The sequence below is a fragment of the Carettochelys insculpta genome, chromosome 1, assembly GCF_033958435.1.
Source record: "Carettochelys insculpta isolate YL-2023 chromosome 1, ASM3395843v1, whole genome shotgun sequence".
NCBI lineage: Eukaryota > Metazoa > Chordata > Testudines > Carettochelyidae > Carettochelys > Carettochelys insculpta.
Genome location: NC_134137.1, coordinates 137,729,496 through 137,801,584, shown reverse-complemented (window position 1 = coordinate 137,801,584; position 72,089 = coordinate 137,729,496). Strand labels below are relative to the sequence as shown.

The 72,089-nt window shown below is 45.9% G+C and overlaps 1 long non-coding RNA gene across 1 annotated transcript; it reads right to left on the bottom strand.

The window, feature by feature from the left end:
• Window positions 1–30,032: 30,032 nt before the first annotated feature.
• Window positions 30,033–42,719, bottom strand: LOC142006837 (uncharacterized). The gene is made up of 4 exons (XR_012643834.1): window positions 42,645–42,719; window positions 33,409–33,600; window positions 31,035–31,938; window positions 30,033–30,869 (listed from the first exon to the last, which is right to left on the bottom strand). It is a non-coding gene; the product is annotated as an uncharacterized LOC142006837 (long non-coding RNA).
• Between the last annotated feature and the right edge of the window lie 29,370 nt (window positions 42,720–72,089).

The following is a 72,089-nucleotide window of genomic DNA, read 5'->3' as shown; positions in this document are numbered from 1 at the left end:
TGGATGAGCTGTTCATGACTCAGGAGTTAGAAAGGATGGGACCAGCCCAGACACTGAATATTGTCCCCATCTAGAGAGACAAAGACACAGGATGACGAACCCCTTCTCAAGTTGATGAGCAGGTATTCCCCTTTGAGCACAAGATCTCAGCCTCGGGTGGGTGGGTGTGGGGTGGGGTGGGGATTCAATTACTATTGTGTTGGGCTGTGGCCAGAAGGAGCTGAGGGACTAGCTGTAGCTCCTTCAGCGTCACCGTCAGAAGGAGTTGGGGAAGAAAGACTCTTGGCCCGGGGGAGATGTGGAGCTGGCAGGAGAATGTTGGTGGGCTCCCTTCTCCTTCTCTCCCATTAGAACTGAGCACTAGGGAACTTGGTGGCTTAGCTGAGACGGTCCATCAGTGACCAGCCAAGCACATTGGCTGGCTGCCCAGGGAAGGAATTTACTGCCTCTGCAAACTGCTGCCATGCCACAGGTGAGGAACCCAACCAAGATATGGGACCCAATAGAAAAGTGACACTGACAGAAGCAGGCACTGGGACCCCAGAAGTAATGATCCCTCTGCCATCTCAGACTGCCCCCCATTGGGCAATATGAGCCCTGTTGGAACTCATCAAATCCTCTGAGACTGACCCTCCCTGGAGGATGAGTCTGTTTCTCTCCTTCTCCCCATACTCCATTTAGAACCAACTCCTTTCTCAGGCAACAAGGATATGCCATGCTCTATAAGGAGCCCTGCTATTCTGTGGGGCCAGGGATGCATCCCATGGGAATGGAAGAACACAGCCACCAGTACCAGGGAGAGAAATCTAACAAAGAGCAGCTGTAAAGGAACAAGTGTTGTAGGGAGATGGAGGGAATGGCTGCAGGAGCTCCTCCTACAACTGGGGAAAAGAGGGGCTGACACTACAGGTCAAGAGAGAGGAAGTCGAGTCCATCCCAGGGTGGCAGTTGTCAATGACCCTTGCTGACTCCTGGGGGCATCCAAGCCTCTGGCAGGTCCTTGTTCTCTTGAGACAGAAGGACATCATGGCCAAGGTAATGCACCAGCTTGGCTCCATCTGACCCTGTCGCCAGGGGCTTGAGTCTCTGCAGGGAATGTGCCTTTAATGGGGTGTAGAACCCCCATCCTGGGCCAAGAGGGGTTAGAACACAGCCTGGACACCCAGGATCTCACCACCCCACACCTGCAGAACCTGCTTCAGCTGTGATGGGGGTGTGTGCTCTCCCATGTTAGCTCAGAAACCACAGGGTTAATCCAGGCAGTACCAGGCGCTACTGGTTGGCTGGCTAACAGCAGCTGGAGGATCGTAGGGCAGGGAAGCAGACTGACAAGGCCAAGGAGAAATGAGCAGACAGGAGAATGTAGCTCCACTCAGCAGACTGCTAGAGAGCCCTCCAAGGACAGACCCAACAAGGGGTGAAGAGGACAACAGACAAAATCCTAGAGGGTCTTGAACATAGAAGGGATTTCCAGATTCCTGGGAATAAGGAGCCGACTGATACCCCTGCTGAGCGAGCTGAAACCACATCCTGTCCCCTGTGGCCGGGGGAAGCACCTTTGCACTGACCCACCACTTTCCTGAGCCAGACAGCTCTGAATGGGGAGAGAGACCAGAGAACAGAGACCGCCCTGTGGAGATGCTGATGAAGGTGCAGCAGGAGTCCTGGGTTCTGGAGAGATTCGGCCATCAGCAGCTGCCCCAGAGCCTACAGCAGCCCTACAGAACCCTTTGCTCGAGCATCTAGATGGAGGCATGGGGTCTGATGGAGGCACGTGGCCCTATGTCCCGGGAGAGGGAGGGCCCAGGTTCCCACACTAACACCCCATTTTATGTGGTGGGGGACCCAGTCTCCTTCTTCCTTCACTTGGGAGGAGGAGAGGGGAGAAACATGACACTTCTGAGTTATTCACAGGAACCAAGGGCGGGCGGCTGCAGATCCTTTCTTTCGTGGGGACTTTGGACTGTATATTGTGTTGCACTTGGTGAATGGGGAGCTCTGTTGGTGAACCAGACAGAAGGCCGATACCTCAGATCCCTGTCACTCGGTCTGGTTGATCCCATGCCTCCCCTTATCCCCACTGGAGTTACTACATGAGATGCAGCCCCACAGGATCGGGGATCTTCTCCACTAGACAGGGGAGGAGCCAGAGCCAGGCCCAGGCCCAGGCCCAGCCAATGTAGGGCAATACGTATTGTCAGAGGGAAACTTGGAGCCCCTGCAGGCTTTGTTGCAGGAGAACCTCTTGAAATATCATAATCAGGAACAGATTGACAACAATGGGCCAGAATGTAGAAATTTAACCCAGCAAGAGGGTTTGCTGATGCTGCCAGACATGAATTCAAATCTGCTGGCCAAGTGGCCACAGTCATTGAAGGTTATAAACAGGGCAAGGGCAGCTGATGATGAAATCCACCATCCAGGGAAGGGAAGAGAAGCAAAACAGAGGCTGTGCCACAAGGACTGATGGAAGACTTGAAAAGACCAGCAGGGCCTTTTCCTCCTCTTCATGCCTTTCTTACCAGAACCTGAGCTCACTGCCAGCCCCCTTAGTCCATGATGCTGGATTGGAAAGAAACAGGAAACATAACGAACTGAAGAATTCTCCTTGATGTTTGTAGCAGGGCCAGACCATTCTGACAGAGACTACCATCCAGTGTAGACCACTAGAGGTAAAAAGGTCCCTGAGAATTTATGAGTAGGGTCCTACCAAATTCAGAGATACGTAAAATGGGTCACAGACTCTGAAATCTGCACTGCACTATGAAATGTGATATCCCCTGCAGGGAATCTGGGCTCCCAGCTGCTAGTCTGGCCAGACTGGAGAGGACAGGTTTTTCCTTCCACTGTATGGCCACTCTTGGTGGAGATATCAGAGCCAGTTTGAGATGCAGTGCAGAAATTAGGGTGGAACCTACTCTACCCCAGAGGTGCCAACAGCCACTAGGCCTATCCTGAAGGCATCACAGAAGTTAAGGTGGCATTCTTGGGACCCCTCCCCACAACAACTTTGCAAACAACACTCTCCACACCTGCACAATCTCATTTTGGGTCCGGTCCTGCATGGCTAGAACACCGTGAAATTTCACGTCAACATCTAAAGCCATGAAATTGACCAATTTGTGCAACCTCTAACCATGGAATTGCCCAAAATGCAGGGTGAATTTGCCTGGGCCCTATCTGTGACCAATTCAATGGAAGTTGTGGGAGCTGATCTGCCAGAAACTTTTGGCCCTGTTGGACTTCAAGTCACTGGGGAATCGCCAAGTGCAGCCTTTCTCCAACAGGGGCTCCCAACCCAAAAGGGGGTCACAAGATCAGTGTAGTGGGGTCACGAGTAGGGTCATTATCCATCCAGGTTTTCCCACACGACCTCTTCTTCAAGACCTTAAGTCTTCCTCTTGGCAGATTTTGGAAATATTTAAAAATGCCTGTGATTTTTCCTGGCCTTCCAAACTGGGTGGCTGGAGAGAAGTTGCCACTGTCTTGGCACACAGTTCAGATGACAGCACCACTGCCAGCAGCAGCACCGCAGAAAGGGTGGCCTGGTGCTGTATTGTCACCCTTTTATCTGCACTGCTGCTGGTGGTGGCACTGCTTTTGGACCTGGGTGTCAGCAGAGCAGTGGTCTCTGGCAGGTCACCCTAGCTCAGATGTCAGTGCCACCACTAACCACAGCACAGAAGAAAGACTGGAGATATGTGCTATTGCCTCCCTTCCTTTTGCACTGCTGGTGGTGGTGGAACTGCTTCTGAGCCACAGAGAACTGACCACTGGCCATGTGCCCAGCTCAGAGGGCAGCACCACTGCCAGCACCAGCAGAGAGGGAAAAGAGGAGTATTATGATATTCCCATGTCCCTATGTTCCACTGCTGGCAGTGGCACTGACTTCCAAGCTGGATGTCCACCTGTGATGTTTCTGGGTTTTAAGATGAATGGGCAAAATATTGCTCCAACCTGTGTCCTAGGTTTCCACCAAATCTTATGCTAAGTGGTCCAAGTGAAGTGATTATTGAAAGCTGGCGATTTGCTGAATCTGTTTATGTTTGTATGATTTTTATATGTGGAGTTATAAATATTGGCTCTGTGCTTATATTTGAAAACATGACAACCTATTTTGGAAAGGTTTCTAGTCAAGAAAAGCAGTACTTGATGGACAAATCCTTAACCCTTAATGGATTCTGATCAATCTCTGAATAACCTGGCTGTGAAGTGTAACTCAGCAGAGAGGCAATAACAGATTGCCTAAAAAGGACATGGACAGCTGATCTGCTCATGTGATGGGATCCATCTCAAACTTGCTTCCCACAGGGAGGAAAAATGGAATTTCCCCTTTGTGGGAAGGGTATAAGAAGAAGTCCTCCATCTTTAATCCAGCTCATCACTTCAGGAGCATCTCTGAGATGAACTGAGCCCAGAAGGATTGCTGACCTATCCTAACAAAGGATGTACTCCAGAGACTTTTAAGGTAGCTGCCTGCTCCACCTCTGCTGCAAGCCTGAATCAAGAAATTTGTGACCAATGTATGTAATGTGGTGCTTTAACAATTTTATTCTCACCCTGTTATTTCTTTTTTGGCATCGTGTGGAAGATCTGCTCCTTTGGGCCTGGAAGAACCTGTTTGGGTTTATTCAGATTGGTTTTCATAACCTCTCATTTGTACAAGGCGGGTATTGGTTGCAGCACAAGAGAAGCTGGAGTATCTGAGGGAATCGCTTGTGTGATTTCTTGCTGGCCAATATGGTAACAGAAGTGCTCTTTGTGACTGGTTTGGTGTGCCTTATAGTGGAGGACCTCCAGTCTTGGGATGTAGTAAGGAACCCCGTTTTAAGCAATTTGCCCTGATCTGGCCCTCTCAGCAGTGCCTGGAAAAACCTTCAATATCACAGTGGCACAGTCATGCTTGGGTCCACAGAACCAGGTCAACTGAGCCTTGGATCAGGACCCCATGCTATCCTAAATTTGAAGTTGGGGTTTGAGAGCTTTGTTGGTTGAAGTGCAGTTGCAATGCATCAGCAACAGTACGAGAGCCTTCATAAAAAAAATGTCCTGGAAAATTTGTGCTGTCAAAAAGAAATAACACTTAGAAAGAGAGCTACTAATTGAAAACTAAGATCTTTGTTACAGACCAGAGGTCCTATAGAAGCTATCAGAAGGAGGCGGTGAAGAAAATGTACTTTGATTATGAAAAAAAGTGGGCAGATGTTTAAAAGAAAAGCAAGGTAATGCTAAATTGGAGAGAGAAGCTGCCAAAAAGAAACAATAGGTTGGGAATAAAATTGTTAAAGCAATCACATTATGTACACCAGTCACAAAGATCTTGATTCAGGCTTGCAGCAGAGGTGGAGTAGGCTGCTATCTTAAGCCTCTGGAGTACAGGTTGAACCTCTTTCATCTGGCGCCCTCAGGACCTGACCAGAGCCAAATGAGGGATTATGCCAGCTAGCACTCTACTAACACTTTCACTACTTACTAGGCTCTTAGAAGACATTTAGGGGTAAATTACAGTTGAATAACAGCACAGAACACTGAGATCCAGGACTGGTGGCTGTAAAGCAACTTTATGGAACCATGGAAAACTTGGCCACACCCATGATAAGTGGTCGTCTGGCTAACTAAAATCAGGCTGTATTATGGATGTTGCCAGATGACAGAGTGCCAGATTAGAGGGGTTTAACCTGTACGTCCTTTGTTAGGATGGGTCAGTAATCCTTTCAGGCTCAGTTCATAGCAGAGATTCTCCTATAGTGATGAACTGGACTGAAGACAAAGATGGAGGAGCTCTCAGAGTCCTTTTATATCCCTGCCCATGTAGAGGGAATTCCATTTTTCCTCCTTGCTTCCACACAAGTCTGAGATGGAGCCTGCACATAAGCAGGTCAGCTGTCCATGTTCTTTTTTGGCAATCTGCTGTTGCCGCTCTGTTGGGTTACACCTTAGAGCCACATTCCTCAGTTGATTGGAATCTGATAAGGCCCTCTCTCTGTGGAGTATTACTTCACCTGACTAGTAACATTTTTGTAATCATAGACTCCTAGGGCTGGAAGAGACCTCAGGAAGTCACGAAGTCCAACACAGTGCTTAAAGCAGGATGAACCCTAATTAAATCACACCAGCCAGGACTTTGTCAAGCCAGGACTTAAAAAACCTCTAGTGATGGAAATGTTACCACTTCTCCAGGTAAAGCTTCACCACGCTCCTAGTGAAATAGTTTTTCCTAATATTCAGCCTAGATTTTCCCCACTGCAATTTGAGAACCTTGTTCCTTGTTCTGTCATCCATCACTACTTAGAACAGCCTCGCTCCAACCTATTTATAGCCCTCCTTCAGGAAGTTGGAGGCTGCTATCAAATCACATATCACTTTTCTCTACTGCATACTAAATAAGCCCACATCTGTCAGCCTCTCCTCATAGGTCGTGTGCTCCAACCCTCTAATCATTTTGGTTGCCCTCCACTTTATCATCTCCAATACAGTCACATCCTTTTTATACTGGGGGACCCAGAACTGAAAGCAATATTCCAGATGTGGCTTTACCAGTGCTGAATGAAGAAGAATATTAACACCTCTAAATCTACTGGAAATGCTCCTCCTAATATACCCCAATATGCCGTTAGCCTTCTTGACTACATGGCACACTGTTGACTCATACCAAGATTCTCATCCACTGTAATCCCCAGGTCCTTTTCTGAGGCACTGCTACTTAGCTAGTTGGTTCCCACCGTGTAACAATGCTTGGGATTCTTCCATCCCACATGCAGGACTCTGCCCTTCTCCTTGTTCAACATCATCAGATTTCCCTTGGCCTAATTATCCAATTTGTCTAGATCACTCTGGACCCTATCCCTACCCTTACAACATATCTACCTGTCCCCCTAGCTTAGTGTCATCTGCAAATTTGGGTGCAATCCATCCCCTCATCCAGGTTATTAACAAAAATGTTGAATCATACCAGCCCTAGAATCAATCCTTGAGACATTCGATTTGAAACAACCACCAACCATACATGGAGCCATTGTTCTCTACCCATAGGGCTCAACCATTTAACTAGTTTTCCTTCTGCCTTACAGTCCATTTATCCAATCCATACTCCCTTGACTTACGGACAAGACTATTGTGAGAGACTGTATGAAAAGCTTTGCTAAATTCAAGGTATATCACATCCATTCACTTCCCCATGTCCACAGAGCCAGTTACCTCATCATAGAAGCTAATCAGATTGGTCAGGCATGACTTGATTCTGATGAATCCATGTTGACTATTCCTGATCAGTTTCCCCTCTCTCAAATGCTTCAGAATGGATTCCTTGAGGACCCCCTCCATGATTTTTCTGGGGACTGAGGTAAGGCTGAATGGTCTATAGTTCCCTTCTTTCATTTTTTTCAAGATGGGCACTATATTTGCCTTTTTGCAGTCATCTAAGGACCTCTCCTGATCGCCACGAGTTTTGAAAGATAATGGCTAAAGGTTCTGCAATGACATTTTCCAATTCCCTCTGTACCCGTGGGTGCATTAAGTCTGGACCCAGGGATTTTTGTATGACTAACTTTTCTAAATAGTTCTTAATCTGTTCTTTCCCCACAGAGGGCTGTCCACTTCTTTCCCATAATGCATTGCCTAGTGCAGTAGTCTGGGAGCTGATCTTATCTCTGAAGACAGAGGCAAAAAAAGTATTCAGCTTTTCCCACATCATCTGTCACTAAACTACCTTCCTCATCCAGTAAGGGCCCCACACCCTCCCTGATCACCCTCTTAATTGTTACCATGTGTATAGAAACCTTTCTTGTTACCATTCACATTCCTTGCTAGCTGCAGTTCCATTTGTGCTTTTGCCTTCCTGATTACCCCCTGCACTCTCCAGCAATATAGTTACACACCTCCTTAGTCATCGGTTCAAGTTTCCACTTGTTGTAAGCTTCTTTTTTGAGTTAAAGCACATCAAGGTTTTCCCTGGTAAACCAGTCTGGTTGCTATGTCTCCCACTGTGGTCTTCCAGAAACTACACTTCCAAGTACAAGCAGAGAGCCAATGCTTATAACTTCACATATAAACATGATACAAATGTAAACAGTATAAACAGGTTCAGTGAATCACTAGTTTTAAGTAGACACCTCATTTGGCTAACTTAGCATAAGATTTGGTGCAAACCTAGGATAGTGGTTGCAATAATGTTTAGCCCATTCACCTTTAAAACCAATAATGACCCATCTGCAAGCAGCCACTACTCCTTGCCCACCCTGCTTGAAAATCAGGGCTGCTAGCAACAGCAGTGTAGAAGGATGTACAGCATGGTATGGTATTGCAACACTTCCTTCTGCACCATGGCTGGTGGCAGTACTGCCTTCCAGAGAGGGCTACCAGAGAGCAGGTGGCACTGGCCAGGTGCCTACCTCAAAGGTAGTGCCAGTGCCAGCAGCACAAAAGGAAGGGTAGCATTATATGGTATTGCTACTTCCTTCTGTGCCATTGCTGGTGGTGGTTCTACCTTTCAAGCTGGGCAGCTGGAAAGTCAGTGTTTCTTCCAGGAGCAGCATGAAGCAAGGCTGGCATGGCACAGTATTGCCTCTCTTCCTAGAGTGCCATTGCTGCTGACTGTGCTGAATTCCAAACTGGGAGCCAGGCACCTAGCTCAAAAGGCAGCACTGCCAGCAGAAGCAGTGCAGAACTAAGGCTGGCAAGTGACGGGATTGCTGTCCTTCCTTCTGCACCACTGTGGTGGCAGTTTTACCTTCCAAGCTGGGCAGCTGGAAAGGCAGGGCCACTATGAGCTGCTGTGGATCAGGAAGTGTGGCATTGTGTGGTATTGCCTCCCTTCTTCATCATTGCTTGTAGTGGCACTGCCTTCCAAGGGGTGACAACTGGTCAGGCACCCAGCATGGATGGCAACCCTGCCACCAGCAGTGGTGCAGAAGGGAGGGTGGTGTGGTCTGCTACTGCCACCCTTCCTTCTGTGCCACTGCTGGGGGCAGCACTGCTTTCCACAGTCAGCAGCCAGAGACAGGCAGCTGCTGGCAGGACACCCAGCTCAGAAGCCAACACTGCCGCCCGTTGCAATGCAGAAATAAGGGTGGCATGCTGTGTTTTTGCTGCCTTTCCTTCTGCACTGCTGTGGGTGGCGATGTTACCTTGTAAGCTGGGTGGCCGCAGAGCAGCTGGCCTCTGGTGAGGTGTCCAGCTCGGATGGCAGCACTGCTGTCAGTAGCAGTGCAGAAGGAAACGTGGTGTGATGTAGTGTTGCCACACTTCCTTCTGTGCCATTGCTGGTGGCATCTCCACCGTCCATGCTGGGTGGGGCCAGAGAAAGCAGGAAACTCACTGTGAAGTCAGAGCCACAACCAGCAGTAGTGCAGAAGGAAGTGTAGCAAGCTATGAGATTGCCACCCTTCCTTCTATGCTGCTGCTGGAAGGGGAAATGCTTGCCAGGCTGGGTTTCTGAGAGAAGCTGCCTCTTCATCCACCCATCTTGGAAGACAAGGAAAAGTCATGGATGTTTTCATATTTCCAAAGTCCACTTGGGGGGAGATCAGAGGATTGAAGAAGAGGTTATGGCTGGGAAAACCCAAACAGATGGTGACTCTATAAGTGACCCTTCTGCACTCATTTTGCTACCCCCTTTTGGGGTGGGACCCCCACCCAATGCGAGAAATCCTTCACTAGGAGATTCCTATACCACCCCAAGGTCCAACAGTCGGTAGTTCTTGGCAACCTCTTTCCCACAACTTCCATGGAAGTTGTTGTAGGTTGTCAGGGAAGTTTTCCATATTTCAACTATCTGCCTGGATGGAGATTGGAGAACTAAAAGAAGGTCATGGCCAGGAAAACCTAGATATGTGGTGTGCCTCTCAGACATCCACATCCCTGGCATTAAGTGGCCAGGTACTGTTTTGTATATACTTGTGAATAAAGAAACCTGTTACTCGGCAACAAAAATATTGTGTCTCCCTGCCACTTGTATCAGCCAAAATTTATACAACCTCCTATTAACTCTGTAGTTTCCACTGGCCACTGCATCTTAATTTCCTGGAATAGCAGAAATGAAACTTAGTCTCCAATTGATGCTAAACCAGGGGCCAGCAACCTTTCTGCTGCAGACTGCAGCAATTTGACCTTTTGACCTCTAAGTATGGTTCCAGTGCCTGTGATACTTTTTAAAGTCACTATTTACAACAGCTTCATTAATAAATAAATTAAAATACAGCAATTTACTGTGAGTGAATGAAAATTAGCTTGTGTGTTCTGGAGGTTGTTGACCCCTCCACTAGAGGATGAGATGGTCTCACACACACACGAAGCCTAGTATTTGCACCTGGGTGCCAGTCAGCAGCAGTGTTCCCTGTAAGCTGAACGCTTGAAAGGCTGCCCAGCAGAGATTCAGGTACCACCCAGGTGATTTACAGAGTGCCCACAGCCAGCACCATGAATTTCTACTGGTGGTGCACATCCGCACCTGCCTTGGTGCACATAACAAAATTTATTCTGGCCCTAGATGAAAAAAATTGGCGGGAACCCTGGCCTGCACACTGCGGTCTGAGACCTGTGGCACACCAGGATCATGCAGGGCCTGTTGTCAGATACTCACAGCCAGACCAGGTTCTGCCAGCAGTCTCACACACACCCCTCACCACACCCACACACACACACACACACCCAGCACTGACAAGGTGCTCTATGGCACTCAAAGTATTTCACCAACAGTAGCCGGTCTAGCACATGATATTACCTCCTGCACATACACCCAGCTCTGGAAGGGCCAGCCTACGAGTACCACCATGTGCTGGGAATACATTGCTTTGGCTGTCATGTACATGCTCCCCTTCAGCTTGTGGGAGGTGGACCATGGCTGAGCAGAGAACTGCCATCCCCACCCCGCTGGATAAGGGCAACCTGAGCAGAACCCACCAAAGAGCGAGAGCAATTCAGCAGCCTCCTGGTTGGCTGCTAGGACCCTCTGTACTGGCGCTGGCAAGTCCAAGCCATCCATCACTTGGCAAAAGAGGAGGCAACACTTTCAGAGTCCCAGGGGTCAGATCAAAGGCCAAACAGTTGGAGGTCCCATGTGGGAGAACCAGTGATACCCTGGTATAAAGCAGCATGGAACTGCACCCCAGTTCTGTGCACAGCCTCAGGGGGCACACCCATACAGGTCCCCACCTCTTAGCCATCCATGAAAGACTCCAACCATTCAGTTCCCTTTCCCCCTGCCAGTGTAGCCCATCACCCTCTGTGCATGGCCTCAAAGGGGGCACACCCTCAGCCCCCCATGCAAGCCTCAGATTGATCCCTTCCCCCATAGCACAGCCCCCCACCCTCTGTTCATAGCCTCAGGCAGGGAACCCCCCCATAGAGGTCCCAACCCTCAGCCCTCCATGCAAGCCCCTGATTGAGACCTTCCCCCAATCACCCAACCACCCATAAAGAGCCCTCCACCCTGTGTGCACAGCCCCCTTTTTCTTGCCAGCCACAGCTGGGGCTCATAGCAGGACCCCACCATCCTCCACCCCAGGGTCCCTCTGATCGGGGCTCACAAGGAGCCCACTGCCTAGGTGTTGGGAGTAACCCCAAAACCCCAGCCAAGAGGGAACTCTGTGTGGCTTTGGGGGGCGGGTTTTGGAGGGTTCCCTCCCTGCTCACGGCACTGCCCTGCGATGTATCCAGCCATCTCTGGGGCAAACAAACCCACCCTGCCTCTTAAAGGGACAGTGCAGCCAGGAGCAGGCACAGCAGCACCAGGCATGGGGCAGACGAGGGAGGGAAGGAGGGTTTGCAGGCTGGGGTTTGGAGGTGAACCCACAATGTGGGGGGGGTTCTGTGGGTGATGGGCCAGTTCTCTGGGCATGGGCAGGAGAGGGGGCTGCATTCAGGGCTGGCACTGTGGCCCTGCAAACAGCTCCTATGAGCCTGTCACAGCCGGGAAGATACAGCTGCTGAGCTGAACACCTGACAAACTTTAGAGCAGAGCGTGCCCTGCCTCTGCTTTCCTTCTGTTTCCCCAGGCAACCTGAGCCTCCCAATAGCCATCAGCTTTGATCACCTCCTTAAACTGTTCCAAAATATCTGTTAGTCTATAAGGTGCCACAGGACCTCTTGTTATCAACTAAAAAAAATGGTCTTATAATGGAAAGTATTGGTTAGCCTTAACGATAGAGAAAACTTTAAGGCAGAGCATATTGAATTATAATTATTTCACTCATTCTAGTACAAGCATGAGTTACTATTACAGCCTTCATCAGTAAGATTTTTTTTCAGTTATGCAAATCCAGACTAAAAATGTAACAATGCTACAGTTACTCATACTATGCATATCTCTGTAATTTGATTGGCAACTTTCATCTGTTCATGACAAACATGGTGTGACTGCAACAGTCCATGTCATGCCAGATTGTATTCAGGCCCAATCACTTGTGTATTAGTATAGATAAAAATAGGTATTGAAGTAGAACAGTGTATTTGGTGTTTAGACTTCATTAAAGAAATAGAGTGTAACATGCATTGTTTTCTCTTAGCTGTCTTCTGCTAGGATGCAGCAGCAAACACATTCCTGTAACTAAATAAGTCATCAAAGAAACCGTGTTATGCAAATGAATGACTTTATCAGAAAAAAAGTGTTGATTTCAAAGCAAATGGCTACTGTGTGTGAGGACAGAAGGTCAATGATTCCAAGTGCCTTTCTCACTTGCTCTCATCAAAGGAAGAGCCCATATGCATAGATTCATGGTCTAGTTTCTTTCTGTCAGAAATAGCTATAAATATGGATTCAAGGAAAAATCCTTTATCTGTGCACCATTTGGACTCTCACAGGGAAAAATATACTCGATGCAAAGTAGATATCACTAGAGACAATCAAAGTTCCCTGGAAAGAGTTTTGGAAAACTGGCAATTTCTCACATCCCTGTCAACATTTGGGCTATACAACCCTATACTACAGTGCTCTGTCGACAGAAGTTACTGTTAGAAGATATCTTCTGACAAATGTATTGACAGAGTGCGTCCACACACACAAGAGGATCGAGAAAGCAATCCACTCTGTTGACAGAGAGTGGCTGGACTGCCTGGCCCTCTCCTGAGAGAACTGCCGACTTGAAGCACAACAGACTGGGCTGCCTGCTGATCCAGAAGCCCTGTCTGTCAACAGAGGCCCCTCCAGAATGTCCGGATTGGCTTTCTGTCAACAGAGGCATTATGCCTTGTTGTGAATGGGATAAGACTGTCGGCAAAAGTGCTGTGTTCTGTCAATTTTCTGTCTTGGAGTTACAATCTGTGATTTACTTGTTCATTCATTTTACCTGCTTTATTGTCCAAATAACTCTTTTTTAAGCAAAAAGAAAAAAAAAAGGCAATGTCTTCACTAGAGGTTTTTTTGTTTGTTGTGTTTTTGTTTCTGTTTTTTGACAAAACAGGTGTCTTCTGTCAACAAAATCTGTTGAGAAAAAAACAGTGTGGACACTCTAGGGGGCAGCCCTGTGTTGACAGACAGGGCTTCCGGGTCACCAGGCAGCCCTGTCTGCTGTGTTTCCAGCCGGCCATTCTGTCAAGAGAGGGCCAGGTAGCCTGGCCACTCTCTGACAGAGCAGATTGCGTTTCAATCTGCTTTTGTGTGTGGATGCACTCTGTCAACAGACGTTTTGTCAGAAGATCTCATCTGACCGTAACTTCTGTTGACAGATCACTGTAGTGTAGAAGTAGCCATCATTAGCTTGCTATAGAAGTATCTGTCAGCATTATCTTTAGTGTAAAGACTGGAATACCAGTTAGTCATGGAATCATAGAATCATAGAACTCTGGACCTGGAAGGGACTCTGACAGGTCATCTAGTCAAGTCTCCTGACCTCACGGCAGGACCAAGCACTGTCTAGACCTCCTCTGATAGATATCTATCTAACATGCTCTTAAATATTTCCAGTGGTGGAGATTCCACAACCCCCCTAGGCGATTTATTCTGGTGTTTGACCACCCTGACAGTTAGGAATTTTTTCCTAATGTCCAACCTAAACCTCCCTTGCATTAGTTTAAACCCATTGCTCCTTGTCCTATCCTCAGAGGCCCAGGAGAATGTTTTTCTCCCTCCTCCTTGTAACTCTCCTTTAGGTACTTGTAAACTGCTGTCAAGTCCCCTCTCTTCTCTTCAGTCTTCTCTGTTTTAATCTAAACAAAACCAGTTCTTTCAGTCTTCCCTCATAGCTCATGTTCTTTAGAATGTTAAATGTTCTTGTTGCTCTTCTCTGGATCTCTCCTGTCTCTCCACATCTCTCTTGAAATGTGGTGCCCCAAACTGGACCCAATGCTCTTACTGAGGCCTAATCAGCTCAGAGTAGAGCAGAAGAATTACTTTTCATGTCTGGGATAAGTAACTAGTCTCTTGGAACTGGGAGCAACCTTATGTAGTATGATTTTGCTGTTGTTGTTCGTCAACTAAAGTTTTAGCACAAAGTCCAGCTTATCTTGGTAGCAAGATAGTTTGGAGATTTTAAGAGGATGGTTTGAGAGTTCCTGGTAAGACTGGTGTAGTGATCCAGGAGTCTGTGTTTGTTACTGACGTGGTGAAATCTAATTATAGAACACACCAGAAATTTGGGGTATCTGCTCTGGTTTATAGAAATGGGCCATCCAGATGGCACAAAAACTAGCTCCATCAGTTTCTCCTGCCTATTTAATCCTTTTTTTTCATCTATTCAGTGCTCCACTGACCTCTACTACCACTGGCTCATTAATATAACACACATTACAATCAATTTTTCTTTAATATTAAATCATAGGGTTTTTTAAGTTTTTTTTTCTTTTACTCCAGTTTGTATACTGGAAAACTATCATTTTGAAAAAGTCCAGTATCTCTCTCCTATTTCTCCATTGCCACAAGTATTTAGTTTTTAAATAATTTGGAGTGTAAAATTTCCTCAGACCCCTTCCACGCTGTGAGAAGGAGCTCTGTGCAGAGTGTGTAAGTCTATGCAGCATTTTGGAAGCCATAGAGGGCTCATGCAGGCACTCTAAAAATGAATGGGTAAATCGTGCTTTGAAGCTGTAGCTTGGGCTGAAGCTCGGGCTTTGAAGCCTAGGGAAGTGGGTATGCAAAACTGATCACAGAAAAGATATTTTTAAAAAGCAATCCAAAGGGAGTGAGTTTGTATCCCTGGAAACCAGACGGAAACAACTGCAGCAGTATAAGCATGCATGGAAAAAGTTGCGTAGTAATCAGAAATCTGCTGGCAATGGAAAAATCTTGTTATATTAGATCAAAGCTGTTTGAAGCTACACAACATATTTTCATTTCCAGTCATTATTCCATACATTGAATTATATTTGTGAACCAGGAATGTTTTTTTTCAGACAGTATCTATTACTATTATTTATTATCTGTATTACAGTAATACCCAGAACAAAGGTTTCATTGTGCTAAGTAATGTAACAACACCAAATAAGAGACAGCCCTTACATTAAAGAACTTATTCGATTTGAGACAAAGCATGTGGTAGTGTAAAAAATAAATGGTGAATGTATGAGGGAGAATAAGGATATGAGTCTGTCTATAAGTTGCCACAGGACTTCTTGTTGTTCTTAAAGATACAGACTAACACAACTACCTCTGTGAAAGGATATGAGTGTTATGCATACATGGTTACACAGGCTTTTTGATATATTAATAAGGAAGAATATTAATACAGGTTGAACCTTTCTTATCCAGCACCCTCAGGACCTGGCCAGTGCTGGACAAGAGTATTTGCCAGACTGTGGGTGGTCAATATTGTCTAGCAGCATTACCAACACTTCCACTGTTTAGTGGACTCTTAGAAGACACCCAGGGCAAAACTACCGCTAAATAACTGCACAGAATGCTGAGAGCCAGGACTGGTATCTGTAAACAAACTTTACGGGACCACAGGAAACTTGTCCACGCCCATAATAAGTGGTCGTTCAGCTAGCTAAAATCATTCCGGATTACGGATGTTGTCAGACAAGAGAGTTCTGGATTAATGAGGGTCAACCTGTACCAGTAACCAAAACAATCTTTACACTGTTGTCAAAAGTCTTAACTTAGTATGTATTTGCTAAAATTTACTACATGTTTGATAGCTGCTGTTCTCTTCTCATTAAGTATTGTACTTACTTTCCATGTATCCTATTTTCAGAACCTTGCTGCCTAATATAGGGGCTTTTTAATCATGGAAAAGTTGATTAGCTAGGCAGGTGTTCTGATTTCAGCTGCAATAATGGTATCACAAATTTCACACGGAACTGCTTGAAAGTATTACTTAAGTAGCAAGATTTAAAAGCAACCAAAAGCCAGGGGGCTGCAATATTGTTACCTATTACTCTCAGATTGCATTCCAGCTTAGATGAACCACTTTCCACGCCCAGTAAACTAAGAAATCACCTTCATTCCATGCATGATATTAGAATGTTTGATTTTAAGATAAAATGTAGGCACTACTATACTTACTTGTCTATAGGATTATCTCTTAGTAAATACACATGTAATCTCAGAGGCCCTGAGACTCTGACATGAGAGTGTGAAGCCATTGCTCTACAGCCTTAGCTGATAACTGCTGGCTTTTAGTTTTTGTTGTGGAGGTACATGACTTTAGCCCTAAGGTCACAGGTTCATTCCATCCTGTCCGCAATCCAGGTCTGTTGGTCTTGCACACAAATTCACTAACTGGAAAGAGTTGAGAAACATGGAATATGGGCATACAGGTGATCATATCAAAATAAATGGATTTCATCTCTAATTGGGAATAGAAATTATTACTGACATCCTATATTCGATCACAGTGGAACTTTATCTGCATTATTGTGATAGGTTTTAGCCTTCTCCCCTCAAAAAAGTGCACAGCAAAATGGTTGTGAAAAGGGTAATAAAGGCTTGATTCAATTCCTGGAGTCATTGGCGGTCTTTCAATAGATAATGGCTCAGACCCAAAAGCAGGACTTTCATATTACCAAGAGTAATTACATTCAGGTTGTAAAAGAAGAAAAACTAGTAGAAACTTTCATAAACTCATTGATTTTAAGGCCAAAATGATCTCCTAGTCTGACTTTCTGCATTTTGTAGGCCAAGATTTGTAAGATTTTGAGAGGTCTTTGATCAAGTGTTGACTATTTCACACTCAAAGAGAGAAAGCAAACATCTTTTGTACTTCATTTTGGTCATGCTGGGTCTTTGGTTGTTTTTGCTGAAGTCATCAGAAAACAAATGTGTTTTTAAACACATGTCCTCATGTTATGTCTTATTTTGTGCATTTAGGTACTGTGACAAGGTCAGGCCAGAGTCCCCAGCAGAGTGGCAGAAGGGGAGCCCAAAAAGGGAGAAATAACCTGCTAACTACAAGCAGCAGGGCAATTACAAGCAGGTGGGAGGGAGCTGGCTTAGGCTGCCTCCACGGCTGGTTTGATGAGGGCCCTTAAAAACCCTCCACAGTTAGAAGGTGAGGAGACAGTGAGTGGATGGGAGGAGAGGTGTAGAAAAGACAGAGAGCAAGAGAGTAGAAAAAAACAAAACAAAACAAACAAAAAAAAACACAGAAGCCTGAGAGAGAATCAGACCATTTCCAGCTCAGGAACAGCAGGAGAGGGAGCCCCAGGAGGAACAGCTGGTCCCCTAGGACAAAAACACTTTGCAAAACCCCAGCCCCTGAGGTGAGAGACAGACCTAAGCAGTGGCCTAAGTAAGAGGGTCACAGTACTGATGCAAAATCAGCTTAAGTCAGTAGGAGTCACCATTCTATTGACTTCTAGGGACTTTAGATCAGGCCCTTAGATAATGAAGGTACTCCATTAGTTTCTTAGTTTAACCTTTTAATTGAAGTTATTCAACTACACATCTAGATGTCATGCTATGTGATGGTGTCTCACTGCTACTTTTAAATTTGGTATTGAGTGCCCAGGGAAATTGAAGTGTTCTACTAATGATTTTTGTATGTTACCGTTCCTGATATCTGATTTGTGTCCATTTATACTTTTACGTAGAGACTGTCCAGTTTGGCCAATGTAAATTGCAGTGGGGCTTTGCTGGCACATGATGGCATATATTATATTAGTAAATGTACAGGTGAAAAAGCCCCTGATGGTATGGTTGATGTTAGGTCCTGTGACGATATTGCTGATGTAGATATGGGAGCAGAGTTGGCAGCGAGGTTTGTTGCAGGGATTGGTTCCAGGTTTAGAGTTGCTGTGTTGTGGTCTATAGTTGCTGGTGAGAATTTGTTTAAGGTTGGCAGGCTGTCTGTAGGTGAGGACAGGCCTGCTTCCCAAGGTCTGTGAGAATGAAGGATTGCTGTCCAGAATGGGTTGCAGATCACTGATGGTGCACTGGTGAGGCTTCAGGTGGGGGCTGTACATGATGGCCAGTGGTGTTCTCTTGTTTTCCCTGTGATGCCTGTCTTGTAGCAAGTGGCTTCTGGGTACATGCTTGGCTCTGTCAATATATTTCTTTACTTCCTTAGGTGGGTATTGTAGTTTCAGGAAAGTTTGGTAAAGGTCTTGTAGATGTTTGTCTCTGTCCCAAAGATTGGAGCAAATACGGTTGTACCTTAGTGCCTGGCTGCATACAATGGATAGTGTAGTGTGCCCTGGATGGAAACTGGAGGCGTGTAGATAAGCATAGTGGTCCGTGGGTTTTTGGTACAGAGTGATATTTATATGACCATCACTTATTTGCACAATAGCATCCAGGAAGTGGATCTGTTGTGTGGACTGGTTCAGGCAAAGGTTGATGGTGGGGTGGAAACTGTTGAAATCATGGTGGAACTCTTCCAGAGCCTCCTTACAATGGGTCCAGATGATGAAGGTGTCATCAATGTAGCTCAGGTAGAGGAGGGGCGCTAGGGGAGGAGAACTGAGGAAACATTGTTTCAGGTAGGTCATAAAAATGGTGGCATACTGTGGGGCCATGCGGGTGCCCATAGCAGTGCCACTGATTTGAAGGTGTAATTTGTCCTCAGATCTGAAATAGTTGTGAGTGAGGACAAAGTCACAAAGCTCCACCACCATTTGTGTTTCAGACTCATCAGGGATAATGTTCCTTACAGCTTGGAGTCCATCTTCATGCGGGATATTGGTGTAAAGGGCCTCTGTATCCATGGAGGCCAGGATGGTGTTTTCAGGAAGGTCACCAATGAATTATAGCTTCCTGAGGAAGTGAGTGGTATCTGGAAGAAAGCTGGGAGTGCTGGTGGCATAGGTTCTAAGTAGAGAGCCCACATATCCAGACAATCCTGTGGTGAGGGTGCCAATGCCTGAGATGATGGGGCATCTGGGATTCCCAGGTTTATGGATCTTGGGTAAAAGGTAGAATAAACCTGGTTTGGGATCAAGGGGTGTGTCTGTGTAGATTAGTTCCTGTGTTTTTATAGGGAGGGTCTTGAGCAGAAGCTGTAGTTTCTTTGTGTATTCCTCAGTGGGATCCTGGGATAGAAGCTTGTAGAATGTGGTATTAGAGAGTTCCCTGGCAGCCTCCTTTTGGTAGTCTGTCCTATTCATGATAACAACAGCACCTCCTTTGTCGGCCTCTTGGATGACAATGTCAGAGTTGTTTCTGAGGCTGTTGATGGCGTTGCGTTCTGCATGGCTGAGGTTATGGAGTAAGTGATGCCGCTTTTCCACAATTTCTGCCTGTGCACGCTGGTGAAAGCATTCTATGTATAAGTCCAGTTTGTCATTTCAACCATTTGGGGAGTCCATGAGGAATTCTTTTTCCGTGTACTGTAGGTGGGAGTGTACCTGTGAGTCAATGCGCTGTTCCGTGTTGTGTTGGAAGTATTCTTTGAGTCAGAGATGGCGAAAGAAGGCTTCCAGATCACCACAGAACTGTATCAAGTTTGTGGGTGTGGTGGGGCAAAATGAGAGTCCCCGAGAAAGGGCAGATTCTTCTGCTGGGCTGAGTGTGTAGTTGGGTAGATTGACAATATTGTTGGGTGAGTTAAGGGTACCACTATTGTGGCCCCATGTGGAAAGTAGGAGTTCAGATAGGTTAGAATCCTTTTTCTTTGGTAGAGAAATGCGCATTGTAAATCTCCTGTCTAGTTTTAGTAAAGCCCAACTATGTGGAGGTTTGTGTGGAAGGTTGTTTTTTTATGAGGGTCTCCAGATTTGAGAGCTCTTTTTTGATGTTTTCCTGTTTGCTGTACAGGATGCTGATCAGGTGGTTCCTCAGTTTTTTAGAGAGTGTGTGACACAATATCTCGCTATCATCTATGCAGTATGTTGATTTCAGTGGGTTTTTCACCTTCAGTCCTTTTGGTATGATGATCTTCTGTTTGCATTTGGAGAGGAAGATGATGTTTGTCTGTATCTGTGCAAGTTTTTTCATGAGGTTGATGGATTTCCACTCAATACAGCAAAATGCAGTGCCTTGCATGGTGACAAGTATCACAGAGGTAGTCTATAAGGTGCCACAAGCCTTCTTGTTGTTTTTGAAGATATAGAATAACATTACGAATGGGTATTTTGGATATATTTATCTCCCTGGACACTCAGTAACAGATTTCAAAGTAGCAGTCCTACAACAAAAAAAATTCAAAAATAAAATGGAGAGAGAAATCTCTGAGCTGCAATTTATTTGCAAATTTGACTCCATTAACCAAGGACTGAACAGAGACTGGGAGTGGTTGGCCCATTACAAAAGCAGTTTTTCTGCTCTCGATGTTCACACTTCCATATTAGAATCTGACAATGGGCCATACCCCTCCTGACTGATCTGACATGTTTTCTCCTCTCTTGATGTACACTACCGATAAGGGGCCATTTCCACTGTATAGCCTTTGTCAGCTTTGGCCCTCCCTTTTACTGGGGCCCCCTCTTTAAATCCTCCTCTGAACCCGCCCCCCAACTCATGCATCTGGTGAAGTGGGTCTTTATCCATAAAAGCCTATGCTCCAAAATGTCTGTTAGTCTATAAGATGCCACAGGACTTCTTGTTGTTTTCAAAAATACAGACCAACACGGCTACCTCTCTGCTACTTGTCATCATGCAAGGTTTTTTACATGAAGTCATAGTTAAAAAACAAGCAAAAGTACCCCAACTTTTATTTAAGGTGTGTGGTTCTTTATCTATGGTGTTCATATAATTTCTCAAAGCAACATTTAAAGAATGACTGAGTTGACATGCATATCTGCTATACCCATTGATTTCAATGTTCATGGCTGTCCAATATCTTGACAGACCATAGCAAGCACAAGACAAGCGCCTCATATGCAAATAGATGTGGACAGAATTTCACCAACTACACTTTGGACATGACACCTAAAGCTAGTTTAAAAAGTATGCCCTCTATGCTTTAAATATTAGCAAATAAAGTAGTTACCCTTCACATTTTACACAAGGGCATCCAACAAGAGTAGATGCCTGAGAAAAACTATATGGTGCACAAGCAGTCATTTCAGGACCTGTGACAGACAGTGGGTAAAATCAGAACCATAGCCCCAACCATGTAGCATTTGATATGAAGCTGGCAAGGGAACAATTTTCCTTTCCCATATTTTTCCCCGAATACCAGAACATTTTCCCATCGCAATCAGGACAAAAAGCTGAAATCTTGAAATATTTTACGAAATGAAAACCTGGCAAACCACTGGATCTATTGAAACACCTTGTTTTAGATCGTTTTGATTTTGTCCCCCTTTTCTTATGCATTAGCTTAAATTTTTAAATGAAAGCTCATCTTCAACTGGAAAGCCAGGACTTCTTGTTTTGAAACGGTTCATACAACCCATACACAGAAAATAATGTTTCTAAATTGTCACCAGTTTTTTAATTAAAAAATTCATCAGAACCAATCCATTTTTGCAATTAGATTTCTGCTAAAAATTTCCATTGAAAAATTCCTGACCAGCTCCATTCTTAGCTTTTTCGCATTCCATGAGAGACTCCAGAAAGAAGCTCCAGTCCTTGTACAAGTTCAGGATCATCCTACTCTCTGACCTTTTAGAGAATTAGCAGTTTAGGTTTTGTCTTTTAATAGTCATTGATTAATTAATAGTCACATGGAATACCTGGTTTCAGGTTGTCATCTCCTACATGGATCAACATTAGAGGAGAATAAAACATTTTTCCAGTGGGTTTCACAGGTATTTGCTGAGAGGAAAGAAATGGTGAGACTCAGGAATCTTGACTATGCCTTGTCCTCTCCAGAGTGTCTTGTCCCCATCCTTTCTCCCCAACCCAGTTCTAGTCTTCTCCCCTCACTTGTTCCAGTTACTCTCATCCCTGCTCCAAGTGACTCAGCCAAGAAGCAGGGGAGCAGAGCAAGCAAGGGTCATATACCTCCTTTTTCCCCTGCTGCCAATAGTGAGTGGGGAAGGCTTGGGCCCTGCTGCCAGAGGCAAACCCTGCTCACCTTCTGGGCCACTTTGCTCAGGGAAGGGGACTAATGGGAAGAGGCAGATTGAAGGTCGGGAGGGGGCAGAACAAGTCAGGGGCAGGCCTGGTATAGAGAGGGGGTTGTCTCAGCCCTACCGCCAGCTAGGAGGCACATTGGGAGAAGACACACAGGGGCACAGGTCACGTGGTTGGTGGCTCACAATCTCCCTCCTTAGCAGTCGCCCCCATGAGATGCAAAGAGTTTAAAAGACTTGTGCAAGATCACACAGTAAGTTGCAGCAGAGCTGATTTTACTTCTGAGTCCAGGCTTGTCACGCAGGATCATCCTTCCCCTACAGGGGACTGAATTCTATACATGACTGCAAAATACATGCCAGTGGGTTAGGTATGCATTTTTATTTATTTGCCTTACTTCACATAAATATTGTCTAACATTGTACTCGTTTGCCATTTTTTCCCCCATAACAGGGGCATATCAAGAAAAGTCCAGTTGTCCCATCGTGTTCTTTGTGCACTTCCATGTAGATATCTTCAACATTTCTGATGGCTACAATACAAAGATGATGTTTTAAAAGTGAGAAAAACCTTTTCCTCACCAATTTCATCAAGTGGTATGTACATCAGTGGGGCAAGTAGGTGGAATGGGAGTAGTGAGTGGAAAGGAGTGGATGGCTACATGGCTCTCTGTCCTCCACAATATACTACATACATATATGAACTACCGGTATGGCGAATTCAGCTTCGCATTATAAAAGGCAACAGTAACTTAATTTTCCATCCCCTGGAGCAAGGGAATAGCCACAATTACCTCCCAAGACTGTTCTGGTGCTGCTGTGCCGCATGACACCAATTACACAGGATTAAGGGAAACTCTCCATCTAGCTCTTTATAAACAAACAGCCAGTTTCCAAACAAGGTCATTAGCAGAAATAGGAATGAACTGGGAAGTTCAGAACCAGACTTTTGTCAAAGTTGTAGCTCTTCAAACATGATGCTTCTGTTCAGAATGAGCGTTAATTCTTACAAACGAACTGCTGCCTATTAGAATAATTTATCAAACCCTGTGGAGAAGGAAGTCTGGTCTGCTTTTCTTCATTTGTCCTCCAAGTGCTGCTCGTATGATGATTAAAACAAAGCCTATCCTCCTTGTGTGGAAAATACATTTATACTCAAGATACGTAAAACACGATGTGACAAAATTCTGGAGAGAAAGCCCAGAGCTGCTGACACATGAGGTTCTGGTATAAATCAGTTTTCAGGTCTGGGATTTATGCTGGAAACTACTCAAATAGATTCTTTGGCCTTCAGAATCTAAGGGAATAAATCAGGAGAACAACAAAGAACTGGTTTACAGCAAAGATGAGGAGTCCTCATTAAGTGCTCCAGAAGCCACATTCTAGCTATTTGGCTCCTTGCCAATGAGACAAGGATTTGTAGTATTTTATCATGTTCTTCTAATTCAGTCACAATCTTCCTTGCCAGTTACAACACTGCTTTTTTTGTTTCTGGTTATTAATTTTCACTAGTTCTTTGTTTTTAACCAGATCACCTTCACATGTGCTCTTTATAGCTGGAAGGGACCTTGAGAGATTATCAAGTCCATCCTCCTGTTCTCACAGCAGGATTTATCACAATCTTTGACATATCTATATCTATGTATATAATATATAGATATATATTTAATCTAACCTGCTAGAGGCCCTTGAAAGGCACCCTCAAAGACTGAACTCAGACCCCTGGGTTTTCAAGTCTAATGCTCTAACCACTGGGAAATCTCCCCTCCCACTTTACCTTACAAGAACAGCATATCTCCCAACTCAGATTTAAGGAAGGTGAAAAGGAAATGTATGAGGAAAAAATTGGGGCCATGAACTGCCTCTCTCTTGACCGTTGCCTCGTTTGATGCGTTGTTTTCATAGAGTTTGCACTCATAAGATTGTTTCCTTCCATTAATGCTCTCAAAATTTGAGACATTTTATAGATAAATTTCCACTGTCCCTGAACTTTTGTTATCTGTAGCTTGCTGCTACTTTGTATAAAAATAGTATTGAAACCAGATTTTGCTTTTCTCTGAGTTCTAGCATTTCACAGAGGCCAGAATGAGGAGGATAATATTTTGAGTGATCTCACAAGATAAATTAAGTCTTATAATACACCCCTCCCCATGAAAGGTACTGTCACTTCCCGGGCACATACAGGTAAACTGAGGCACGGATACTCCAAGCTGGGAATAGAGCTCAGATCTCTTCACAATACCATCCTTCTAAAATGTCATTCTAGCTGCAGCATAAATCCAGATGATGAAAAATTTATCCTAACCAAAAGGCAAATTTATTTCCTTATAGAGCTTGAGATAATGGCTGACTGCAGGGATACCCTGTGTTTAAATCTTAGACAGACAAGCTATGTAAATGAATGGCATATGTGGCCCATGACCTGGAAAGGGATAAGCATTCTGTAAAATAATATGACCTGAATTAAGCTCTTAGAAACATTTTGGTAGACAATGTTTGTATTTTGTGGATTGACATACATATTTTGTTAGAGGTTTAACAGTGTAATCAAATGATTCCTGTCTGTTATATTCTGTCCGTTCAGAGATCAAAATCAGATAACATTGAAATGAACTGTAAATATAGTGATGACACTGTATTGAATTCTCATTGAAGTATATGTGTTTTTGGGGTGAGATCTGAAATACTCAGTGACCTGGGAGACACTGTGTTTGATCCTTTGGGTTTGGTAGAAATTTTGTGTGTGAGATACATAAAATCTTCAGTGATCTTTATCTCATTTTGACTTGGTGTAGCCAGACATGAACCCCTCATTTGGCCTTTTCTTCTTCTCCCCCCCGCACTGGGAGAGACAGAGAGAGAAATAAGCAGGGGAGATAGGTAGCCTTTGATGTCCTGGGAACGCAGGTGTGGTGTCTCACCCAGCCTCTCTACTATACACAAAAGCCAGACAGTGAATGGGCTAGCTAATGGCCACCCTTCTGGCTGATCTCGGTGATTGACACGCCTGATCACTTCCCCAGGAAGAACGGGGAACCCCCGCTCATCACCTCCAAAGGTGCCCAATTGTCCACAATTCACAGGTGCAAATTGAGCCTTGCACCTTCCCTGGAAAACTTGGGGTTCAAAACACATTCCTCCCGATTGGCCACTTGAGACCAGGAAGAAGCCAACGTGACAAAAGGGGTATAAAGGGGTTTGGCAGCCCACCCCCCTTTGAGTTTCAATCACCTACACCTGCTGGCCAGGTCTGGAATTAACTCCCGAGACTGGGGACACCTGGCTCGTATCTACTTCTTCCCGAGGGATTGAGAGAAAGATTCTGGGTCACACTGGATCTAGGAGGCAGGGGTAAGAATTACACCTGTATTACACTTCTTTCCTATAAGAATTGAGGGAAAGACTCTGGTTCCACCAGGTCTAAGAGGCAGGGGTGAAAATCACACCTGCAACGTGCCTTTCTTGTGTACACATTACTTGTATTAGTTTAAGCTAGCTAGTTTGTCTAAAACTTTTCTTAAGTTAAATTGTGTTGTTTGCCCTTTAAAAACCAGGAATACTAACTTGTACTTTAATCATTTGTCTTAGTTAAATTGTTTCTATCTTTGTATAAATAAAAAGTAACTGTTAAAGCCTCTCTAAGTGTAATTTTCCTCTTGCTGCTGTACCTGAACTAAACACAAACCAAAGAACCCAGCCTGCCCTGGCTGCTTAGCGTAGCTGCTGGTGTGGCATCACCCCCTTTTGCCCCACCAGACCTTTAGCTGGCACCTGGGCATTGGCTCACACTTGGGTGTCCAGTGGAATGTGTATGCTGGGTTGCTGTAAGGGAATTGTGTTGTTGGCTTCTGAGTAAGTATCAGTAAGGTATCTCAGGGGCTATTTTGTGCAAGCTTGGTAAAGCTTAATATTGGAACAGCCACCAGTTTTGGGGAGTGACTACCAGGGTTGCATCTAATTTTTTCCATCCCTGGGAAGAATGAATTTTGTTATGTGCACTAAGGCATATGTATATGTGCACCACCAGTAGAAACACATACTGCTGGCCGTGGGTTCTCTGCCAATCAGTTGGGTGCACCTGAATCTCCTGGGCTGCCGCCCAAGCACTCAGTTTACAGGTAACACTGGTGGCTGCCCCATCTTTGCAGTTTGGCCCTAACTGAGTAACTTCAGCAGCCCTGTGGAGACACTGCATATCAGCCCTGAAATGGGTTGTACATGCCTATCATGCCATATATTCCCAGGCTTTTTATTAAACTGTAAAATTAAATGTGTAATAATAGTGAACAATGAATGGCAGACAAGAGAATCTAGAGCAGTTAAAAATGATGAAATTGTGTCAGCATCCAAAATTGCAGAGCCAGGCAGTTCCAGATGGCAGGGAAGCAACACTTAAAAGTTTATAGATTCCTTGGTGTTTTGGTTTGTCCCTTGGTAAGAATATGTGCTAGGGTGGTAGAGAAAAACTCGGAGCTTTTTATTTTCTTCTGTGTTTGCAGACATTAGACACTTTTTTCCTTTATGAACATTGCACGGGTTTTCTCCCTGTCTTGCTTTTACAGGCATAAGCATTTTGGAGTGCGCTGGGAGAGCACCACACAGCAGCAAAGTGTATTTCCCTATTAAAATGACTTCACTTATGACAGTAACTCCTCCATAGTTCTTAAGCACGCCAAAGTCTATTCAACCTTTCTTAGCGCAGCCAGGGCAATGAGGTTACACAGTCATGTTTTGGATGAGGATGGATGGAAATTACTGTATATAAAGGAGGAATTGCCAAACCCCAAGAGTGAATCAGCTCAGTAGTATGTATGGCTCAGTAACTTTATTTCATTCTGTTTTTAGCATCAAATAGCATACTGGACCCTTCCTATACCAACTTTCAACAAAGAATGTCAAAGTACTTAATTAAAATTTTCAACATCCCGGTGAGTCAATTAAGAATTACAATCCCCAGTTTTCAGTTAAGAAAACTGATCTGTAGAGAAACTGTGAATTTTTCAAGGTTGCTAGAAGTAGGGAGAGTTCCCATCCTGCTCCAAAGAAAGTATACCTCCCTAATTAATCTGTCTTCCTGAGGTTTGGTTTCAATGCTAACTCAAATGCTGATGAAAGACAAACATCCTCTTCTACTTTTCTCCCCTAGTTTTCTGTTCTTAGAATTCTTCCAAAAGACTCCTCCTTTCATTTTCGTAGTTCGCTTTTCACAGAGGCTCAAAACCCTTTCATACTGAATTCATATAGGCTTATGGACCGTGGACACTGCAACCATCTACTCTGACTCCTGCATAGCACATAGCCATAGGACTCCCCTCCATGAATTCTTCTTTGAACCAACATGTATGTCTTTTACACTCACAGATTGGAGCTCATCTAACAAGCATACCTCAGTATCAATTTGGAAAGTCTAAGCACCTGACATCTTTAGGATGACTCAACCAAACTGGACACAATAAGCTTCTGAGATCCCTTCCAGCCCCAACATGTCAATGATTATATGGTCTTCATGCAACATTCTAGAATGTGTCACAGTCACACGGGGTGTGTCTACACTATCCGGCTACTTTGAAGTAGCTGGCACAATGTCGAAATAGCACCCGTCGCATCTACACACGCCGTGTGCTATTTCGTTGTTGAAATTGACATTAGGCAGCGAGACGTTGAAATCTCTAGTCCCGTCCGAAGGTGGGAATAGCGCCCTACTTTGACGTTCAGTGTCGAAGTAGGGCATGTGTAGATGATCCGTGTCCCGTTACGTCGAAATAGCAGGGTCCTCCATGGCGGCCATCAGCTGAGGGGTTCAGGCACTCTGTCCAGCCCCTGCGGGGCTTTATGTTCCCCACACGCAGCAGCCTTTAAAGCACACGGACCCTGTGGCAGGAAGCTGAGAGCATGCAGGCAGCAGCACAAGCACGTGCTAGCCCTGCACTCTTTCCAGAGGCCCCGATCTGCACTGCCACCAGCCATGGCATCAAGCCAGCTCCCTGACCGCCCCCGGGGCTCCCCTCCTGAGGGGACCCAGGCACCCCCAGCAGCCAAGTGGGGGGCCAAAAAGAGGCAGAGCCCCTCCTGGTTGGAAGCCAAACTCCGAGACCTGCTGGGGCTCTGGGGCGAGGAGGAGGTGCTCCACGTGATGGGGAGCAAGCGGTGGAATGCAGAAGCGTTCGTCCAACTGGTCGAGGGCCTGGCTGCCTGGGGTCACCCTGCCCACACTCTGGACCATGTCCGGAATAAGGTGAAGGAGTTGCAGCAGGGGTACACCCGGGCCCGAGAGTCGGCCAGCCGGTCTGGGGCCGCCCCTGCTGCTTGCCCCTATTACAGGGAGCTCAGGGCCATCCTGGGCCCCCGGGACACCTCCTCCCCCCGGCCACCCTTGACACCATGAGCAACGAGCCCCAGCAGGCCTTAGAGCCGGAGTCCGGCCTGGAGGCCAGCCCCACACCAGGGCCCACCTGAGGAGCCACCCCTCGGGACAGCGGAGGAAGGGTCCAGCAGTGAGGAGGGGGGGCTGCTCATTAACCTCCCCTCCCGGAGCACCAGCCGGGCATCCACCCACTGGGGTTCCCCTGACTGCTGCACTGGACGGTCAGGTACGTACCCCACAGGGCACACACCCATGGGCCATGGGGCAGGGGCACCAGACACGGCTGGGAGCCTCACACACCCCCAGTGGACCCCAACCTGCAACCGCCCAGCCACAGCATGGTCCCAGGATGGTGGCACAGCCATCATTGCCCATCAGCACCCGTACCCATGGACAGCACTGTGCCTAGCCCCGGGGGCGGGGGGTCCATGCAATGGGGACGCCCAACAGGGACATCACACCCACCGATGGGGACAGAGACCCAGCACCCAAGGAGGGGCGGGGGGAATGGGCCACAGGCAAGGGCACAGTACTAACAGCCTCCCCTCCCTCTCTCCCTCTCCGCAGCTGCATCATCTGACGCCCCCAGCAGCCAGGCACCCTCCTTCATATCCGACAGCCCGCTGGAGGTCAGCCTCCACCAGCGCCCAGAGACACCCCCAAGGCCAGCAGGATGGTCCCACCACCGCCGGACCCTGGGGATGGCCCCTGTGGACCCCCAGCTCCTGGCAGCTCTCCAGCGGCAGACGGAGGTGGCAGAGGATAGACTCTGCTTTGAGAAGAAGGAGTCCACCCGGCGGTGGGCAGTGTGAAAGGACTTCATGTGGGTCTCCCAGGACATAGCCGGGTCAATCCGAGAGGCCGTCACCCAGCTCCCGCCCCCAGCTGCCCCTGGGCCACCCTCCCTGCTGCTCCAACTGTTGCCTTGCCTCCTGCCTCGCTGCCTGCTGCCCCACCTGCCACCCCACCTGCCGTGCCACCTGCAAGCTCCCCAGAACCAGAGCCCACTGGGGCTGAAGACCAGCCAGTGGAGGTATCCTGGCCATACTTGCCAGTCCTCCCAGCCCCCAGCCAGCCACACTGGGGACTGCAGACACAGGGGGGGTCACAAGCCGTACCTGCTGGGGGTGGTACCACTCTACCCCCACCCCAGACTGATGGGCCAATGGCCAAGCTGTCCATCAGGCCCCCAAGTATATAGTTGTCTCCCACGTATGTAGTTGTCCCCCTTTGTATATTGGTTGCAGTTTCTATTGTGCACAAAACAAAGTTAGCAGTTTTCAAAAAAAAAAAGTTTTATTTTCCAAATAACTGGAGGCGTGTGCTTGTTGGAGGGGGTGGCATGTGGGTGTTGGGGGAGGTGTGTGGGCAGTGTGGGCTGTATGTGGGGGGGGTCCTCTGGGGAAGACCAGAGAGGTGCTCAGGGGTTTCCCTGATCGAAGTGGGCCTGCAGGGCCTCACGGACCCATACCCCCTCATGGTGGGCCTGGTGGCTGGGTGCAGCATCTGGCTGAGGGAAGCTCGTGCCGGCGTTGACCGCCCACCCCTGGATGAAAGCCTCCCCCTTGCTCTTGACAATGTTGTGGAGCATGCAGCACATGCCCGCAACATGGGGGGATGTTCTGGAGGCTGACGTCCAGTCGGGCAAGGAGACACCGCCAGCGGCCCATCAGATGGCCGAAGGTCCTCTCCACCACCTGGCAGGCGTGGTTCAGGCAGGCATTGAACTGCTCCTGGCTGGCGTTGAGGTGGCTGGTGTACGGGTGCATGAGCCAGGGCTGGAGGGGGTATGCCGCGTCTGCCATGAGGGAGAGGGGCATGGTGGTGTCCCCCAGAGGGATCTCCCTCTGGGGGATGTAGGTCCCCACCTCCAGCCAGTGGTACAGGCCCGAGTTCCTAAAAACACGGGCATCGTGTGTGCTGCTGGGCTAACCCCCACGTACATGTCCTGAAAGTGGCCCTGACTGTCCACCATGGCCTGCAGGACCATGGAGTGGTAGCTCCTGAGGTTTATGTATCTTCCTCCGTTGTGGTCCAGGGCGTGGATGGGTATGTGGGTCCCGTCCAGGGCCCTGAAGCAGTTCAGGAACCCCATGACAGCAAATCCGACAACAGCTGCGTCCAGGTCCCCGAGCTGGACGACCCTCTGGAGCAGCATGGCATTGAGCACACGGACCACCTGTGGGGAGGGAACACAGGCACCCATGAGTGTGTGCAGAGTGTCCCAGGGCCCTCCCCGCAGGCCCCCCTCCTGGGCACTTCCCCGGGTATACCTCCCACCCAGCCCCTCACTCCCCAGCTCCCATCCCTTCCCCCCAATGGGTGCATGCCCGGGCCTCCTTACTTCCATGACGACGGCCCCAACCGTGGCCTTTCCCACTCCAAACTGCTGTCCCACACAGTGGTAGCTGTCTGGAGTGGCCAGCTTCCAGACGGCTATTGCGACCCTCTGCTCAACGGGGAGGGCACGCTGCCTCCATGTGTCCTGGTGCCTCAGTGCAGGGGTGAGCCACTGGCAGAGCTCCAGGAAGGTCTGCCGGTGCATGCAGAAGTTCAGCAGCCACATGTTGTCATCCCAATCCTGCATGATGAGCTGCTCCCACCACTAGGAGCTGGTGGGGTAGCTCCAGAGGCCAGGGAGCAGCCAGCGGGGGAGGAAGAGAGGAGCCCAGTGGTCAGGGGCATCTCCGTCTGTCCCCAGGGAGCGGTCCTCTGGCAGGAACCACTGGGCAGCCTCCCGGGCAGCACCTAGCAGGGCGCTTGCCCCCTGGATGACTACCTGGAGGGCTTCCTCTTCCTGCTGCTGCTGCTGGGGGTCCATATCTGCTGTGCCTTGGTCTGCGAGAGTCTGGAGAGTACCCTGCGGACCTTGTGCTGTGCAGGCCGGGTGTGTCTGGGAGGGGCCCTTTAAAGGAGCAGCTTGCTGTTGACCCAGGAGGGCTAATCCAGGCTGTGACCCGCTCCGCGGGCTTTCCTGGCCCCTCATTTTGATGGGGAGCGCTTGTGTGTGTAGACTGTCTGCATTTCCTTCTGGAGCAGCTCCTTTCGACTTTCCCTGTCGCTACTTCAACGTTGAACGTTGATGGCAACAGCCCTGGAGGACATGTAGATGATACGCGTTGAAGTAGCCTATTTCGATGTTCTTACGTCAAAATACGCTACTTCGACGTAGTGTGCTGGTGTAGACGTAGCCATGGTGGGTCAATAACAGAGCTGGAAATGGAATCTCAGAAAGCTGACTTCTAGTACTGGTTGAAAATGGAAAAAGTAAAAATAAAGATGTTTGATCCTTTTTTAATTTTTTTTTCAGAATTTTATAATCAACCTAAGAGTAACATTCTATCTCTTGATTATTTGAAGTGGAGCAGTAATAAGCATTAGATTTGTTGTACAAAAGGGCTTTAAAGAGAGCAATTAAGGATTAGTAGATTGGTGTGTATTACAGATTATTGAATAAGCTATGAAACCAGTGATCCCACTAAGTCCATGTTTTTGGTGTCTAGCAGTACTATGAATTTGAGCTCACAAGGGCACCTTCCGAACATGTTTTTCAGGTTTCCTTTGAGGATGAGAACTGAGAGGTCATCTGTGGATTTGTGATATGGTGTTTTTGTCTGTCATTGCCCTGTGATAGTTCATTTGAGGCCTTAGTGGTTGTCTGGTTTCACCCACATAGTTATTAGAGCATTCAGGGCGTGGGATGAGGTACACTATATGTAGTGATGGGCATATGTAGGACCCTTCAACTATGAAAAGTTGTAGTAGAATTATGAATAGTGTGTAATCATCATAGCTATACAACTATGCAGTCCATCCAACAGAAATTGACCAGATCAGAAGACAAAGGGGATGCTATCATAATTCTTCATTGTTATAGAAACAAGGCCATCAAACAACTGTCTGACACCCTACATAGTAGAAAGAACCAAAAGAAGAACCCGACACCACAATTCATACAGGAGTTTAAAGATACCAACAAATCCTTCCCTGAAGAACCCCAACAGGAACCTTCTACTTAGTTTTCCAGATAGATGAACATATGAACTGACAGACACAATGTATCTTACTGAAGAAATATCAAGAATCATAGAAAACATCCTCAAATGACTCACCACACACACACACACAAAACCAACCAAACAAACAAACAAAAACTGAAATAAAGACAAACAAACAAAAACCTACAAAGTGTGTTACCCGTTATTGCTTAACTGCCTGTCCCAATTTGTCTCTGATATTCTGATTTATTTCTTCATATCTGAAAAACTATGTAGTTTAAAAGCTTGTGTATTCCAACAACAGAAGATGGGCTAATAAAAGATATTACCTTACCTACTTATCCTTGGACCGACACAATTACCATAATAGCAAACAGAATCAAACAAAGGCACATAGCCTTGTGGTCCTGACATGAAATACACACAAAGAATTCTGAACACTCCTAAAATCAGGAGAGGGTCAACCAAATCCACAGAGAATTACTGACACTGCAGTTTAAGAAAAATATACTTAATTAAATGCAGAAGATAGTATTCCTAATGAAAATGGTTCCATGCCTTTAAATTAAAATGTTACAATATTTGCTAATGACCCTAAATGAATTGTCTACATGCTACACACAAGTTGTGTTTACTCTAGGAACTAGTGTCAAAGTTAACTTCGAAGTTAGGCACTACGTCGAAGTAGCCAGCAGAGAGTCTACGCACATTTTCCCTTACTTGTAAGTTCAAAGTAAGGAGCCCAACTTCGAAGTCTGTACTCCGTTCCCAGCAGTTTAACTTCGAACGAGGGAGTGTTTAGATGCTCTACGTCTTTTTGTAGTGTAGACACAGCCATAATGTGGCATGGGTGACCAAGCTGTATCACAGTGGGATACTCTACGGAAGATTACGCATTCCTTCTAAACACAACTGCAAAAATAGAGAGAGTAGGATTAAGGTGAGAAGCTGATGATGTATCAGATTTTCTATAAACTCAGAACACTGCCAGGTTCTGGCAAACCTTTCAACAAAATCCCGCCAAGAAACTTGAGTAGATTCGTGGGAAACTCTGAGTATTTCCACTGCCACCAAGCAAAACACAGTGGTGGTGTTTGAGTTGCTCAGTTATAAACCAAAACCATTAAAAAGTTTACAATAACACCCGAAAGCTGAAAGACAGCCTAAGGCTTCCAGCTTTGACGAATGGTAAATGAAACTCAAGAAAACAGACTTTTATATTAATAAGAGTGCTTTTGTTCCTTTTTCAGCTCCAGTACAGAAATGTTGATTTTATGAGAAATGACAGTTGAGTCTATACATTCTCATTTTCCCTATCAGATGCAGATATCGCTAGTCTATGCATCTCACATATCTGAGGATGACTCTTCATGACACAGAATTTATTAGATAATTTTGTCTCTTCCTCTTTATTTGTCTGCACTCAGATTTATATTCTCAGATATATTTTTCATTATTTACTGTATCACCAAATAACATATGCATATAATACTTTCTAATGCGTTTGAGATGTTTCTTAAAATAATTTATTATTCAAACTCTTCATTGATTTGATAGTATGTGGACATCTGTTATACTTTTGTTCTCTGATTTATCATCATCATCATCATCAACAACCATGAGCTCAGTGCCCGTTGGTGTCTGATGCCTCTCTCACTATTTCCTTCCATCTTTCCCTGTCCAGCGCAGAGTGGCTTAGTTTCTGTAGACTAGTAGTAGTACTAGTAACAGTAGCATCCTTCAGTCTACGTAGACTGTGGATCGCGCCCTTCGTAATTCCATTTGGAATCATCATTTGCAGCGTTGACTGTGACTGTTAAGGCCCACACGAGAGTGACAGTCCTTGCTGCATCTGTTGCATGTGTAATGGGTGTCTGGCAGGTCCGTACTGTGCTTTCTGTGGGCTCGCTTCTCCTCTGCTAGCTGTCTGATCCTCAACTCACCCTTCTGAAGGCCCTTGTGTAGTTCCTGCCTCCATCTGCTGCGATTGTCTGCCAGCTCCTCCCAGCTGTCCGGCTCAATGTCTACCTCCCTGAAGTCCCTCTTGCAAACATCTTTGTAGCGCAACTGGGGGCGTCCGGGAGTTTTTTTGCTAGAGGCTAGCTCGCCATACAGGATGTCTTTTGGGATCCTTCCATCATTCATCCTGTGGATATGGCCAAGCCAGCAGAGCCGCCACTGCCTGAGGAGGGTGTGCATGGTTGGGATTCCAGCTTGCTCAAGGACGGCGGTGTTGGACACTCTGTCCTTCCACGATATTCCAAGGATGCACCTGAGGCAGCGCAAGTGGAAGACGTTCAGCCTCTTTTCCTGGCGGGTGTACAAGGTCCAAGGCTCGCTGCCATAAAGGAGGGTGCTGAGGATGCAGGCTCTGTAGACTTTCATTTTGGTGTGGGTGTACAACTTGATGTTATTCCACACTCTCTTGCTGAGTCTGGACAGAGTTGTGGCTGCTTTTCCGATCCTTCTATTTAGCTCAGTCCCCAATGATAGGGTGTCAGTGATGGTGGACCCGAGGTAAACAAACTCATGGACGACCTCTAATGTATAGTTGTCAGTGCTGATTGATGGAGGTTCAGCAATGTCCTGACCAAGTACGTTTGTCTTCTTTAGGCTGATGGAAAACTCAAAGTCCTTGCATGCTTTGGAGAACTGATCCAGCAGTTTCTGAAGCTGGTCTTCTGTGTGTGACACTACAGCAGCATCATCTGCGAACAGCATATCTCTGATGAGGACTTCCCGCACCTTAGATTTAGCTTTCAGCCTTGCAAGATTAAACAGTTTCCCATCAGTTCTTGTATGCAAAAGGATACCCTCTGTTGAAGATCCAAAGTCATGCTTCAGAAGGAAAGCGAAGAAGATCCTGAACAATGTTGGAGCAAGGACACATCCTTGTTTGACGCTGCTTCTGATGCTGAAAACATCCAATAATGTGCCATCATATTGGGTGGTTCCTCTCATGTCTTCATGGAAAGACTGGATCATCTTGAGTGACCGTGGTGGACAGCCTATCTTGTGGAGCAGTTTGAATAGTCCATCCCTGCTGACAAAGTTGAAGGCCTTGGTCAGGTCGATGAAGGCAGTATAGAGTGGCTTCCTCTGCTGCCTGCATTTCTGTAGACTAGCTCCTCACCAACCTACTATATCATCTACGCATTCTCTGTGGGGTCTGCCTCTCCTGTTTGAACCGTCCATTATTCCCAATACCAGGGTCTTGATTTTTCATTCATCATTCATTCTCAAATATGCCCAGAGAGCTGTAACTTCCTTTCTATAATCTTCTGCAATAGGTTCTCTTTCAGCTGTATCTTCCTATATAATTCCATGTTGGTGACCTTCTGCATGCGTCCTATTCTCAGGATCTTTCTATAACAACTCCTCTTGAACATCAATATTCTTCTGTTTGAACCTTTTGTTATCACCTATGTCTCACATCCGTACAACATGCTGCTGAATACACACTTTTTCAAGATGCTCAGCTTCATTCCTAAGCTAATCGATTTGCTTTTCCAGATCTTATCCATCACCTTCAGACTCGCTCTTGCTTTCACTATTCTAGTCACTATTTCCTTCTTACAGTGTAGGTCATACATTATATTGCTCCCCAGATGTGTGAATTTCTCTACATTCTTTAGTTCAATCCCATCGACACTGATCTTCCTTCCTATTTCCTTATCTCCAAATGACATTGCTTTTGTTTTATCAATGTTCATAATCAGTCTATGCCACTTCCTTTCCTCATTTAGCACCTGTACCATTTTTGCTAGATTTTCCTCATCTTTCTCAATGATAACTATATCATCTGCAAACCTCAATATGTTAATTCTTAACCCATGCACAGATATCCCTTCTACTTCTTCCTTGATCTTGTCCATCACTTTCTCTAGATACTTGATATAGATACTCAGCAATATCTGATCTCCTTGTATCATACCTCTACTCATGCTAAACCAAATTCACAACTTCTTGCACATTTCACTGCTGTCTCCGCATTGTCACTGATGTCTTTCAATAACAGTATCAGTCTGTTATCCACTCCATACAACTCCAACACTAAGCAAGTCACATTCTGATTTATGCTGTGAAATGCCTTCTGGAGATTGATGAAACAAGTGTAGATGTTCTTGTTCTTTCATCAAGATGGCCTTTACAGTGCACAAAGATGACTCCCTAACCAAGGATTCCTGTGTGGAGGTGGGACTTCCAAATGGCTGAGAGATACTGTTGCCAGCTCCAGTTCCTGACCCCTTTTGGGCAGTCACAATCATAAGGAGCACATCCAGGGTGTCACTACAGCGCTGCTGAAGTCTGGATATTCTCAGCTTGGGTAATGGCTCCTACAGGACATAAACATCCAGTTAAGTTTAAGAAGGAGCCTTCAGGCGCCTCTAGACTATAGCAAGTGGGAACATGATGAATTCTCCATATCTTGATGTCTTCAGATCATAACTAAAGGATATCTTCCCAAAAGGCATCCTGTTACTCTGCTCAACACATGGGTGACTAAGTGAAACTGAATTGCATATGATATGCAGCTCAAAGTAATGCACTAATCATCTAATGGGTCCTTCTGGCCTTAGGCTACGTCTACACTACAAGATAAATTCAAATTTAATAATATTGATTTTGTGACACTGGGACTTCATCAATCCTAGCCCAAAACTTTGAAATGGCCATGCAAATGGCCATGTCAAAGTTTATTAATGAAGCACTGAAATACATATTCAGCACCTTATTAGCATGCAGGCGGCCGCAGCACTTCGAAATTGCCACAGCTCATCCAGACAGGGGTCCTTTTCGAAAGAACCCCGACAACTTCGAAATCCCCTTATTCCTAACGGCAGAATAAGAATAAGGGGATTTCGAAGTTCCTGGGGTCCTTTCAAAAAGGACCTCCATGTGGACTAGCCGCACGGCAGCGAGCCACAGCAATTTCAAAATGCCTCAGCCGCCCGCATGCTAATGAGGCGCTGAATATGTATTTCAGCGCTTCATTAGTAATCTTCAAAATGGATATTTACATGGCCATTTCGAAGTTTTGGGCTAGTATAGACATGGTCTGGATTTTATAAATCTGAATGTGACTATCCTCACTTCCCCATGTGCTCCTCAGAAAGTCGACATTGCTGTTACACTTGATCAGCAAACATTGACTGTTGCAGCCATGCATTGTGGGAACCTATCCTACAGTTTCCTCATCCCTGCAGCATTCTGGGGTTTTTTGCTGGTATTTGACATCATCTTCCCACATTGCATTTCTCTTATTCCGCTCCCATTGTAGTCAAATGTCCATTTTTCCAGGTGGAAGGAAGAAAAAAGTAGGGCATCAAAAAAGATAATCAAATTAACAGAAATCTCTTTCTTCTGTAACTGAATTGCTTTTTAAAACTCTATCTATAACTGAATTATTAAGGAGTTTATAAAAAATCAGTCAGTGTGTGTCTTCTCAACTGGCTTTCAACTGACTGTTCACCCTCCCTTGATTACATCTGATCCCTGAAAATAACACAGGGATGATGAAAAGCCTGAAAAAAAGAGTTGACGATAAAGTTTTTGAAAAAAGAGAGTTGCTGAGGGGAGAGTATTTGGCTTCCCAGTTCATTATACAGCTTCTGTGCACAGTCTGTATTTTCAGCTGGCCCTCCTCCCACTCTTCCCTGTGTGAAGGGGTGCAAAGTTAGAAGGAGGAGGATAGAAAAGGCTAGGAAAAAAGATCTTTGTCTTCCCTCTTCACTACACAGACATTGCCAACATTGGGGATGGGGGATTGGGCTTGCCAAATTTCATTGCCCTTATGGGGAGATTTGGTGTTTGGAAGGTTGACTGGCCAATTGACATGGTCCCCAAAAATCTTTTTTGGCTGTGGGGTGTGGGGTCTGTGGCTCAAGGGTGACATGAAACGTTCTCCCTGGATGGCAGTCAGGCCCCGCAATTTGTAGCCGCTGGCAGAAACTTCCCCCAGCAGCTGCAAGCCCCCCAAAATCTTTCCTGCCCTTGGAGCCCTAACCACATGCAAGCCAGGACATGGTGCTGCCTGGCAGCATGGTCAGCACCAAACAGCAGGCACGTCCTTTTATTGGGTCGGAGGCTACCCATGTGATGTGGCTGAGCATGGGAAAGACTCTGACTGTGTGGCGCCTGTGGGAGAGGGAGAGTGGGTGCACACACATGTAAACCACTGGGAAGTTTCTCAGCCTCTCATACAAGAACGACCCCCACAACAGCCTTGATGCCACATGGTATGGTGAGGCTGTGGCTGGCACCAGGCAGTGCAGAAAAAAATACCAAGTGCAGAGACAGACCCATGAACTCTGTGTTGGGGCTATGTGTAATGGGTAGATCTGCTCACAGCGCTAACAGCAAAGACAGACAGACATGTATCAGGCTCTCATTCAAACGTGATCCCACAGCCACAGGCTTCCTGCTCCAGATTTGAAATTCACCGTCTTCCTGTTTCCTAATTCCTGCACACCTGGAAAGCAGCAGTCAGAACAGAGCACTGTGGGGTGTTGTGGGTTACATACGGGACACCTCTGGAGGCTAATAAATTTGATTTTAAGATGTGGCACTTCCACACTGGCCTTTATTTGAACTTTTACATTTGAATTTGGCACTACCCCCAGCAGGTACCAATGATATTAGTACTCTCTAAATCAAGCTAATGGAATTTACGGTGAAGACAGTCACATGGTAATATTGAGCTAACTCCCTTAAATCTGAATTTATCTCATAGTGTAGATTTAGCTTTAGACTCCATGAATGTCTAATCTTAGTCTTTGTGAAAATGGTCCCAGAATTCAGGAACCACAACTTGATTGGTAGCACCCAGAAACTGGGCACAGATTAGAATCTGAACCAGTATTTTTTACTCACTGACCTCTTGTGGAGGATTGTAGTTTGCTTAGCTAACCTCTTAACTATGATGCTTTTTTGGGCTCAGATCTACTGATTCTCCATTACCTGAAGTCTTCCTTTCATAGAAAGCCTTTTCTTTATTCCAAAAAACATGCACAGTACATAAAAATGTCAGTGTTGATCTTTAAACAATTAAATATAGACACCAGATTAGCACAGTGTCAAAATGAAAATAGTGAAGAATATTTTAGCAAAGTACAGTTTGGGAAGTCCATGGAAAATTACTCGATCCAATAACTTTGCCAATAAAAAACGAACTGTTTTGGTTTCAACATAGTAGATGTCAAGCCAACAATTTTACAAGGCTAACTGCATTTTTATGGCAACTATATGCCAAACAGTGTCTGCTTTAAACGCGAAGAGTGAAAGTTCACCAGAAATAGGATCACACAGTGAAGTAAAAAGTTTCATGGTGAAAACATCAGCTCATATCTCCATAATGGATCTCAGCTGCAATAGTCTACTCCCGCTACTTGCCTGGAAATACGAGACACGAAGGGAGATCAGAATAATGTAGCAGACATCCAGAATAATAACCTGAAGGAGAATTTTGCTCTAAATTTTAGTGCTAGCCTTTAAAATGCAGAGTACATTTAGATCTTCTGTTTTTCTTCTCTCTCCCACTGCATCTAGATTTCTGCACAGTATTAGTTCACTTGTCATCAGGTATGTATCTTAAGTGATCTATGCAAGAGGCAGAAAACAGTTTCAGCCTACCATTAAATTATTATAAAAGAAGGATTTCCTCCCTCCCTCCCCACAGCTCAGGAATAAATAAGCAATTGAAGCACAAGAACCTTAACTAGCTAGCATAGCTTCAACTTACATCCTTAGGCATAAAATATCAGCAGTTTAAATGAAGAAGTTAAAAAAGTTGGGGTAAGCTTATTTAATTTTACTTTGGGTAATTTTTTCATTTTCATATCCCAGAGAGAGCATTATAATTAACTGATATTAATTGGAATTTATTTCACTGATTAAAAAGCATATCCTTTTGGTTGAATAACACATGGATCAAAATCACAATTGGGTGTGTCAAAGGAAAAGCATCCTGTTGTCACAAGCCAGAGAAATAGTTGTAAAACCAATCTTAATGCACTATTTTGATCCATTTATGAGCAGACTTACACCATCAATCATCAATGTGTGCCATCTTCATGGATTTTTGTCCTCTGAATTTCAGTGATAATTAGCACCTTGCTTTTATAATTTATGTTCTGCTCTGCCTCATTCACCCTCAATAAAGACTACGATGAGATAAAATGTTGGCTGTTTGTGTCTCCTCTTAAGGAAGAAAATATGATTATTGAACTTAGAAGTATGGAGATGTTTCTTTCTGGAATGCAACAGGTCCAACTGTTTCCAACTCTGGTTATAAGGAGTTCCCATCATTTTATAATTATCTAAAACCACAGAAAGAATGTACTTGCTGGGTGTGTACAACAGACACAACTTTTGTCAATTAAACCAGATATTTGAGCATTTAATTTTCTCATGAATATGAAGGATAAATAAGAATACAACAAAAAAGCAGATAATCTTATGCACTTCATAAAATTTGAATTATCTTTCCTTGCTTAGCCATAGGGTGATTTTAGGTAAACTTATAGGTGTCTGTTAGCATCAGCCTCACCAGGAATTTGCAAGCTACTATGCAGACATTTCAGTTTTGAAGTGGAACACTGGACTGCTGGAGATTCATGAGCAGATCACTGATATTCTGTACAGACTCAGACTGGCAGTCTATGTATACAAAGTTAATGTAGAGTATGGTATCCAACTTTAGAATGGAACGCCAGAGAATAACTGCCCAACTCAGAGGAGCCACTCAGAACTCTTTGCACTGAATAAATAAAGTAATAACTAATAATTAATAATTAAAACAATCAACAATGCCTTCCACTACTTTTGTATCTTTTACCCAAGGTTACGAAGGAGCAGCATTAATTAAGCTTGAAGAGAACAGTTGCTTTCTAGTTTTGTTAATGGAGGGCTTTTATGTTCTCAATGAAATTTCATGGCAAAGAAGAAGGCTTCATGGACTTTGCATTTTTTCCTGTATTTAATCTCATATTTTTGATTGCTCTTCACTGTTGGAGCAGCTACTCAAGAATGGATTTCTACTGTATAGCCATTTTCTGATTAAGCTTATTCTGTGGCATGCAACTTGACTAGGACCAGTGGGTTTTTGCTTGTTTGCTTTTTAAGTACCTCGGATTTATATTGCAGAAAGAGTTTGACTTACATGAGCAATTTATTGTGCAGCCACCAGAGACGTGCTAAATGACCACCCAGCATGCATCCAGCCTCTGAAAAGCTCAGAGACACCACTTCTGTGTACATATAAATGCAGACACATATCCTCAATTGCATTGATGTCCAAACTCTCATTACTATTCACATTGTAATAAGATGAACGTTCTTTATAAGGAAGGCAATTAATGTAAGTCCATGTGGCAGTGCTCCAGCTGTGCCCTCTAGGTCCCACACTTCCTGGTGGCTTTTCTTGCATACCTCAGATGCTCACAGTGATCCTCCCACTGCTTATGGTCTTTCCAGATGTAAGGCTCTCAACTTACTGAGTCACTCTCATCATAGGCAAATCACTCATATGCAGAAAGACCCCTCATATGGTCCTGGTGCTCAATATTTCTTCTGGGGCAGCTCTTTGTGGGGAGCCTGGGCCCACCCATGACTCTAGGCTCAGGCCCAGGGACCCTAAATAGTGTCAGATGATGGGGAGGTCTTTTCTCTACCTCAATGACAGAAGCCTTTCCCTGGACCCTTCTCCCACTGCTTCCCTCTAGCACCTTCTCCCTGGTATACGGCTGAGTCTCCTCTTTCCTCCAAACCACAGTTCCCCAGCATCACTTCCTGGTTCATTCCTCTTCTCTTTCCTGCCTTCTTTGCCTCAGGAGACCCTTTTAAAGGTGAGCCTCTCAGTCTTAACCAGATCCAGGTGTCTAATTAACCTGCTGCAGAAGGCCAGATCTTAATGAGCCTCAAGGGCTCTTTTATGAGGGGAAGAGAAACACACTCACCCAGCTCCCAACGTATCCGCCCTCTATAAGCCTCACACACCCCACTGCTTTTCATCTGGTGCAGTCTGCAAAAGCTGAAGAATAAAAAAAAATTATCTCTAGAGGCAGCATAACTGTGGTCCATACAACAATGCAAGTAGCTGCTTTAAGACATACACATAAAGTTTCGTGGAAAGGAATACTGGCCTGTACAGAAAGCTGCAGGTGAGAACATTCTTTCCAGACAACAAGATTATAATGGGAGATGAGGAAATGTTTATTATAATCCTGAGAGACCAGGCTTACCCCTTAAAGTCCTGGTTCATTATCTGGGCTGCAGCAAGGATTGTTTTAGTAACAGGCTTAGCTGGTGGCACATGGTAGTAGAACATCAAAATGAAAAAGCAGTCAGTCATGCAGCACAAAAAACCAATTTATTAGGTGATGAGCCTTCATGGGACAGACCCACTTCTTCAGATCTATAGCCATACCAGAACAGACTCAAAATATAAAGCACAGAGGTCCAAAATTGTTATCAAGGTTGACAAATCAGAAAAGTTATCAAGGTTGGAGAATCAGATAGAAGAGCAGAGAGAGAGGGTGTGTGAAGAGTGGGGAAGTTAAGTGTTAGGTCAGACATCAAAGTATGTGAAAGAGTGCTTATACTGGGTCGGGTAATTGCTGTCCCTGTTCCAACCACGTGTTAAAGTGTCGTATTTGGGTATGATTAGTAGTTCTGAACATTCTCTCTGTAGAAGGCTGTTAAAGTCCCTTTTCTCCAGAACACAAAGTCTCAGGTCTCTAACAGAATGGCCCACTCCACTACAAGGCTGGCTGACAGGTTTGTCCCACAAAAGCTCATCACCTAATAAATTATTTCATTAGTCTTTAAAGTGCTACATGACTGCTTTTTTGTTTTCATAGACTACAGACTAACCTGGCTATCTCTCTGTTACTATAGTGTTTAAAGTGCTACATTTCTGCTGTTTTATATCTCTTACTATGGTAGTAGCATATGCCTTTGGAAGACTGAAGGGGAAATGAAGACATGCTAGACCTTGTAAAGGATAATATTCCCATGATCATAGCTACGTGATGTATATTGCATAATCTCTGTGAATCTAAGGGTGAAATGTTTGCTCGGGGTGGAGCAGTGATGCACAGCACTTGGTTGCAGAGTTTGGGCAGCCAAAGAGGAGCTCAGAGGGCTGCTATTATTGCCATCATGGGAGTTTTGAGGAAGCCCTGTTACCATATGGCACACTGAAATCTACCTTTCTTGGGTTGCTTCCTTACTGCATTTCACTTACCATACCAGGTAACACATATCTGTGCAAGAAAATCCTTGAACAGCCTGTATCTGGGACCAACTATGGTGTGTGGGACAGAAAATAAAATCGCTCTGCTGTTTGCCTTTATTGATCAAGACAAATTACAGTGAAACACACCGTAACATCCATGTTTACTGGTAAGGGAGGGACTTTGACAGGGTAAAACTTCACACCTGTTTATAGGTTCAACTGTCTTAGTCAACATTGTGAGTGGGGGAGGTGGAGTACAGGAGAAACTGGGGATTCCCATAGAAGGAAAAGAGTCCTTATAATGTGTGTACATGTCCTTAAAAGTGTAAGTGCTTCAGGGGAGGTCGAGCCAGCATCTGATCCATTTGCAGTCTGATTAAAAACTTCAGCCTGTCAGTTTGCTGTTCCCTGACCCAAATCATGTGATCAGAGTTGTCTTTCCTGCCCTGTCTCTTCATTACTCACTACTCCTTCTGCCTCTTTGACTCTATGGAGGAGTGTTTGATCACCCCACTCCCCCAACTAAATCCTTCCTGTTTCATTTGGGTCTCTTTCTTATCTGCTGCAGTCTATCTGCTGGGTGCATCCATGAGACCTAAAGATACCAGCCATAAAACATAATGCTCAGAAGAGAGATTGTTAAATCCCAGCTCACCATTGAAACATTTCATGCACAAGGAGCTTTTGTAACAAATCCAATCACGTTCTGACTGATCCTTGTGAGGGACATGCATCCCTGCAAGCATTGGAAATGGTGACTGCGGTGATGGGTGTGCACAAGGACAAAGAAAATATGGCTGTGGCTTGTGGAGCAGCTTTGCAGGAAAACCGTTCCAATTATGACACACTTCTCCACAGGTGGATATCAATGTAGCAGACATACCAGTGCTGAAGGTCAGGGAAACCAGGGCTCAACTCCTGAATTACAGCAGCTTTCACTGTGCTCCATATGCGACTCACCTATGTGCCACTTTGGTTCCTGCACCCAGTGATTGCAGAGTTGTAGGGGATGGTGTCCTGCAATGTGGGAGGGGAGACAGTTGCACTGCCATTGATTGTGCAGCAGAGGATTAACAAGTACCTCAGGCAAAGTTTCCAAAGCATCTTTCCAGGACTCCATTGAGATCTCAGCACCAATGCCCTGCTTGGACATAATGGTTAGCAACACAGGGAGGGCTATGTGCAGCTAAAGGAAACACAGCCACCCTCCCACTTTTGTGTCCTACCTCCAACTCTGCACTCCTCATTCCATGGCCACTTACCCTGCATCTCATCTTCTACTTCCTGCTCCCCATGAAGTGGTTGCTGTGACTGGCTATGCCGCTCAGGAGTGGAGAACCATTCCTGGAGTGGAGAATGGTTCCTCGCTGGGAGCGCCACGTCTTTTTCTGTCTCTACTTCCTCATCCATTATTCCATCCTCTGAGTTAGGTCCTATTTCTGCTGACTCTGTGCCCTTCAAGGTACCCACAGTGCAGTTGCTATGGGTCACTCTCAGCTGGGGCTGAACAAATTCCTCTCCCCATTCCCTGTTCAGATCCAAAAGCTCTGCAATGCGCCAGGCTGGAGAGTCTTTGGCTTAATAGCTAGTTGTAATTAGCTGGGATGATGACATGAAAGCACTTCATGCTGGGACAGCCAGCAGGAAATGGAATTTAAAGTGCCTCAGGCTCCTAAGGGGGAAGGGCAGATTGCTGTGTACCTGTATCTGGGGCTGCAGCATTGAAAGCACAGGCTGCATTGGACATTGTTGAAAACACAAGTCTCCTGGTGTCTACACTGCATGTTTGTTGACAGGAAAAAAAAAAAGGCCCTTGTGGAGGTGGAAGTTTTTTGTCACCAAAATTGGGCACTTTCTACAACAACAATAACAAGAGATGTTATTGGGACATTGAATATCTCAGAGTGGCTGTGGGGAGACCCTTATGAAAGAACACATTGGAGATAAGCAGGACTAGAAAATTTTACGGTATTGAAAACATTTTTCCTATCCTCTCTTGCATAAAAATGCATTACGGTTGGCTTATACATATGGAAACCAGCATTTGGTTTCCTTCCTGACAAAGAGGAGGGAAAGATACAAGCCTGACTTACTGAACTGTCTGGCAGATTTTACATTCAATTTTAGTCTTTTTAGGTTTTGTGCATATGCTGTAGGTAAGAAGACCAAGTAAGCATTTTCAGACAGTGTATTCATTTGCATAATCCACTTGTGACAGTGTAACAGGTCTTCCTCTGGGCCACCTCCATGGGGGATATGAGTCCATTACAGGACCCACCTAGAGAGCCTTCACTCTACAGACCACAGCCTAGCTATGCACTCTTGTTGATTTTAGTGCTGCGGGGCCTTTCAATCCCTACTGCATCAGTCAAGATGGCAGCTATCATACATGCAGATGTGTGTGTTTGCACGAATTAAAGCTTCTCCCCAAGCACAAGATGGTTGCAGAAATGTGCATGGAAGGGTGAAAAGTAGGGTGGCAGACATGGTTGAATGGTTTCTGAATCAGTTTTAGCTAGCAGACCTTCATAGTACACTCAGCCTGAATAGATAGGGAGCCTGGATAAATCAGTCTATGAATATGAAGGTCTTATTGTCCTACATGAAGGTAATTGGAAACTTGGTTTTTGTTCACAACTACAGGAGCAAAGAATTAGCTCTAGCATAATAAAAGAAAATATATTAAGGAATTGATTCTTTAGACACGTTATTGACATAAAACAAAGATTGAAAGCCAAGTTTATAATCGTTGTGTTCCCCAGATGATTTTGTTCAGCAAACCTGAGGTCTGATCATGCAGTGTGCTGAGGGAGCTCATCTCATATGCACTTCATTATGAATTTGTGGCTTTGATTGCCTTGGAGGTCTGAACTTTCAATATCAGAATGTGTTTTCAGGGCATGTTATATTCTGGACCTCAGCAAGTGAAGATCTGTTTCTTTGCTTCTCTACAGTGTTTGGGAATCCACTTGCCTTGAAAGAAGCGCTTTGAGGAGTAGGTTGGCACTGCTGTTGGCTTTTCTGGACAATATTAGAGACAGCATTTTAACAGAGCGTTGGTGAGAGAGCTATCAGCTGCTGTTTTCTCTGAGTTACTGGCAGATAACCCTGGTAACCCTCTGCATTACATTCTTCTGTGATGATGGGCTAATTATTGTTCATGTTGCTTAGAAATTTGGCAGCATATCATCACACTTATCTCATTTGTCATATGGATTGGAATAGTCCTCCATTCCTGCTGGTTTTAATTTGTAAATTAAAGCATTACGTACATCCAACAATTTATTTTTCCTTCATCCATAGTCCACCTTATTCACTTTGTTTCAGAGATTGTACTTCTTCTGCCAATATTGGACCTTTGTTGGACAGACATCTTCTCTCAAGGCACTATTTCATTCTGACCTAGAGTGATAAATTCAGTACATAACTAATCTAGATAGAGTCTTTCATGCTGTATTTAGACTCTGCTGAAGAACTGTGGTAGCCTTCCATCTATACAGTTCACATTTTGATGATTGCCAGTAACATTGTGTTCTGTCCTGGCATGCATTGTCTGGTGATCTCTCAGTGTCAGCCATTGCTCTAACATTGCGCTGTGGTTTCATGGGGGTTTCCTTGAGCAGTTATTGGAATTCTCTTATACACATCTCTGGACGAAAGGGTCAGAAGGTCTTTGCCTGTTAGTAGATCACTTTCTTGGCTCTCTAGACTGTTGGTTAACTCTGAGGTATTAGTTGAATACTTTAAGGGGAGAGAAGACTCCAGTTTGTATTAAATGTATAGTAATTGTGTATAATTAAATAATAATTAACTTTGTTTAAATTCTAACCGTTTTAAGACATTTAGCTTAAAACATGGAAGCATGGAAACCTCTGATACACTAACCTGTTTCCAAGGGCTAGGAGTTGCAAGGGTTGTCTCCAGAGGCAGGGATGTAGTCTTTTTCCTTGTTCTCAAGCATCCTCCTTTGGCTAATGCTATGGCAAATTCCACTTAAAGCTACCTTCACCGTTTCTTGACCCACTGAAAGCTCTCTATGGAAATGTAGAACTCTCAGGAGGAAAATGTGGGATTTTGCAGGTGCCCCAAATCCAAGGATACTGGCTTCAGTTTTATCTGTCTTGAGAAGCAGTAGAGAATGATTGCTCAAAAACCAACTTATAAATGAATCTGATTCATTTTTTAAAGTGAAAACTCAGTAATTCAAAATGTTACTCATAGAAATAGTTCAGAGTGGAAAGAGATGGAAAAAAGGTAGCTACATCTACACTAGCTTTAAAAATAAAAAAATTGGTACTCTTTCGAAAGAGCACGTGGATGGTCTGCACACATAACGAGCTCTGTTGAAATTAAGTTGGAGAAACACGGGCCAGATTTTGATTTCACTCCTCCTTCCCCATATTAGGAAGAAGGCCCCCTTTCGAAATACTCTTTCGAAAATCGAATGTGTGCAGATGTTCCACATTTTGCTCTTTCAGAAGAGGAATTCTTCATGGCGACTGACAAGAAGGACTCTGAAGACACTCTGCCCTGCTGCTGCAGGGCTCTATGGTGTATGCATCTGACTGTGCGTAAAGCCCCATGGTCCCAGAAATCCCTTTACAGGAAATTGAGAGCATGCTTGCAGCAGCTCAAGCATGAGCTCCAGCCTCATGCTTAACACTCAGGCCAACTAAATAAATAAACAACAGCGGTCATCAGCCTGCCTCCAGAGAAGTCAGATGGCTCCCTGTCTAACCCCTCTCAAGGTTCTCAGGATTCTGGCCAGCCCTTGAAGAAAAAGGTGCCCTTGTGGACAGAGCCCAAGCTAAGGGATCTGCTTGAGCTCTGGAAGAAGGAGGAGGTATTAAAGGAAATGGGGGGCAACTGTTGAAACATGTCTGCGTTTGTTCACCTCTTGAAACAACTGGCCAGCAGAGGTCACCCAGTCTGCACCCCCAGCAAGGTGTGTAGTGAAGTGAAAGAGCTACAGCAGGGGTATGCCAAGGCCAGGGATGCTGCTGGGCAATCAGGTGCAGGTTCTGTGACCTGTGCCCATTGCGGGGATCTGCACTGCCTCCTTCAGGAAAGCGCCTCCCCAGCAGACCTCCTAAATAGTGTCTCTGATGATCTGTACCCCACTGAAGAGGAGAAGTCTGGACCACAAAGCCACCCACCAGAACCCGGGACAGAACTGGCCACCAAGGCCTCCAGTGACGAGGGGGACCTCATTATTGACATCCCACCACGCTCCTCCAGGCAGGCAATGGCAAGATGGGCATCAGCAGACCCTGCAGAGGGTCCCTCCAGTAAGTACCTGATGGGGCGCACACCTAAGCACATTGGATAGTGGCACCCCAGCTGCGAAAAGGCCACTGCCAAGACTGATGCCCCCATGCTGGACACAGAACAGGTCCCCCTGGGACAGCACCACAAGCCACATGTGCAGGGAGTTGGGTGTGGTGCTGAAACATGAAGGAATAGCCAGGAACCCCTACAGAACATTTCATACCCAATGATGCCTGTTGATGGGGGGGCTGTGGCTAGTGCCCAGGGTGGCAGGTGGCCCTCCAGCCACCAACCATGGACTTTCTGTCTTCCTATCCATTCTTGCAGACATGCCAGAGGGGGGCTGGAAGACCCCACAACAGTGTGATGCTCCACAGCCAGGAAGAGGAGGAGGGGGGAACGGTCACCCCACCCCCACAGAAGAAGAGCTCACAGCCAGAGGGCAAAACTGTGGGCCAGTGCCATAGAGGCACCTGGCCAGTTCATGGATATTGCTCAGCCGTGCCTTCAACTGTACCGTGGCCAGTACACCTGGCAGAGGGAGGCATAGGCAGAGCTGGTGGGGCACCTCAGGGCTGTCATTGAGGTTCTGAGGAGCACACTAGGCTCCTCAGACAAATCCTGCACTCCCCCCACCCCCACCCAGGGCCCCCACACTGCTCACCCTCCCAATCAGGCCCCCTCTTTTCCGCTCCCAACAAGCTCTCTGCACAGCCCAAAGTCACTAGGCCACCTCCAGGCCCTATGTCCCTGTGCCGCCTGCCCCTTCAGAGCCCCGCCAGAGACCCCATACCAGAGGTAGGCAGGTTACATGGGGCCAATATGGCTCACAGCCATCCACTCCCACCTGGGAGTAGCACTCCCCTCCCCGTTCCTAGTTAAGATCCCCATTACCCACCCATCATATTTCCCCACTCTCCACACCTGCTTAAGTTGCCCCACCCCACCCAGAATATTCCCCATTCCCACCTCTGGTTAAGGTCCCGAATTCCCTCTATCTCAGTTGATGTTTCCTCTTCCCCTCTACCACTGATGTTACTCACTCACCAAGTTTCAGTTCCACACTCTCCTGTATGGATTGAGTCCCCTCCCACATTTTTCACTGTTAGAGGCCGGTACCATACTCTGCCACCCACAACGGGGGAACACCTCACCCTTGTCCTTCATAATGTTTTGAGGACACAACAGGCACCCACCACCGGGGGGATGTTCCGTAGCCCCATCTCCAGGTGCATTAGGAGACACTGCCACTGGCCTTCCAGGAACCCGAAGTCGTCCCGATCCACTACATTTCAGTGAATGTTAAATGCCACCTGGGAGGGGTTGGGGTGGCTGGTGTAGGGCTGTACGAGCCAAGGCAGCAGCGGGTAGGAAGCATCTGCCACCATACAGAGGGGCATGCTCACATCCCTAACCCTGATCTCCCTACATGGGACTAATGTCCTGGCCTCCAGCCCATGTCTACACTAGCCAAAAACTTTGAAAAGGACCCCAGCTACTTCAAAGACCCCTTAGGAGCCCCGTCTGGACGAGCCGCATCAATTTTGAAGCGCCGCAGCTAGCCGCATGATAATGAGGCTCTGTATATGTATTTGCATGGCAATTTTGAAGTTTTTGGCTAGTGTAGACGTAGCCCATACTGCTGCAGAGCCCAGAATTAAGGAACACATGGGCATTGTGTGTGCATCCTGCCCAGCCCACATAAACGTCCATGAAGCGTTCCTTGCTGTCCACCCACGCCTGGAGCACTACTGAGTGGTAACCTTTTCTAATGATGTACATTCCTGAGCTGTGTTCTGGGGGCATGGATGGGGATGTGTGTCCCGTCCAAGGTGCCAAAGCAGTTTGGAAATCTGAGTGCTGTGAATCCTGCAATGACTACATCCTCATCCCCCACGTGGATCATCCCATGCAGCAGCATCCCATTGATGACACGTACAACCTGCATAGGAGGAAAGGTGTGTGGTGTCATGAGGGCTTCAGAGCCTGTTCCTGGGCCCCCTCCCCCATTCCCCTGCCCTCTTCCCCTTTCTGCCAAGGTTCCCCCCTTCCTGGGTTATGACTCCACACTCCCTGTGGAGAGTGTGTGAGCCAAGAATGACTAACGTCCATGATGACGGCCCTGATGGTGGCCCATGGACAAGTTGCTGTCCAGGGTGGCCAGCTTCCTGATGTTGATTGCTACCCGTTTTTCAGGGGGGGAGGTCCTGGTGAGCCAAGACAGGGTGAGCCTGTAGCACAGCTCCTGGAGAGTCGGCTTGCTCATTCTGAAATTCTGCAGCCATTGAGCATCATCCCAGTCCCCCAGCACCAGCTGTTACCACCAGTTGCAGCTGCTTTGGTGGCTCCAGAGGCACTCAGGGGAAACGCCAGCACCATCCCAGGTCAAGCAGCTCCAGGGCCCGGCACTGGGGGTCGACCACAGGAGGAGCTGGAGGGGGGCAGTGACCAGCATGAATAGGTGGTCAACCAGGGCATGGAGGATGTCCAGCTCCAACAGAAGGCACTGAGATGATCCATCAGGGACAGACTGCCAAGCACTGTGTGGTCCATGCAGAGGCTTTTGGTGCTTGTGAAACCTCTGTGAGCCTGATCGACTACAGGGTGTGAGAATTTGGGAGGGACCCTTTAAAGAAGTGGCTGGCTGCAAGCCCCAGAAGGGCTTGTCAGCCATGCAATCCTGTCCATGCTTTTACCCTGCTCAGCTCTTTCAAAAAAGTGCATGTGGATGTGCGGACTCTCCCTTTCGAAATATCTGATCTGTATTTTGAAAAAGCGGATCCTGGTCTGGATCTGCTTTTTGTGTGTGGATGCGCTCTTTCAAAAGATGATCTTTCGAATGAGAATGAATGAAATCATTCAAATTTTCACTTTTCGAAAGAGACCTCTAGTGTAGACATAACTTCAGTGTATGTAAATTGTATGTTTAATACCCTTTTCTCCCTGCCAAACATATTTTACTTTTCCTCACCTCTTCAGCTGTTCTTCATGGATAGTTCTGAAGCTAAGTTGAAAGTTATTATCATGCTCCTGATCTACTCTTAATATGACAGCAGCTAAGCCAGCTGTAAGAAGGTGCAGGAGCAGCAGATGGGCTGTGGAAGGGCTGGGTGGTTTAAAGCATTTACCTATGATGTTGTTTCTAGAAATGCTCCCTTGGAGCATTTTAAAAGTTGCATTGAGCAAAGGTAAGTTAGATGTTTTATCCAGCCACAACTGAAACTCTGTTCCTTGACTCAACCACAAAAGAAGTGCTGTTCAGCTCATGGGCAAAGAACAGAATTGAAGTGCAAAGCCATCTCCTGCTCTTGGCAGAAAACATGTTTCCCCTGGCTTGTCTCCACTGGCGAAACCATGAAGAAGGGAATTGCCTGATTTTACTTAATAATTTCTCAGAAATTGTACACACACACACACACACTTTTGTCAGATATTATTTAATTCTCCTGGTTCAACTTTTTAAGAGTTGTTTAATTTTTTTAAATGTCAAGTCCACAAAATTTTCCAGAAAAGTGCTGTTGGGGACAGTTAGGAAAGAGGATAGGAATCTACAGTTGGTGATGTGTGTCTCTACGACTGTCTGTATTAGAAAATGGCTTATGGAAAAGCAGGTACCAGTTGGCAGTTCATGTTGGTGTGAGTAATAACTCCCATAAGGTGCATAATTCTCTCCATTTTCATTCTTTCCTTAGGGCACATATATTTTTGTCTACAATAGTCTTCAGGCACCATCTAGTATGCAAGACATAACCCTAGCACAGTTGCTTGATGATCTTTCCACATTAAGTGGAAGGAACAAACCACTGTCTGTTGGTTACAGAAAAAGGAACTGGAATGATGTCCGCAACACTCAGACTTACTCGGTTTCCATGGTCCTCATTCACAAATATTTTATTACCTTAAAAACCCATTTCTGTGGCCAAAGATGGAAGTGATTTACTGAACAAACATTTTAGCATGAGCAAGACTCAAGTTCATGTTATGGGCGGTGGGGAAGCTTGCCCAGTGAGCAGTTTCATTTTGCCCAGGAAATTCCTGTTGGGCTGTATCATAGAATCATAGGGCTGGAAGGGACCTCAGGAGGTCATTGAGTCCAGCCCCCTGCTTCATGCAGGATCAATTTGAACTAAGTCATCCCAGCCAGGACTTGTCAAACTGGAACTTAAAAACCGCTAGCGATGGAGATTCCACCACGTCTCTAGGCAACACATTCCACTGCTTCACCACCCTCCTCGTGAAGTAGTTTTTCCTAATATCCAATCTATTCCTCTCCTTCTGTAACTTCAGACCATTGCTCCTTCGTCTGTCACCTCTCACCACTGTGAACAGTTTCTCTCCGTCCTCTTTAGAGCTCCCCTTCAGGAAGTTGAAGGCTGCTAGTAAATCACCCCTCAGTCTTCTCTTCTGCAGTCTTCTCTTCTTCTCTTATGCTAAATAAGCATAAATCCCTCAGCTTCTCCTCATAGGTCATGTGCTTGCTCCAGCCCCTTAATCATTTTTGTTGCCCTTCTCTTAACCTGCTTCAGCACATCCACATCCTTTCTATACTGGGGGGCCCAAACTTGAAATGCTCCTTCTAAAGCACCCCAATACGCCGTTAGCCTTCTTGGCTACAAGGGCACACTGTTGACTCATATCCAGCCTTTCATCCACCATAATCCTGAAGTCCCTTTCCACTGTACTGCTGCTTAGCCAGTCAGTCCCCAGACTATAACAATGTTTGAGATTCTTCCATCCCACATGCACGACTCTACACTTCTTGTTGAATCACGTCAGATTTCTTTTAGCCTAATCCCCCAATTTATCCAGGTCACTCTGGATCCTATCTGTACCGTCCAACATATCTACCTCTCCCACTAGATTGGTGTCATCCACAAATTTGCTGAGACTGCAATCCAGTCCCTCATCCAGGTCATTAATAAAGATGTTGAATAAGACTGGCCCCAGAACAGAGGCTTGGGGTACTCCACTTGAAACTGACCACCATCCAGATATTGAGACATTGACATTGGGCCTAAGCATCAAGCCAGCTTTCTATCCATCTCATAGTTCATGTAGCCAAAGGATACTTCCTTAACTTATGGGCAAGAATGTTCTGGGAGATTGTATCAAACGCTTTGCTGAAGTCAAGGTATATCACATCCACTGACTTGCCCGTGTCCACAGAGCCTGTTACCTAATCATAGAAGCTAGTCAGATTGGTCAGGCATGACTTGCCCTTGGAGAATCCATGTTGACTACTTTTGATCACTTTCTCCTTTTCCAAGTGCTCCAAAATGGGTTTCTTGAGGATCCCTTCCATAATTTTCACAGGGATTGAGGTAAGGCTGACCAGTCTATAGTTCCCTGCATTGTCCTCCTTTCCTTTTTTAAGGATGGGCACTACGTTTGTCTTTTTCCAGTCATCTGGGATCTCTCCCCATCTCCAAGAGTCTTCAAAGATAATGTCTAAAGGCTGGGCAGTGATATCTGCCAGTTCCCTCAGTACCCTTGGGTTAATTAAATCCAGACGCATGGATCTGTGTACATCTAATTTTTCTAGGTAGCTCTTAACTCGTTCATTTCTCACCAATGGCTGCCCTCCTTCTTCCCATAATGCATTATCTAACACCATAATGTGGCCTTGTCCATGAAGACTGAGGCAAAAAAAGCATTGAGTACTTCAGCTTTTCTTATATCATCAGTCACTATGTTACCTCTCTCATCCAGTAGTGGCCCCACATCTTCCTTGATAACTTTTTTTGTTGTTAACATGCCTATAGAAACCATTCTTGTTAACAACCTTCACATCCCTTGCCAGCTGCAGTTCCAACTGTGCTTTTGCTTTCCTGATTACTGCCTGCCATTCTACTGCCATATATTTATACTACTCTTTAGTCAACTGTCCATGTTTCCATTTCTTATACATGTCTTTTTTGAGTTTGAGCTGACCAAGGATTTCCCTGTTAAGCCGAGCTGGTTGCCCACCATATTTACATTTCTTACTATGAAGAAGGGATGGTTTGTTCCTGAGCCTTCAGTAAGACTTTAAAATACTGCCAGTTCTCCCGAGCTCCTTTCCTCTGCATATCTGTTTCTCAAGGAATCCTGCCCATCAGTTCTCTCCGGGAGTTGAAGTCTGCTCTTCTGAAATCAAGTATTTGTATTTTACTGATCACGTTTCTTTCTTTTGTCAGGATCCTGAAATCTACCATCTCATGGTCAGTGCAGCCCAGGTTTCCACCCACTTTTATTTCTCCTACTATTTCTTCCCTGTTTGTGAGCCTCAGGGCAAGCTGTGCATGGCCCCTGGTCAGTTCCTTCAGCACTTGTACCATGAAGTTATGCCCAACAATCTCCAAAACTTCCTGGATTATCTGTGTGCTGCTGTATTGGTCTCCCAACATATGTCTGGATGATTAAAGTCTCCCATGAGAACCACAGCCTGTGATTTGGAAACTTTTGTCTTTTTTTTTCTTTTAATAAAAATCATTCTTATAGCAATGGGACTGATAGTGCACCAATTATCAGCATTAGTATTGGCTTTTATTTTGCTTTATGTAGAACCTGGTTCTTCTGATAATTTAAAGGCCATGAATACAATTTAAACAAGCATACTTCTCAAGTAATTTTGAAGTCATGGAAATTTATTGCAAATATCATATTAGGTATGTCTGTGTTTTATATCATTGATCTCTGTGCTTGCAGATAACCTCTTACCCAGGCAGACCACACATTTCCTATAGTGGGCCTGATTCCCTTGTACTTTCAGTCATCTTTTACACTAGTGCAAAGAGGATATAAATCCCGACCAGACCACAGTAGTAGCAAATACACTCCTTTTGTACTCACTGGGTGAATTCTTGTCTTTAAATCTGTTATCAAATCTCCCACAGGTATCACCAGGCCAAGGTTTTCCCCAGTTGGCTCCAATTATCTGTGGGGAGAAGAAAGTACTTTGAGTGACCTTTGCAGTTTTTCTATGCCATGACCATCTTCTGAGCAGGTCTGCAAAGAGCATACATTAGAGCAGCTTCAGAGCTTCTGTAACTTCTGTTTGGCTGTTCTTGGCTCCAGCGTTACTCTAACAGCCTTGCATAGCCAAGCACATCAGTCCTATCTGGTCAGGCCTGTTCACGACCACTTATACCTGTTGTAAGGGGCTTAGGGAGGAGTAATACAGCCCTAACAGTGGATGTGCATCATGCAGAGACTCAAACTAGAAGTATTCCCCAGTGAGTAGGTATTCAGGCTTTAAGAACCTACAGTGCTGCCAGAACTGCACAAAAGACCCTGGTAGAATCTTTGCACTTTGCACAAGTGTAAATGTCTGCAAAAGTCACAAGGGTAAGAGAGTCAACCCAGTTGTACCTCAGGAGCCTTTTCAGAGCAGGAACTGTTGCAAGTTGCCAGGTTAATGTTTAAAATGTGGTTCCACTAAGAAATCTGAATATGCAAGCTTCATCTATGGGTTTCCGCTGTTATTGTTTCAGTGGTAGCATATTAACTTTTCTCAAGTTACAAGTAAATTTCCAAACTGCCTGCCTTACAAACTCTGCATGTGCTCTGGACTTGGTTTGGTTCTTCCCTTCTCATGCATCGTCACCTGATTCTACAGATCAAATTATGCCTTTCACAGGTCCACTTCTCACAGTAGTCACATGCATAAAGTAGCTTCAATTACGCACTCCAAAAGTCACAAAACATTCATTCTACCAGTTTTAACAGCATTTGTGCATTGAATCATAAAACTAATGAAGAACAGCTATCTAGCCTATTCTTCTTCCAGCACAAGATTCTTCAGTACTTTGTCCACAGTTTTATGGAAATAAAAGGCAATGTAACACTATTTATAATGTCCTTTCTCATGCAAATTATGGTTTTTTTCTTTTTAACATTACCATAGTGGGGGAAGGAGTGGGAAGAAAAGAAAACTGAAGCTAATGGAAAAGAAGATTATACCAAAGGCCATTAAATGCAATTATCTCCAAGAGAGTGGCAAAAGTCCTACTGAGATGTTTACAACCAGACTGCAAAACACACCAAGAATATGAGCGAATGGGAACAAGTTTTCAGGGGCAGGGTCTTGGAGAAGATGACCTGACAGGTCTCTTGCCAGTCTATCTATTTTAGGAGTTTGATTCGTTATCAGTGCAAAGCTTGAAAGTGGCGAAGCAGGACATGGTAGATTGAATGAAAATCTACATTTATCCTTCAAAGTGACTGAATGAACCTTTTTGAATTAACATTATTTTCCTTTGTTTTGTGCTGTAAAGTGAGGCCCTCATAGGTCTGGTAGCAGAGTAATTACATCATTGAGATGAATAACAAAGAATTGGACATTTTTAAAACTGTTATTAATGTGAAATTGATAGAGTGCAGCAGTGGACTGGCACTCAGTAGTCCAGCTATTGTTAAGATCAAGTCACTATTTCAATTATAGCTCCAGGTTTGAAAGGTCGTATCTCAGTGGTTCCATATCCCATTAAGATGAAAGTTTATATGGCTCAATTAAATGTATTTGTACTAAATAAGTCTGAAGAGTGACTGGATAGATCAGGATTGTTAAAGAACTACAGGGATTTCTGCCCCAAAGGTCATCATTTCTCCAATCATAGGCTGTTTCTACACATGCCACTTTCTCTGAAAGTAGCCTGCTAATAAACAGCCCAAAATATGCTAATGAGGCACAGATGTAAATTCCCTGTGCCTCATTAGGATAAGTTTGCATGATTTGGAGTCCGGAAGATGCTCTTGAGGACCCCAAAACAGCGTGTAGAAGCGCAACCCCGGGGGAGGGTCTTCTGGAAAAAAGTCCTTCTTCTGGAGGCCCCTTCTTCCCAAAAATTTTGGAGAAAGTGGCATGTGCAGAAAGGGCCATAGTGAGTAAAACGGTACCATGATCAGATTTAGAGGCCTCTGTAAATTAAAGGGTTATATCAGTGCAGCTTTAGCAGGGAACTGCTGTGACAAAAGACTTACCTTACGTGTGTTGTGTGGTCTACTAAACTTTAAAGTAAGATGGATCGTCTCTGTTGCACACATGAAGCAATCAATGTGTTACACTTGCATGTTCATGAAACTTAGCCTAGAAATTTCTCAGGGCGTATCTATATGAGCACTTACCAAGCACAAACCGAGGTGTACATCTAATATGATGCACACTAAGGCTTGGTCTACATTACAAACTTAGGTAAGCATAACTAGGTAGCTCAGGGGATTTCTCATAGCCCTGAGCATCGTAGTTATACCGAACTAACCCTAAGTATAGACAAAGCTGTTTCAGCCTGAGACTGCCCACTTTAACATAGCTACTGCCTGTCAGAGAATTGAAGGAACTGAGCCCAAGGGAGAAGTTCTCCTGTTGGCATATATAGCATCTTCACCGAGCACTGCAGTAGTGCAGGGTGCAGCTGCATTGCTGTAAGTGTGGATTAGCCCCAAGTGTCCATGTGGCCCCCGCTGATGTGCCCTGCAGCTGTCTAATACACTTTGATATACTGGTTTTCAAACCACAATATCCTTGATGTACGTCACAGAACAGCAAGGGCTGCATGGACAGACAGGGCACAGCACACTGGAGTGCTGTAGATTTATAGCCTTTCATGCTGAATTGAAACATTCCACCAGTTTAAATTAGCCTTATAAAAGAAGATTACAAAAATACACTTTGAAGAAATATCTCCAGTGCACAGATGTTTAAAAATGTTTCAAATAATGAATAATATGACCACAATTCTGCTATCACTCAAATGGGTACAACTCTAAATGACTTGATGTGGAGTTGTACCCATTTGAGAAATGGCAAAATTGGATCCTATATGTGTAATTTGAGATAACATTCTACCTCAGGAAATCAACTTATATGTATGAATTATCAGCCTTCTATTTACATGCCCCCAAACTGAAACAAACTTACTACCAGCTTCACACCCCACAATGGAAACAAGGACGTAATCCCTGCAGCTAACCCCATTGCCATCTCTGGCCACACATACATATACCCTGGTGATAACATCACAGGACTTAACCACATCAGCCATACCATTGAAGGGTTGTTGACCTGCATAGCTACTAATGTGACATGTGTCACCATGTGCCACCAATGCCTCTGCCGTGTATATTGGACAAACCAGACAGTCTTCATATAAAAAAAATAAATACTCATATCAAATATCAAGAAAGGTGACATACAAAGAAGTGGGGAAGCACTTTAACCTCCCAGGACACACAGTTTCTGACATGCAAGTTGCCATTCTTAGTTCAAAAAAACAAACAAACAACAACAACAAAAAACCTTTCAAAAACAGACTACAACAAGAAACTGCTGATATGGAATTAATTTGCAAATTTGACACCATCAGAATGAGTCTGAACAGAAACCTGGAGTTGCTCTCCCACTACAATAACAACGAAGGGTCCTGTGGCACCTTATAGACTAACAGAAAAGTTTTGAGCGTGAGCTTTCGTGAGCACAGACTCACTTCATCAGATGCTGGTCTTGGAAATCTGCAGGACCAGGTATAAATAAACCAGAGCAAGGCTGGGGATAACAAGGTTAGCTCAGTCAGCGAGGGTGAGGCTTACTACCAGCAGTTGATCTGGACGTGTGAACACCAAGGGAGGGGAAGATGCTTCTGTATTTAGCCAGCCATTCGCAGTCTTTGTTTAAGCCTGAGCTGAGGGCATCAAATTTGCAGATGAATTGTAGCTCAGAAATTTCTCTTTGGAGCCTGGTCCTGAAATTTCTTTGCTGTAGGATAGCTACTTTTAAGTCTGCTACTGTGTGGCCTGGGAGATTGAAGTGCTCTCCTACGGGTTTTTGTATATTGCCATTTCTGATATCTGATTTGTGTGTGTTTATTCTTTTACGTAGAGACTGTCCAGTTTATCCGATGTATATGGCAGAGGGGCATTGCTGGCACATGATGGCATAAATTATATTGGTAGATATGCAGCTGAATGAACCCAATACACTACTATATGAATATATGAATATATTATATTCATATGAATGAACCCAACCCACTACAATAAGTAATTTCTCCTTCAGGTACTCTCACCTTCTCACCACTGTTGGAAGTGAGGTACATCTACCTTAATTTAATTAGCACCAATGTTGCACTTCCACCTCTGTATACCTTTCTTTCACTTCAAGCATCTGAGGAAGTGACTTGTATCTCATGAAAGCTTATACCCTAATAAATTTCTTTGTCTTTAAGCTGCCACCAAACTCATTTTTTGCTGAAACAGACCAGCATGGCTACCTCTGTGAACCAGGGCTTCTGTAAAATTTCAGGCTTTGTCTTAATAATGCTATAGAAAAGCGTGTACTCTTTCTCCTTACAGGTATGTAAGGCAAAATTCCACCCAGCTCCATTCAAATCACTGGAAAGGCTTCTATTGTTTTTTCAGACAGGCAAACATTAACCATGAAATGGAACATGAAACATTAAGGCTACATCTACACTAGCCCAAATCTTCGAAATGGACATGCAAATGGCCATTCTGAAGATTACTAATGAGGTGCTGAAATTCATATTCAGCACCTCATTAGAATGCCGCCAGCTGCTGCTCTTCGAAATTGCCACTTTTTTACTGCCTCATGGCTCATCCGGATGGGGGTCCTTTTTGAAAGGACACCGCCAACTTCAAAATCCCCTGATTCCTATCTGCTGATAGGAATCGGGATTTTGAAGTTCCTGGGTTCCTTTCGAAAAGGAGCCTCGTCTTGACAAGCCGCATGGCAGTGAAAAGCAGCAATTTCAAAGAGCAGCAGCCAGCAGCATGCTAATGAGGCGCTGAATATGAATTTCAGCACCTTATTAATAATCTTCAAAACGGCCATTCCAAAGATTTGAGATAGTGCAGACATGTGGTTTGAGCATTGGCCTGCTAAACCCAGGGTTGTGAATTCAATCCCTGTGGAGGCTATTTAGGGGCTAGGAAAAATAGATGTCGGGGGTGGTGCTTGGTCCTGCCAAGAGGGCAGGGGACTGGACTAGATGACCTCCCAAGGTCCCTTCCAGCTCTAGGAGATGTGTGTAAGTAATGTTGAGGTAACAAGCAATTGTCAAGTATGCAAGCTGAATTTGCTACAGACTCACTGTAAACTATATGAGATAAACCACCATTGTAACTGAGCCCACACACTGGCCGTGTCTACATGTGCATGCTACTTCGAAGTAGCGGCGCCAACTTCGAAATAGCGCCCGTCACGGCTTCACGTGTTGGGCGCTATTTCGAAGTTGAAATCGACGTTAGGCCGCGAGACGTCGAAGTCGCTAACCCCATGAGGGGATGGGAATAGCGCCCTACTTCGAAGTTGAACGTTGAAGTAGGGCACGTGTAGCCGATCCGTGTCCCGCAACATTGAAATAGCGGGGTCCGCCATGGTGGCCATCAGCTGAGGGGTTGAGTAGACGCTCTCTCTCCAGCCCCTGCGGGGCTCTATGGTCACTGTGGGCAGCAGCCCTTAGCCCAGGGCTTCTGGCTGCTACTGCTGCAGCTGGGGATCCATGCTGCAGGCACAGGGTCTGCAACCAGTTGTTGGCTCTGTGGATCTTGTGTTGTTTAGTGCAACTGTGTCTGGGAGGGGCCCTTTAAGGGAGCGGCTTGCTGTTGAGTCCGCCCTGTGACCCTGTCTGCAGCTGTGCCTGGCATCCTTATTTCGATGTCTGCTACTTTGGTGTGTAGACGTTCCCTCGCAGCACCTATTTCGATGTGGTGCTGCCCAACGTCGAAGTTGAACGTCGACGTTGCCAGCCCTGGAGGACGTGTAGATGTTATTCATCGAAATAAGCTATTTCGATGTAGCATGCACATGTAGATGTAGCCACTGTCAGCAGTAAATTGTATTTTTATGTTAATGTTAGATACATTTATTGCCACTGGTAAGAGCTAAAGCCAAAATTTTTTGTCTAACAAAATGAGGAAAAAATTGAGACTTCACAGTTTTGCAGTTTTGATATGTCTCTCCATTATCCCTCTCTCAGTTTTAGGCTAAAGTCTACTTAAAAAAACACATTTTGTCATCACTGAGTAGTAAAATATATATTTGCATTTTGAGAGTGGCCATCTTCTACCTTGTCCTTTCCTGGTCTGGATACTCTCCTGTGTTAAAGTCTGAGACGCTTGGTAAAGGGGTCCATAGGAAAAGTGGAGGTATGCTGTGGAGATATGATTCTGTGGAGATACTGTTTGTCTGTTTCCATTCTGCCTGTCCATGTTACTATGGGACTACAGCTACACTACAGTGATCTTATGAAAGAAGTTCTTCTGGAAGATTAAGTCTGAAAAAATTTCCCCTGAAAAGGTGCATTCACACACAAACAAGTGTATACAAAACCTATCCCCTCTTTGTCCAGAGAGCATCCACACTGATCACAAGCCTTTGAAAGGACAGGCTGGGGACTGAAAAACGCACACAGTGAGGACTGCTCTTTCAAAGAAAGGGTCCCCAGGGCATCTACACATGGTTTTTCCGAAAGGAGTCTTTTGGAAAAAGGTGCTGTTCCTCATCGGGCAGGCAAAGATGGCTGCCAGGAAAAAGTGCTGCGTTCTCTTGATTTCAGATCAAAAGAGTGCATTTTGTGTGCAGATGCTCCGTGTGCTCTTTCAGAAACAACCCCCCGCCCTTTTTTTTTTTCAAAAGAACTTTCTAGTGTAGATGTAGCCTGGGAGAGTATATGATTCATGCACTTATATAAGTCAATGTATTATGTGTGTGAAGTGAGGCTGTGTTTAACCATAACATGAGCCTGATTCAATTACATATTCGCTCAGTGGACTCCCAACCATCAGACCCTTGAAGATACCTTGGTAGTTCTGAAAAATCTCCTATATTGACTAGGAGGAACTCCCTGGCATTGTCTTCCTGTAGTTCCCTCTTTGCACTCTGGAATCCCTTGAGTAGTAGGAGGGAGTGGGGTAACCACATTCAAGGAGGCAATGGCAGCACATATCCAAAGCCAACCATGCCTCCATGGGAAGTGGAAGTCCTGAGCAGAAGTTTGGGATTACTGGGCTGCTTGGGTACCATGAGTTTGTGGGAGCTCAGGATATGTATTAGTTTTATAGATCCTGCCTCCTGTTTTTTCCATAGAGCAAACATAGGAGAATGATCAAAAGGAAACTGCAGGGTGAGGTTCAGTTTCCTGGCATATGATTGTGTTATGAATAATATTCAGCATACCACATTTATTTCCAATGGTCATTGTTCAAACAGTTCTCCAAACACTGTATTGTTTTGTTTTTTGTACCAGGTCTTCTGTTCACCTACACACACTTCTTTGTACACTCCTGAGTGCATGGCCACTTACCGAATAAGATGGACTTGGGCAGTGCTTCTTTTCAAAAAAAATAAAAAGAGGAGCTGGAACTCAGCTGGCTTCCTAATCCCCCTTTCTGCCCCACCCCCCGGCTGGGGTTCCAACATCTGGGGCAGCTGGAGGGCCTCTACGCCCCAGCCAGCTCCCAGCAGTGAGGCTGGCAGGTCCTCCCACCACCCAGCTGGAAATCCTACAGCTGGGGCTGCCAAGATCCCAGGACTCAGTGCTGACAAGTACTGGCACAAAAAGACCACTGGATTTGGGGATCTATTTAATCGTGACACATAGGGTGTGTCTACACTACAAAGAAATTTCAAAAGGGGGAACATCAGAAAACAAAAGCAAAATAAGGGATTTTGAAATAGTGCGGCTATGCACACAAAACGGATCCCTGTGCTGCCACCGCTATTTTGAAAGAACTCCTCCCATTCTTTGAAAGGGAGCGTCCACACAGGAACATGGGCTCTTTCGAAATAATCAGCTAGGAAACACCATGCATGGGGTCACATGGCTGACAAGCCCTTCCATGTCCCACAGCCAGCAGCACCCTTAAAGGGCCCTCCCAAACACACCCACCCTGCGCACACAGAGCACCGCAGAGCAGTACACAGCACTGTGTGGGCCGTGCTCTAAGAATGGGAGGAGAATGAAGCAATAGCAGCTGCCCAACGCCAATGCCCCCACCCACACTAGGACTCAGGTGACCATTGCCATCCTGGGCGTGGTGGATGCCCTGGGGCCCACCTTCCTCTCTACAGGGATCCTGCAGGCCCTGGCAACGGGGCAACTGCTGCTCCCCATTCCCCATCCCCCACGGCACTTCTGGAGTCACCCCAGCAGTGGAGACTGGTGGGAGAGGCTGGTACTGTGCTAGTGGGATGATGAAAGGGAGCTCGAGAACTTTAGGATGACAAAGCAGACATTCCTGGAGCTGTGTCAATGGCTCACACCCGCCCTGGAGCACACGGACACCCGCATGCGGCCTGTGCTCCCCATTGAGAAGTGTGTGGGGATCGCCCTCTGGAAGCTCAACACCCCAAGCAGCCACCGTTCAGTGGGGCACCAATTCGGGGTGGACAAGGCCACCGTCAGAGCCGTCCTCCTGGGGGTAAGTCAGACAAGGGCCCCACTCCCACCCTGGGAAAGGGGAGGGGGCAGGGGGGCCCCTGGGTCAGGAGCTTGCAGGGGAATGGGAAGGGGGCCGGGGGGGGGCTCCCCGATGTGCAGGCCCCACATGTCAGTTCCCCCCTTCTACAGCTGGTCCAGGCCATCAGTCACCTCATTCTGTGGAGGGCAGTCCGCCTCGGCGACTTGGACAATTCTATGGCGGGATTCTCAGCACTTGGTCCCCCAAACTGCTTCAGCGCACTTGATGGCACCCACATAGCTATCTGCATCCCAGACCATAACATAGGATGTTACATAAACTCCAAGGGGTACCACTCAGTGGTGCTCCAAGCGCTCGTTGTTACCCAGGGCTGGTTCTGTGACATTTGTGTGGGCTGGCCGGGTGAGCCCATGATGCCCAGGTACTATGCAACTCCTGGCTGGGACGGCACATGGAGGAAGGCACCTACATCCCTGCCCAGGAGCTCCCCATGGGGGACACAATGATGCCACCCTGTATAGTGACCGATGGGGCGTACCCTTTGCAGCTGTGGCTGATACGCCCCTATACTGGGCACACGACTGCCAGCCAGGATGTTTTTAACAATCGCCTGAACCACACCCTCAACACTTTAGAGCAGGCCACAAGGGGTGTCTCCGATGTCTGAACGCACGGCTGGACATCAGCCTGATCAAGGTCCCTGGGGTGGTCACGGCCTGTTGTGCTCTGTACAATATAGTGGAGGGCAAGCACAAGCTCTACATGCCAGGGTAGGATGTGGACCGCGGCCCTGGCTATGAGCAGTCGTCCACAGCCCCATGCCGCCAAACACATCGAGAAGGGGTTAGGGGTCAGGAAACCCTCCGGGAGGCCTTCAAGCGGGAGCCAAACTGACCTCTACCTGGCACGTGGCTCACACCCACCCTGCAACACATCCTGCCCCCCACACAGGGGACACTGGAGTGCACAAAAAGGGTTTACTAACTGGGGGCCAACTATATACATATAAATAAACACCTCCGAAGAATTGTGTGGGGTCTTCCTATGGGAGCTGATTATGGTGGGGAATGGGGGAGAACTATATACAATGAGGCACGGGCACACCTCCATGGCCAGTGCCACAGGCACGGGCAGACCTAGTCCCCCAGTGGGTACAGGGGCCCCTGCCACCTCCATACGGCAGCACTGCCAGGACCAGGAGGGGGCTGGAAGGATGGGGAGGTAGGATTGGCCAGGGGCTAAGGAATGGGGTGGGCTTGGTGAGGCAGGGTGGAGGGTGCTGGAGGGGCCAAGGGGAAGATCCTCCTCCTGGTTCACACTGGCAATCAACCAGAGGCCCACAACAAGCCAGGCGGACGGGGTGAGGGTGTGTGGGATAAGGGCGGTGAGTTCAGGGGCAACGGGAGCGGGTTTGGGGACAGCGGGGGGGGCAAAAGGCGGGGCCAGCCATCAGAGAGCTGCAGCTGCAGCTGCCCTGGTCCAGACCTCCTTCCTCCAGGCCGTGTTCTTCCTCTCCATCTGCAGCCACTCCCAGAGCACAGCGGTCTACTCCCGGATGGCTGCACTGTGGGCCTCCGCCACCTCCTGTGGGTCGTAGCGGTGTCGCCGTTGGGCCCTCTGGGGCTGGCCAGGCGGTAGTCTGGGTGATGGGGAGGAGGACTCTCCAGCTCTGTTGGATGGTGGTGTGGGTGTGGTCCGGCCCTCAGAGGATGATGCTATGGAGATACAAGGGGCAGAGAGGCCACCCATCAGTGCTGTCGCCCGGGTCCGAGGGCTCCACCCACACCACCCACGGCATCCCCAGACCATATCCTGAGGTGGTGTCTCCCCTGCTGACCCCCCCTTGGGGCTCCCATGTGCCCGCTGGGACCTCGCCTGTGGGGCAACCTCTGCCTGCGGCCTGGCCCCCGCATCCTTTCCCAGTCGGGAGAGCTGAGGTGCTGTCCATGGGTGTGGGTGCTGGATGGCACCGCACCTGGGTCTGGGATGGGACAGGGGACTGTGGGATAGGCACCCCCCCAACCAGGCCACCCGATCCACCCATTACCTACCTGGGGCTCAGGAGTACTGGTCCAGGGACACTGGCCTTGAGGGGGCCTAGCTGGAGGTACTGGAGCTGACCGCGATCAGGAGTGGGCCCCCCTACTCTGAGTCGCTCCTTGGCTCAGTAGGTGTGGTCTGGCTGGAGGGTCCCGGCTGTTCCTGTGGGTCCATCTTCCTGTCGGTGTCGGGCCCACATGTGTCAACCACCAATGACAGCTCAGGGATGTCCTTCAGGCCAAGGAGCTGTTCCGATGCCCGGTAATGCGGTCGCCTCGGGCCAGCCCCGGCCTCCTATCACCTGCAGTCATCCCTGGCCTGGCTATAGGCCTGCCTTAGCTCCTTCACCTTTGAGAGGACCTGAGCGGCCGTGCGCTGGGGGTGTCCCCACCTCCCCAGCCCCAGTGACAGCCGCTCGAAGGTGGCTGCTTTGCGGGGCCGCCCGGTGCTGCGGAGCAACACATTCTCCTCCTCCCAGAGGCAGAGGTCTTTCACCTCGGCCTCTGTCCAGAAGGGGCCCCTCCTTTTCTGGCCCTGGCTTTTCTCAGGTGACCCCTCAGGTGGGGAAGAGGGGGCCTCCTGGGGTGCCCCGGAGTGTGGGGGGCTCGCCATCCAGCTTATCAGTTTTGTGGTGCATCTGTCTGGTTGCTGGAGCATGTGACAGGCAGAGCTTATGCTCCTCAGGCCCTCGCATACTCTCAGCTTCCTGCATGGGATTTCTGGGGCCATGTGGCTTTAAGGGGCAGGCCCAGGGACCATGGAGCCCTGCCAGGGCTTGTTAGTGCGTCTCCGCACTCTCTGGAGCCGCCGCCATGGCAGACCCACAATTTTGAAATTGCGGGCCTGGAATGTCTACAAGTGCCCTATTTCGAAATTTGGTTTTGAAAGGGACCCCTCTTCCTGATCCCAGCTGGGAAGAACAGTTTTGAAATTTGAGCCCCTTTTCACCGAAAACAATTTCAAAAGAGGCTGTTGGGCGTGCAGATGCTCTGCAGCCTCTTTTGAAATTGGCCTTCCTTTCAAAATTAATTTTGAAATAAGGGGCAAGTGTGAACGCTCCCTTGGTCTGTTTTGTTTGCTAGCAGGGAACATATGACTTGTACAACTTTTTTAAAATTGAGATAAACTGGACAGGAGTGATTTATTGCTAGTGGGTAACCTTCCTGTGCGATAGTCTGTTTCATAAGTCCATAATCAGCTGTCTTCTAAAGCAATATGTGCATTTAAAATAACTGCATAGAAGTACAGACCCAGCCTTGGCTTTTATGTTAGGTTTCTTTGTACCTGTTCAGAAGAAAAATTAATACATCATGTTAAAATTATTGCTACAGGACCAAAGAACAATACATTGACAACAAAATAAGTTTACAGAGCTTACTGGTGATGTTTCCATGCTGGTGAACGTGTGATTTTACTAAGCTAGACAATAGTTTTAATGGACGCTAACACTGAGCTAACAGCTCTGAGCATCAGACTGCTGTCCAGTTACAAGAGTGACAATTATGTGCAGTATGTTAAATGACAGGTTTCTAACAGGTGCTCTGTCTGCAAAGAGCAGGCTACTAAATTGGAGAAGTGGCCTTCAAGAGGATTCTGTGGTCTGCTGGTCAAGAGGCTTCAGTCTCATTTCTTTCTGGACCTGACCTACAAAGGCTGAATACCCTCTACCTCTGCTGAGCAGAAGACACTCAGCACTTTGCAAGATCTTGACTTCTGTATGGGAGGAGGGAAGGGAAGAACAGCTGTGTGCACAATAGTGCACTAATGCCAGAATAGAGCAGATCTTGCTAAGAGGTTCAGTTTTTCTTCAGTAGTTATCATGCAGTTTTCTCCTGTCTTTATGACTTGACATCAAAGATAAGGAGGAGTGTGCTCCTGGGGCTATCATCACTGACCTGCTGCTGGGAGATAATTAGAGGGTAACTTAAGCTGACTTTGCAAGCAGGCATGGAAAATGTGAAAAACTGGTATGTACTTATCTCAGCATGGTAGGTTTCTTCATCACCTTTCCCTCAGATAGTGTTTGTTCTGTAATCCTGCGTGTGGTTTCTCCATAGGTAACGCCAGTGCTGGAGAAAACTCAGACAGAAATGAGGGAAGATTACCAACAGAAATCAATAGCACATAGACCTCAATAGTACTATTTATCTACTGAGCTTTCTGTTCAGACTTGGTCAGAAATAGGAGGGGTGAGGATGTAGGAGGGGTGAGGGTGGTTTTTGTGCTAAGACATCCAAGATTGGCAGGGTGGGTAGAGTAGATAACAACATGGCCACGTCTACACTGCCCAGGTCATCAGCTCCACTGCCGGCAGACCTATGCTAAGCAGGTTTCAGGAAATTACAAATGGCTTCGCATACTCATGCGGCTAATTAGCATAGCCATGCAAAATTTCGCTTTCAGCAGAGGGGTCTGCTGGCAGGAAAGAGGCCATGTAGACATGCATCTGCCAGCTAAACCCCCTCTATCACCTGTCCCTTATGCCTGACCTGGGCAGTGTAGATGTGACCTGTAGATCTTTGTTCTTTTCCACCTCCAATACCTATAAATCTTCAGGACAAAAATGGTCAGTTTTGACCACAGTATGAAATATCCCATGTGGTCCACTCTATAGATCATTAGAATGTAACTTTATCCACACCTTTGCTTAGAAATATATTTATTTTCTACAGATCTGTTCTAATATAACTCTATGTATTACAAATACCCTTGAATACAGCAATAAAATCTGAGAAACCCCCAGTATCAGAACCCAGGGTGCTAAGCATCCATATCATATCAGAGTCCATACTCAGCAGAAAGAGTAGTAGTGGAAGCAGAAGAACAAAGAGATGCAAGTGAGTTGCCCAAAGTTAAACAGGAGGTCAGGAGCCTACCTGAAAGTACAACTGAGCCCTTCACATTCCTCCTGTCTAATCCACTAGTGTAGGATGCCAACCTGTAGAATTTGTCACTTATTAACTATCTTCCAATACACTTTTTTACTGTTTAGTTAATAGAGTAATATTTTATCCATGCAACAATTGTACCTTCATTTTGGCTAAAATAGGCATAGCAATCAACCGCTGATACGCACGTTTGGCTACTCCAATTGTGTAGCTAAAATTGACTTATCAGCAGTTGACTGCCATGGTTGTGCTCACGGCAGAAGGTCTATGAGAATGTTTCTTAATCCTTGCTGCTCGTGAGGATTTCCAGGGTTGATGTTGACCCTGAAAAGCACCATTTTGCACGTGTGAAACAAAACCACAGTAGATTCACCCGGAGCGGATCGATCTTCTGCACTAGTGTGGAAACGGGCTTTAACTTCTTATAGCTAAATGCAACATTCTTTCACGACATGATTTGTTTTTCAAACAAATTTCCTTACAATGAACTGAAGTAAGTTTGTGCCAACTGTCTAGTGGCTACCATATATTCATTTATTACAGCCAAGAGGTGGTTAGAATTGTGCAAACATTCAGTCTTATGGTTATGTTACTGGACAGAAATCTGGATTCACAGTAAGGAAAGTGCCTTCATGCAGGAACATGCAATGATTAGGCCAATGGTGCACAAAGTTGGCGGTGGACCCCCTCAGTGGGACATGAAATTTCATAAGGAGGACACAGCATATTTGGCTGCTGGATCCCAGGCTTATCCACCTCAGGAAAAATGTTGGAATAGGTTACTGTTTCGCTGGGTGTGTATTCACATTTATAAACCAATTAATGAAGTTTTTACATGCTACGTGCTTATTTTCTGTCACATACTGAAAGTTGGGGGGTGTGATTTTTTTTCATCTGAGCATAACAAATTTCTGTCGGCTTGGATTACATTAGACAGATTGGGGGCCCTCTGCTAACTGCCTGGGCAAAAAGTGGGGCTCGACATAAAAAGTTTGCTCACTCCTGGCCTTAGCCCAGTGGAACCACCTGAGGAGCACCATTGGTTCTGCACTGAAGCTGTTAGGTGCTACTGCTTTATCTAATTCTTGACTCCTCCCCCCACCCCCGACCTTCTGCCCCTCTGCTCTCTGATTTGCTCACCTTGACAATAATTTTTGTGATTTGTCAACCTCGATTACTATTTTTGGTTCTCTGTGCCTTAAATATTAAGTCTGTTCTGCGATGGCTGTGATCTGAAGAAGTGGGTCTGTCCCACGAAAGCTCATCACCTAATAAATTATTTTGTTTGTCTTTAAAGTGCTGCTGGACTGCTTTTTTGTTTTGATACATATAAATAGGAGTACTAATGTAATAGAAACAATACCACAACTTGAGCACCCAGGAAAATTTCCCAGATTCAAATGGCTGTGTGATATTCAACTACCCAAATAGTTCAATTTAAAAACATAAGTTGCAGAACTGTAACACTGATTGCTGAAAACAGGAGCAGGATAGCCGTAGTTAGATCCAGCCAAAGAGCAGGCAAAAGCACAGCAAGCTTTAATAGCACATCAATCCCTAGCAGAAATAATTGCCCTATTATCTAGACCAGCCTTTTACTTAAAAGATCATATTAACAATGCCAAATTGTTTGTTTATTTATTTATTTACTTTTGCCATACGCAGATGGTCGCTTGCAAAAATTGGAGGAAATTTCAAAACTCATTTTGACTGTGGCTCCCCAAAAACACAGGGGGTGGGCTAGTTGAGATTCTTGTGTCCGTTATAAGTTCTTGTGTCCGTTATAAGTTCAGTGATATTTCACTGCCATCCCCCTTCATGGCAATAACTGCGTAGCGAAGAGAGAAGTCAAATTTTGTTTTTCCTAGCATTTTCGATCCTCTTTCTTCTAACTTTGAGAATACAGTCAGGGTCCCTGTATTATTTTCAGGGATCTGAGGCAACCATGGGAGCGGGGACACTCAGTGGATGGCCAGTTGAGAATTCAGTTACAGAAAAAAGACATATCTGTAAACTTTTCCCATCTCTGTGGGTGCCCTACTGTTCCTTCCTTCCAATAGGAAAAATGGACATTTGCTTAGCACAGAAGGGGAATGAGGAAAATGCAATGTGAGAAGATGACGTCAAAGACCAGCGAGCATACCCAGAGTCAACGTTTGCCAGTTGAGCACAGCAGCAATAAGTCAACTTTGTGATGAGCAAGTGGGGTGGTGAGGATGGTCAAATTCGAACTTATACGTTCCAGAATTACAACATTGGTATTAATAAATTTGAATGTATCTCATAGTGTAGATGCATCCTGTGTTACCAATTTATGCCTGAAAGCTGTTTATCTACCTTACCAGTTCTTTATAGCACTGTTTGGTGTAAATCACACTACATGTTGTCTCTCTGTCTTGTATTCAACTTGAGGCTTCAATTAGTGGGAAAGGTATTTGTTAGAGTTGCATTTTGATGTTCTGATGCGGTTCAATAAGGAGAAGTGTACAGTCCTGCACCTGGGGCGGAAGAATCCCAAACATTGTTACAGGCTGGGGACTGACTGGCTCAGC